At 45.9% G+C, this 67,951-nt stretch overlaps 3 protein-coding genes across 3 annotated transcripts; 2 read left to right on the plus strand and 1 right to left on the minus strand.

Moving 5' to 3' along the window:
* Positions 1 to 4,283: 4,283 nt before the first annotated feature.
* LOC135384819 (uncharacterized) lies at positions 4,284 to 5,165 on the plus strand. Its single transcript, XM_064614004.1, has one exon. It carries the CDS (start codon positions 4,284 to 4,286, stop codon positions 5,163 to 5,165), a length of 882 nt encoding a protein of 293 aa, XP_064470074.1.
* A 9,979-nt stretch (positions 5,166 to 15,144) lies between these two features.
* LOC135384820 (uncharacterized) lies at positions 15,145 to 17,144 on the plus strand. The gene is made up of 5 exons (XM_064614005.1): positions 15,145 to 15,339; positions 15,410 to 15,526; positions 16,145 to 16,584; positions 16,665 to 16,867; positions 16,975 to 17,144. The coding sequence occupies exons 1-5, from the start codon at positions 15,145 to 15,147 to the stop codon at positions 17,142 to 17,144; spliced, it is 1,125 nt and encodes a 374-aa protein (XP_064470075.1).
* Positions 17,145 to 30,772: 13,628 nt separating this feature from the next.
* LOC135383749 (glycine receptor subunit alpha-3-like) lies at positions 30,773 to 60,173 on the minus strand. The gene is made up of 6 exons (XM_064613086.1): positions 60,112 to 60,173; positions 44,789 to 45,018; positions 44,597 to 44,679; positions 39,345 to 39,479; positions 38,365 to 38,726; positions 30,773 to 30,942 (listed from the first exon to the last, which is right to left on the minus strand). The coding sequence occupies exons 1-6, from the start codon at positions 60,112 to 60,114 to the stop codon at positions 30,781 to 30,783; spliced, it is 975 nt and encodes a 324-aa protein (XP_064469156.1). The 5' UTR covers positions 60,115 to 60,173; the 3' UTR covers positions 30,773 to 30,780.
* Between the last annotated feature and the right edge of the window lie 7,778 nt (positions 60,174 to 67,951).

Raw genomic sequence — 67,951 nt, forward strand, 5'->3', positions numbered from 1 at the left:
AAGGTCCCTAAGAGATATTCCGAGCTTCAGTTGAAAGATTAACTGAGCGCATGTGACATGCAAGCTGTCAAACGTGAATTCGCTTTCATCCGAGACGATGACGGGACGTGCACCTCTGTTGACAAGGACAGCGTCATCCTGACATTTCAGTCAGGGGAAGCACTGCCGTCGGAGGTTCGACTAGGTTTCACTAGCTACCCTGTAGAAGAATATGTGTCACCTCCTACTCGGTGTTTTCGCTGCCAACGATTCGGGCATATTGCTCTGCATAGCCGATACGATGAACGATGCAAAGTGTGCGCGGACCCCCATGATTACAAGGTGTGCACCGCACGGAGGGAGCCAAAGTGCGCTAACTGTAGCCTCCCAAATGCAGCGACGTACGGAGCGTGCAGGGTGGTTAGAGCGGCAGTCGCAGCCCAAGTTCGTCGGGTGACAAACGGTCAGCCTACTACTAGCAAGTTGGCCCCACCTAACCCCGACTACGTAAGAGCTACTTTACAAGAGTATCCCCGTCTCACCAGCCAGACAAAGCAAAAGGCAAAACCCAAAGCTGGGAAAAATAAGGGCATAGGAACGTATGCTGTCGTCGCAGCTGGAAAACCTCACGTTCAAGGAGAGACCCATGGCCCCCTTGAGAAGTCCGCGGGATGTCATAGCACAACCCCGGAGCCCCGACGACTTCGTGTGAAAGCGAATTCGTGCAGGACCACGGTGGAGTCCTTAGATATGATTGTACCAATGTTATTCGTCGTCTTGCGTGTCATTCTGCGAGATCACCCTGCGTCACAGAACCTCCCTGAGGTATGCTAGCCATGGAGGCTATCTTACTAGAAAAAACCGTGAAAGAAGCACTGACTCCCATCATGGCAACGGCTCTTAAGTCGGCCATCATCTTTCAGTGGAATTGCAACAGCCTTAAGCCGAAAATGGGAGATTTCCGCAACTTTATTTTTCGCCATAGTTTTCCAATATTGGCATTGAGCAAACCGAGAGTGGACAGTAGCTTTGGTCTCTCAGGGTACGAGGTGTACAGTTCTCAGAGGACAGGTAACCACAGTAGAGCAATGTTGTGCGTGAGAAAAGAAGATATACCGTGTGCCTTCCTACGATGCTCGACAGATGAAAAATTTGAATATGTAACGTGCCGAGTGCACCTCAAGAGTACGCATATCACAGTGACTAGTATGTATGTGGCCCCAAATGTAAAGATCAACGTAGATCAGTTTCGCGACTTTCTCCGAGGAGTTCCTTCACCGGTCATCATCTGTGGAGACATGAATGCCCACAGTGTTGTTTGGGGTAGCCGGCACACCGATACTCGGGGATACGTGCTTGAGTGTGTGATGGATAAATTTCATTTGACTGTCCTCAATGACGGTTTGCCGACATTCTTTCGAGGCCACTCCTGCCACAGTTCCATAGATGTCACCTTGTGCTCTTGTGACATAGCTCACCACATGGAATGGACTACCCATACAGATTCTTTGGACAGCGACCACATGCCTGTACTTGTTACACACCGTCTGTTCACACCTACGAAAGGACGGAGGCAAGTTCGGGTAACAGACTGGAGGCTATACAAGCTTCAGTCCCCTCGCCACGTGACCTCAGTAACTACAGGGGACGAATTCTCAGCTGCGGTGAAGGCCACAGCTGAGGCTGCAACCAAGGTTGTCACAGTTCCCGATAGTCCCGTCAGGTGCACGCGGAATACGAGCGATATGCGGGCGATACGGCGCAGGGCTGAAAGGAGGTTCCGTAGGTCTGGAAGCCGTGCCGACTATCGCGAAGCATGCCGCTTACAGAGGGTCATCCGCCGTCATCTTCAAAGGTTGTCACAGCAACAATGGAGAACCTTTTGCTCTACTTTGACTCCTTTCACACCTACAACGACAGTATGGCAGATCATTAGAACGCTTGGGACGCCGACTACCCAGACATACCTGTTTAGGGCCTTGGCTATCTATCGGAATACGGACGAGAAGACGGTGGCTAATGAATTCTGCATGTCACTTGCTAAACCGTCAGTGGCATCTGCAACTAGCGTGCATCAAGCATCTGTGAAAGAGGTCACTGACACCACGTGCTTTACTCGCAATGCGCAGTGCGAAGCACTTGACTTCGACTTCATCCTTGCGGAACTCCAGGCTGCATTGAAATCAAGGGCTCGCCAGTCATCGCCAGGTCCTGATGATGTTACATATAGACATATGGTTAACTTGGAGCCAACTGCTCAGACGACCTTACTGCATATCGTGAACGCCAGTTGGGCTGAAGGCAAACTACCAGCGTCATGGAAAGTCTCTAGAGTGGTTCCTCTACTCAAACCCGGAAAGTCCCCTCGTGACGTCAATTCGTTTCGTCCCATCAGTCCCTCTAGCTGTGTGTGCAAGATCGTGGAAAAAATGGTCCTGAGTCGGTAGGAGTGGCTCCTAGAAGCGCATTGCGTTTTCCCTGACTCCATGTCCGGGTTTCGTAAAGGCTGATGTACAATGGATAGTGTGCTGGACTTGGTCACGTATGTAGAGCATGAGCGCGCTCAAGGCCGGACAACTGCACCAGTCTTCCTGGATACTAAAAGAGCATACGATACGGTCAGCCACAGTCACGTGCTCCACGACCTCTTCACTCAAGGCATCCAAGGCCGTGCTTTAGGGTGGATTGCTGACTACATCCAGGATATATTGATGGAGTTCGTCATCACTTGCCACCGCAGCCGTAAAGAAGAATCCCTTCCCCACCGCCTACGACTCAACGTTGCCTGTACACCCTCACTTCTCTTCAAGATGGGTCGGCTAAATTCATCAAACTATAATGTCTGTGGAGTGGAAGCTGACATCCCACACCAACTCCTGTATTGCCAGCAGCTTCAACATAGGGACACCCTCCGCTGCCGTCTGCTCCAGATTGGCTGTAACGACTTTTCGTTGGCCGCTCTTCTTGGCCCCGTCTTGCACCCCAACCAGTGGGCTGTCACTGCCGCTCTCCTCGGTTTTCTCCGAGTCTCAGGACTCGTGAACTGCATGTAACGTTGTGCTAGTGTTTGTTCTCTTCTTTCTTTCTTTCCATTTCCTTTCGCTTTGTTTCTTTTTGTTTCTCTTTCCTTTTCCTTTCTTTTTGTTGCTTTTTGTTTTCTTTCCTTCCTTTTTTCTTTTTGATTCCCCTTTTTGTTTTTTCTTTCTCCTTTCTTTTCTTTTTCGTTTTCCCCTTCCCCCATTTTTCTTTTTTTTGGAATAGCAAGCCGGCTTTTGCCTGGCTAACCTTTCCTTTCTTTTTTTTCTTAATAAACATATCCCCCCCCCCCCCCAGGGCAGGTCTGTTTACATGAGGACGGAGAACGGTGCAAGCGATAATCGTACTCTTACATGTGGAGTCCCACAGGGGGCGTACTGAGTCCTCTACTGTTTAATGTGGTTTTATCATCTCTGCCACAGCTGCTGCCAAAGAATGTGCATATTACCATCTACGCTGACGATATATGTTTGTGGGGCTCCGGAGCGCACATGCCTGCGCTACAAAAACGTCTTCAAAATGCGCTAGACGTAACTGAAGGCTTCTTAATGCAGAGAGGAATGGACATCTCAGCAGAGAAGACGGTCTTCCTTCCATTTACCCGAAAGAAATTGAAGCATTTTCAGTTGCATCTAAATGGACAACGAGTAACAAGAGTATCTCACTATCGCTTTCTGGGAGTAATCATCGACGCACAACTCTCATGGGCTGCTCATGTCAAATACATAAAAGGAAGAGCCTATGCGAGAAGCAACGTGTTGCGCCATACCGCAGGTTCTCACTGGGGACTGTCGACCAGGTCCCTATTGGCCATACACAGAGCTCTCATTTGGCGGATGATTGCATTCCACCTTCCGGTGTTACATGGTATATCTGACACCTCAGAGTGAACACTGCAGAGTGCACTAGCCAAGGGCCTGAAGATATGTCTTGGAGTACCGTGCGCCACTTCTAATATTCTAACCACAATAGAAACCCGAGAACTTTCGCTCGCTGTGCTGCGGACACTGGAATCAGTGCGTCATTATGCGCGGCTAAGCACGTCACACTACAAACACCCGCTTGCACGGCAATTAGTCCACCGAAAATCGAATTTTTCAAATGCCATCGCTCAACACCACCGAACAATTCCTAAGGCGCGAAGACAGGAAACGGCGCTGCATCCTCCATGGACATTTATACCCCCGGTAGTTTGCACGTCCGTACCAGGTTTGCAGAAAAAAGCACATCACCCAACCTTGGCAATCCGACAGTACTGCCTTGCCGCAATGGACAATCCCAAGAACAGGACGGCGATTTTTACTGACGGCTCGACGACGACCTCAGGATCTGCATATGCATTTGTGGTGCCAGAGCATAGTAGGGAAGGGATCGCGAGACTATCGCATCGCACGTCGTCGACCATGGCTGAGTTAGTTGCGATTAAAATGGGAATAGATTATATATGCACAAGGGAGATACCGGCTCAGTGGGTTATCTACTGTGACTCCACGGCTGGACTTCAAGCTATACACTCGTTCTTGACTGGCGGCCGTATTAATCCAGTTGTTCACGACATACTGAAAGAATATGCAAGATCGTACATCACCGGTCATGACGTCCTCATCCAGTGGATTCCTGGGCACATTGGCATACCGGGTAATGAGGCCGCAGACAAATTAGCGGACGTAGCACATCTTCTGTCAACAAACTATGTGGTGCCACTTTTCAAGGCAGACGTGAAATCGCTACTTCAGTCCATTTCAAGAGCAGGTATGGAGGAACAGTCGCAGGAAGCTGATCGCCGATCATCTCTCCTCTTCAAGATCGATCCGGTAGGGAAATACCTGTTCCCATCCGGTACACGGAGGCCCATTGAGACGCTGCTGCATCGTTTTCGGTTGAATGTCCCGTACGGTCAACAGTTCCTCCACAAGATTGGGCGGGCTGACTCTGCAGACTGTTCAGTGTGTGCGACAGTGGAGGACACTGAGCACATTCTCCTGCATTGTACCAAGTATGCTCCACAAAGGGCTAGGTTGATGTATACCCTCGACCGCCTGGTGGACGTGGTGAAAGTGCTCGGACTGTGGGACCCAACAAAGCGAGACACTGCCTTTGCGGCACTTGAGAACTTCCTTGTGAGCTGCGGCATGGAACTCATATTTTAGGATGTTGTGTGAGTGCCTCGTATCAGTGTGTATCTCTGTAGTGTCTATTAGTGTGTATTTGTAGTGTGTACCTTTGCATTAGTGTGTATCTGTTTCTCTGGTGATATTTATTCACTTGCACCTAGTGTACTAACACACTAATTGTTGGGGATAGGGAATGTACTTTTGTTTGTTTTGGGTTGTTTGCTTGTTTGTTGTTTTGTTTTGGGAGTAGCAGAACTAATCAGGAGACAAGCTCAATTTCTTCCTGGTTTTCTTTTAAATAATCAATCATCATCCCCGATCGAAAAATTTATCAGAGTCAATCCTAATGGAACCATTACGCCAATAAGCCTATCGTAATTTCGGGCATTTCCAATTGGACTTACGATTTAGCAGTTTGTTGGGACGATTAGGACCTAGTTGTCTAATGGCCTGATGGGAGCTCCAGAATACGACACGCATGTTTTTAGTAAAAATTAGCGTTTGTTTCTTTCTGCCTTTTTGTAAACCTCAGTCACTAGACATTTTATTTCCTCTTGCTTCAGTTCGCTTTGCTTATCGGTCTTTTCAAAATAGACAATGCGAGCGGCGTTTCAAAAAATAAAAAAAGCTCACTAGAACCGACGTCCAAAAAGCTCAAGTAGGAAGGCAGTGTCCATTTCCTTCCTTGTATTGTTGACTCTATGATATGAGCAGTAGAAGCATAATACAGATAGCAGATTGTTGTAGTTTGTTACTAGCGCCACCACCGAGCATAGCGGATTTGAGAGCAGGACTGTGAGAGTAGGAGAGTGGGAAAAATGATGGCGGAACCATGTTGTAACGAGACGTTACATTAACGTGTTTATAAAGAAATAAAAGTCAAAGATAATACAACAATGGCGACGAGGATGGAGGTGAACCTCTACTGAACAGAACCACGACCCTTTGCAAGAAAATCACAAGACGGTGAGCCTTTCGCCGCAGTTTGAAACCACGCCTAGGCAGAACAAAGGACTATGGCGCACAGTACGCCGCAGTCGCAGCCGTTGTTAAATTTGGCTCCTCCGCCACCACTGAACGTTAATGCAGAAGATTTGAACTCTGAATATACGTTCTGGATTGAGGGCTTTAAGAATTTATGCCATCGCAACGGGACTTTGCAACGCCAGTGATGACGTTAAAAAGGCGACCTTAGTGCATTGCCTTGGGCCCGAGGTACGCCGACGGCTCGCAAACATGCCAGGACAAAGAACAACCTACGATGAAACTCTCAAGGCATTGAGCGAATACTACACACCGAAAAAAAGTGTTGTGCTTGAACGACACAAGTTCAGAAATAGAAAACAGCTTTCCGAGGAAACGGCAGCAGCGTTCGTCAACTCATTACGGGAAATCGCTAGAACCTGCGAGTTTGGAGCACTCGAAGATGAAATGCTACGTGATCAACTCGTTGAGCGGTGCAACTCTGAGTCACTCAGAGACAAACTCTTACAAGCAGAGAATTTGTCACTAACCAACGCCTTATCCATAGCCGAGAGACGTGAGGCTGCTGTTCAAAGTACGACTCGCCTGAACGGCGAAAACGTACAGCGAGTTTACCATCGAAAATATCCTGAAGGACATAAAAATGCCCAAAACCAAGGAGCACGAAAAAAAAAAAAAAAGCTTGTCATCAGGAGCTCAAGACAACGACCAGAATCCTTCCCAATACTCGATGTGGTTTGAAAGGCCACCCACAGTTTGAAAGTGGGGCAAAGAAGATGACCTGCAAGAAATGCAGGAAAGTCGGGCACTTGGCTCGAATGTGCCGAACAAAATCTTCGCCAAAAAAGAACAGCAGAAACAGAAAACTAAAACTTGTTCTACAAGATAGTGATGAAACTTCGGACGAAGATGTAGAAGAAACATTCTACCTGAATGGAAAGTGCGCCGAAAAAGTTCGGATACAAGGAAAGTCAGTCACAGTCAGTGTCGACACGGGGTCTAGGCAAAATATCATGTCAACTGAGGTGTTGAAGCAACAGTTTGGCCAGAATCCCCCAGAGGTGTATCCAACAAAAAAGAAATGCTTTGCTTATGGACAAAAGTCTCCTCTAAACTGTGTCGGATACTTTAATGCTGAGATCACGTGGAAGAAGAAAACTTGTACAGCCAGAGTGTACATTCTGAAGGAGGACGGAGAGACGTTGCTTGGATGTGAGACTGCATTTGCTCTGGGTATCATCATAGTTCCGACAGCATCAACCGTGTGCAAACTGAGCTGAAAGCACATTCAGATATGTGCGAAAGCATCAAGAGCGAGGAATTTCAATGAGTTCTTCACAAGTACAAGTACAACGTGTTTGAAGGACAGGGCACTATAAAAGGGTACAAGCACAAAATAACAGTGGACAGTACAGTGCAACCAGTGGCTCAGCGTCTCAGACGGGTACCTTATGCACTCAGAGAAGCCATTGCACAGGAACTTCAGAAGATGCTGGAAAAGGACATCATCGAAGAATGCCTGGAAGGATCCCCATGGATTTCTAATGTTCTTGTTGTGCCTCAACCAGATTCAAAGGAGATCAGGCTCTGCATCGATCTACGCGAAGTTAACAAAGCAGTAGTGCGTGATAGACATCCCGTGCCAACAATCCAAGAGATTCTCCATGAACTGAAAGGTGCAAACTTTTTTGCCAGACTCGATTTGAAAAGAGGGTTTTGGCAGATCAACCTAGACCCGGACTCCAGACCCATGACAGCGTTCATCACCCACAAAGGATGTTTTCGTTTTAAGAAGGTACCGTTTGGTTTAAGTAGTGCTGCAGAAGCGTTTCAGAAGGTGATGGACCTGCTGTTGAGAAACCTTGAAGGTGCGGCTTGGTATCTTGATGATATTGTTGTATGGGGAAAGGACGAAAATGAGTTAACTGAAAGGCTAGAAAGAGTCTTTGCAAGATTCCAGCAGCATGGCGCAATCCTCAGCGCTAAGAAATGCCAGTTTGGTGTGTCAAGAATTCAATTTCTCGGACACGTAATTTCCAAAAAGGGAATTGAGACAGATCCATTGAAGATCAAAGCTATACAGGAGGCCAAGAGGCCAACGAACAAAGAGGAACTCCGATCACTGTTGGATACGTGCAATTTCCTGAGGAAATTTGTTCCCAGTTACGCTTCTGTTGCTGAACCGCTACATGCGTTAACAAGATCTGACAAAGCATGGGAATGGACTACGCAAGCAGAAGAGGCATTCTCAATGCTCAAAGATGAATTGAGTAAGGAGCCTTGTTTGGCTTATTTTGATGAGACTGCGGAAACTTGGGTCATGACTGGCGCCAGCCCTGTGGGACTTGGGGCCATTCTATGGCAGAAACAGTCAGATGGCAGCAGAAAGCTTGTGGTTTATGCAAGTAGGTCACTCACAGACACAGAGCGCCGTTACTCGCAAGTAGAAAGAGAGGCCCTTGCGTGTGTCTGGGCTGTTGAGAATTTCCACATATACTCATGGGGAAGGACATTCCATCTACTAACTGATCACAAACCACTGACATACATGTTCTCTCCAAAGAAGTCGGTTGTGCTGCCGCCGAGAGTTCAACGGTTAAGTTGGAGGTTACTTCCATACAGTTACGACATCGAGTATGTCAAAGGGAAAATGAATGCTGCGGACATGTTGTCCAGGTTGCCACAGCAAAGTACAGTTGGGTGAAGCCTGGCTGACGAATATATATATCATATTCTGGAGGTAAGCAAAGAAGAACTGAAGGCTGTTACCTTAGAAGACCTGAAAGAAACTTCAAAGAATGACAGAGTCATTCAGCAACTGGTCCAAGCAGTAACCTCAGGGTTGTAGCCAACTCAGTGCTCTGGAGAGGTGAAAGAATTTGAAAGGTACTTCAGTGAGCTGTCAGTTGCGGAAGAGCTTCTCTTGGGAGGACACCAAGTAGTAGTTCCAAAAAAGCTCCAAAAGAAGGTACTAGCAGTTGCACATGAAGTACATCAGGGTATTGAACGAACAAAACAGCTGATCAGAAGCCGATTCTTTTGGCCTTCGTTAAACAAAGACGTTTGCAGTCTTATCAAGAGCTGCACCTCATGTACTTTAACACAGCCATTAGTCGCTGATGAGCCGATTGAGCCGCTTCAACTTCCCAACAAGCCTTGATAAAATTGGGGATGGACATTGTGGGACCAGTCGGACATGACTATTTGTTGACTGTGATAGATTACTATTCCTCCTTCCCAGAAGCATTCATTCTGAAAGACATTCCAACATCATCTGTGATCACATGCCTCCGAGATTTATTTGCACGGCATGGATACCCCTTGGAAGTTGTGACCGATAATGGTAGGAATTCGTAAGCACAGAAATGGAAAGGTACCTACAAGCGTGTGGAATAAGCCACATTCGAACATCACCGTACTATCCCAAAAGCAATGGGAAGATTGAACGTTTTCACAGATTTCTAAAAAAGCAGATGAAATGTGCAGAGGCTGTCAAAGAAAATTGGAAAACAAAGCTGCCCGAAATCCTCATGCCATACAGAACAACGCCAACACGTGAGAACGGGAGAACACGGGAGAAACTCCATCAATGCTGTTGTACAGCCGAAGCATGAGAACAAAACTTTGTTCTTTTAGAGAAGAAGGAAAGAAGAGAGAGGATGTAGTAAAGTCTGCAAAGAAGCATCATGAAGCTTACAGAAAGAAAATGAAGGGATATAACGACAAAAAGAAGACCGTAAAGAGGAATACTCTGAAAGTTGGTGATAAAGTTGTAGTGGCCAACATGAATAGGTATGGCTTACAGGCAACGTACCAGAGTGATATACATGTAATAGAGAAACAGCTGTCAAGGTCGGCATTTCTACGTCGGAACTGTGAGACCGGTGAACTGCATGTTCGGAATGCAAAACATCTCCGTGGAATTCCGGACTGTATGGATCGCCAACAATGCCAAAGATGACTATTCTGTGGGAAGACCCTTCAACGCAGAAGTCAGCGGACAACGCAGAACAGTGTGGGACATTCGAAAGACAGAACAGTCAAAGTGCTACCTATGTTACTCTTTCAGGCAGAGCGGTTAAGCCTCCTGGACGCTTTTTGTATTGATATGTTGTTTTAAATATTCCTCCAGCAGAAGTGTTTAATTTAGCATGGGAGGGATGTAGTAGTTTGTTAGTAGCGCCACCACACGAGCATAGCGGATTTGAGAGCAGGACTGTGAGAGAAGGAGAGCGGGAAAAATAATGGTGGAACAATGTTGTAACGGGATGTTACATTAACGTGTTTATAAGGAAATAAAAGTCAAAGATAATACAACACAGATACACAGGGTGTTTGCAGATAAACCTAACCAGCATTTGCACACGCAACTCGTTGTCTCTTTACCTGAGGAACTTCCGGTTGCGCACGATGGCGTATTTATGCGTGCGAAAGCTACAAAAAATCCTAGAAGCCATACTCAGCGTAAAAATAAAATAGACAGTGCGCAAAAACGTCGGCTTCCATGCATTAGAACAGGGTAATATGGCGGTATCAGGTGAGTTGTGTGCAGACACCGCTAGGGACACTATCGATGAGCATCCACGTGGGATACAGTTTCGGTTTCTGCACCGGTAGCTCCCCTAGAGGTACCTCCACACAATAACTCACCTGATATCACCATGCTGCCCTATTCTAATGCATGGAAGCCGACGTTTTTGCGCTCTGTCTATTTTATTTTTACGCTGAGTATGGCTTCCAGGATTTTTTGTACTATTGTTATAACCCTGTCACACAGCACGTTCAATGCGGATTGAACCCGATCCGCATCGTGTTTCTCGGGAGTGTTCGGTGCGCGGTTCTGCTACACGGTTCAACTCAAAGCGTATTGAAAGGTTGGCTTGTCGACAGGTGGAGCTAAAGGTGCTGTCACACTGGACCGACAGACGACAAAATTTGTATGCCGACATCGAAAGACACGGTGTCCTTGCACCTGTCACACTGCACAGACCAAAGACGGGCGACGCGTCTGTCTGTCTGCCGGCCGTCACGGCTGGACGCTGTCGGCGCCCGCCGCTGACAAACATGCCTGTCACACTCAACGATAGCCACATCGCTACTGCCGCCGCCACTTTGTTCGAAGATGGCGTCCTGCAATAGCCTCCTCTATAAATGAATGCCTGTCAGATGAGCATCTTTCGCCGCTGCAGGCCCTCTCCCGTTGCCCTCTCGCTTCCACGTGCGCTCGCCGCGCTTGGCGCTGACTGCCGTGTCCTTAGAACGCGCGAATTTGCCGCAGTTTGAATTGCGATCTTCGTAATGATCACGTTAAGGAATTCTTCACAGGAATTCTTTTTTGCTCCACTTTGGCAGCTAAAAGAAATGAACATGCTGAATCCAGGGAATGGCCTATGGTGCACCATTTCGTGCACACCTGGTGAGGAAGAGATAGTCGCTGCCGCTACATGAGTGTTGTTTGTTGGTAACTTCTATGGTCGTGCTGGAGCTGTTTCAGAGGTTATAAACATGTTTAATCTCATAATTAGTGTCGTGCAAGTTGAACTTATTTCGTCAGCGATGATATCAGATATCAAAAGTCGTGAGTCAAAAGCGCAAAAGTCGTGAACAGTCGCACCTGTCAGCATTTATTCCTGTTCATAAATCATTGTAGCAGTAAGTGTCGAATGCCAATACAGTAAGCATTTACTGTAAGCAATAACTGTGAAACGAAACTGGGGAAGGATAGGTGTGAGACTGAAATTGTCATGCTGTGTAGAAAGGAATGGAGGGGGACACTACGTTGGAAAACACTGATACGCAAAAATTGGGTGCCTGCTGTTTTCGTCACGGGTTTTTAACTATAGCCCCCCACCCCACCCCACACACACACACACACACAGAAAGTTTGAGAGGCGGATCCAAAATATGTGATTAGAGTATTGAGTAGAAAATACCATAAAATGTATTTTAAATAGAGTACAAGTACACATAACAAACATTATTGGGTAGAGTACCAAAATACCGCAAATTGTATTTGAAATACAGTATTTTAATACAACACTCCAAATACGTACAAGTCTGATTGGAAGTATGCGCGCGGCGCGTTCGGTTCCTCACGCGCAGAATATTTTGCTACCCATTGTTCGACTGGATCCATAACTCGTGCTGGTATTCGAAATGGTGCTTATTCGACCCGAATAAGGGTACATCGTTGTTATCTCGATTGGTTTGTTAAAATTACCATCTGCAATGCGCTGCTGCTGCGTGCCCATGTGCTCGTCGAGTACACGAAAGAGGGACTCTGGTGTGTCCTTCCACGAGGTTCCGGCAGACCTCGAGCTACGTGAGAAGTGGCTGAAGCTGATTGCCCGCAAGAACTGGGAGCCAAGTTCCACGTGCAACTCCTCCGTCGTCTGCAGTAAACACTTCGTCGTGTATATAAGCAGAAGGTATGGGAATGTGCGCCGTGGCGTTATATCTTGCGCTCGACTCGGACGACGATGATGAAACAAGTAAAAAGCCACGACCCAGGCGAACATCTGGACTGGTCTCAGAATGGTTCCAGTTGAATCTGGACTGGTTCCTGTTGGATGTTTGATGGTCCCGGAATGGTTCCAGTTGAATGTGCATGTTTCCAGCTGGATTCCCAAGTTGGGTGGCTGGTTCCACTTTGGTGACATCAGTGGTACCACTCTGGTCTCAGATGGTTCCAGAAGTTCCAGCTGGAGCCTCACAGGTGCCATTTTGTTCCCAGAATGGTCGCTGAAACTCCAAGGTGGGCAGCTTCCCAGCTTCCCCCTTTGAGACTTCATCTTGTCCACACTTGCCATGTTTTGTTTGATCTATTGCTCTGATCTATTTTAGCACAGGCATGATCTCTTTTTATTGCTGTTTATCCAGGTGAGCGCGTTTGCGAATGCTGTATCCCTGTAACTCCAATTCGTGCACATTCTCATCTGAGGTGAATATCATAACATATTAAGTACCGGAGAAATGTAAAAAAATACATCTCAACAACAACAAAAATTAAGCGAAATAACTAGAAGAAAGACAACAACAACAACAAAAAAGAAAAGGTAATCGCAGAGGCTGATGCAATGCGAAGACCGCCACGGCAATTCAAACTTCAAACGGCGAGAGCCGAGAGGGAGGAGAGGGCGAGAGTGGCAGGTGGCAGTTGGAAGCAGGCCTCCACAGCTCCCCGCATTTGCGGCAGTAGAAAAATAAAATCACGTCACAGTCACGTGGTATTACATCGTCAGGCATGATGACGGATGCCCATTGGCCGAAGAAGGATGCGCGCTCCGGGATTGGTTGATAAAGTTTCGAAATATCTGACAGCTCACTTTTCGCGGGCAGTCTGGGCAGTCGGCCAGGCGGGCAAAACTGAGAGGTTGCTGATTGGTTGGCTGCTAGGCATCACGACGCATTTTCATTGGTCGTATGTCCAGTGTTGCCTGAATTATCTCAAACTATGGGCTCTATGGGGAGCTGTGGGCGCCTGGTTGGACGTTGGACGCATCGTAGCAAGTTGGTTTTGTCGTTTTGTCTTCAGTACCCGTCACAAGGATGGTGTATCTCCTGTGCAGTATTTACGTGTTTCAGTGCGCTTTGTAGGACAATGCGATGACAATGGTTCCTGTGCAACCATGGAGGTAAGAAACTAAGGAGAGGGCTATAAGATCGGAGGGCCGTGGGACCCCTCTAGCGGTCGCTCCTGGCAATACCACGCCCATCTAGTTGCCTGGTCACGTGATCCCCACATGCTTCGGCGTTATGGCGGTCTGCGCGGAGACTTGGAAGTTTAGCAAACCTCATCTTCAGCAAACCTCTTACCTTCAAGGAGTCCATTCGCACAATACTTTGAAGGTTATGGAGTGTTTCAACATTTGTCCTGTGATAAACCACAGCAAAAGTTGAGCAAAACAGAAAAGAAACCAGGCAATGTCACAACGACGTACGTACGTCTTCTAGCGATTTAGTGATCCATTGCTTCCACACTGAGATGATCTATGTTGTGTTTCAACGGGTGTGATAACTTCTAACTCCAAAGATGTTATGAAAGCGGAAACAAGTTATTCGGCCGCAGCTCGTCTCTGTATTCAGGTAAGATACGCCGCGGACATGGAGGACGCCATGTTTTATGACGTCTTGCCGTGACGTTTATAGGTCACATGTGTGGGCAACTAACCACAATGCCATGCGCGGATCACAGCACACCCGCTTGCATTGGGAGAGGCGCTTAGGGCATCTCCTTAGTTTCTTACCTCCATGTGTGCAACACAGTGTCGATTTTCCGGAAGAGTTTTGACGTCAAGCAGACGTAAACGGCGTAGGTGCAAGAACACACTGTGAAACTCCAATCGGGCTGCACGTCACGAATGTTTGCAGGTATGAGTGATGACCGTGATGTTTTGATTACTATTAATTAGATGTTTCGTTTTAGAAACTTCGGAGGAACTTGAAGAGAAACAGGATAAGAAGATTCCGAACGTACGGTGAAAAGGAATGGGGTGTATGTCGCGACCTGCATGGAAAACAGGAGTGTCGTGTCATCTTCTCTAAGAAAATACAAGATGTGAGGTGGCCAACGAACGAAAGCTCCCTGTGGTCCGTGAGTGCATCGCACAGTCAGGCATATGCTTTATCTAGCCACACTGAGTGATCAGACTTATACTACGTGGTATGTACATGTAGAGATGTATTGATTACTTCTTTCTGCTTAGTGTGTGCTTTTAGCAGAATAAACGGTAATTACTTGAGCAATATGTGCATTTCTACGCGTTATTTTCGGTCATGCATTCAGAGGTCCCAGCTGCTAAGTGGCCGGATCCCCGACCACTTAGCAGAGGGGACCACTGGACCAATTCCACTGGTTCCACTTCAAGTGGGACCATCGTGAAGCTGGTTCCACTTTCAACTGGTCCCAGTCACTAAGTGGTCCCACACTCAAAGTGGGACCTGTCCAATAAACCACTTTGAAGTAGTCCCACTCCAGATTTTTGCCTGGTGATCCATGTAGAGTAGGAAGTGGCTCCTCCGACGAGAAAGCATGGGACGCTACGAGAATCTCATGCGAGAGCTCGCGCTTGAGGACTCTGAAGTGTACCGCCGCTGGATTCGCATGGACACAGCAACTTTTGAGAATCGTTTGGGGAAAGTGCGGCCCCGCATCGGTAAGCAGGACACGAATTTCATGGAGGCAATTGATGCGGGCGAGCGCCTAGGAGTGACGCTGCGCTACTTGGCAACAGGTAATCTGTTCACTGCGTACAGCACTCGGATCCAAATGTAAAGGGATCTTATCTGAATTACAGCTGGACAGAATGATGTCCCTGCAGTACGCGTTCAGGATGGCGCACAATACTATATCAAATATCGTGGCGGAGGTAACTGTTGCAATATATGATGTTTTGAAAGAAGACTTCGTCAAGGTAAGTCATTTCAACACTTATCAAATTCCTGGTCCTGTCCTAAGCCAGCACGAAAGGGCTTGTTGGCTTTCTGTACTGTCTAGTGCTAAATGAAATGTTCACCAACTCGGTATCACAGTGCATACAGGGTGTTCATTTTTATGCTTTACATAATTGTTCTATAAAAAAGCTATGAGAGCAACACAGATGTCGTTTTTGCAGTTGAATTGTACGGCCAAGCAGACATCCTCTGGGAGAGGATATATGACTGCAAGATGACTTAATTACCAAAAGTCCATTGATTAACTCTTCAATTAGGAACTTTTCGGTAAAAGCGAGATAGTTGAATGGGAGGCAATCCTCGTTTAAATCCGAATGGCTTTCAGTGACGATAGTCTTTCATTCTGCTATCCTGCCTTAGCCCGAAATCTCCCAACTAAATTGTTAATTAGTGAACTTTAGGTAATTAGACATCTTCTAATTACATACTTTCTTTTAGAGGATGTCCGCCTGGCCGTCTAACTTAATTGCAGCAATGATATCTGTGGGGCTGTCATAGCTTTTTATAAAAATTCTGTAAATCATAAAAATAAACACCCTGCATAAAAATCATTTCCCTGTGTGCCATCCTTATTTCAGGTTCCTGCCACACCATGTGAATGGAAAGTCGTGGCAGACCAGTTCAGTGCACTGTGGCAGTATCCACACTGTATTGGTGAACTGGACGGTAAGCACGTGGTCATCATGCCTCCCCCCAAGACAGGAGCCATGTACCGCAACTACAAAGGCACTTTCAGTGTCGTGCTCATGGACCTTGTAGATGCGGAACTGAACTTTTTGTACGTCGACATTGGACGGAAGGGCAGGATGAATGACAGTGGAGTGTGGAACTCCTGCAACCTGAGGGTAAAATTGGAAAGTTCGCCTTCAGTCCTCCCTCAACCCCAAGTCTTGCCGCACTCTTCCATGTCAGCCCCTTACGTAATTGTGTGCGACGAGGGCTTTGGATTAAATAATTATTTGATGAGGCCATATCCTGCAAGGGAGCTGAGCACAGACGCCAGGATCTCCAAGTACAGGTACTTCCATACATATTTATATAGCTGTTAACACCAGGAACTGCTTTTTAAAAAAAAATGTCCATCATTATGCTATCTAGGGCACGCCGTACGGCTGAAAAGGCCTTCGGAGTCTTGTGCAGCAGATGGCAGATCTTCCGGGCTCCTCTGCGCCACTCTCCAGAAAGAGCCACCGCGATCATCAAGGCCACCATAGCTCTGCACAATTACCTCCAAACGCAGAGGACTACACGACCGCTCTACCTGCCGCCAGAGATAGTAGATGTGGAGGATATTGCCACAGGTACATGTGCCACATTCTTTCAGTTTGTAAATGGCTTCAGTGTAGCAGCTTCATTATTTTCATTGACACGTGTAGCCAGAGTGTAACAATCTGTCAAACATCTGCAGGCACTGTTCGTCCGGGTTCATGGAGACAAGCCGTAAGCAACCATGGAGCCATGCGACCCTTGCAACGACCTGGAGGGAACTGTTCCAACAGTGCAAAAGCAGTCAGGGAACTGTATACACAGTACTTCAGCAATGAAGGACAAGTAGGCTGGCAGTGGAAAATGATCTAAGGTAACTGAGAAACCTGATCGCATCACATTGCGTGGGGAACATTCACTGAAAACTCTGGATGTTCTGGGGCGAACCTAAAAATTAATGAAATATCACTTCTGAAAAAAGCAAAAGTACACCGTTTTCACAGAGAAGATGTGAAACGCTTGTGTGAAACAGACAGCTCAGTGGGGTATGTCTATTAATGAAGTCGTGCACTAGTGGCATAGGAATGGAGGGGGCAGGGTTTGGGGAGCTTCAAACTGCTCCCAAAACCGTACCTATGGTAGTACATTTTGGAGAGGGAAACGAGGGTGACATATCCACCTCCCCCATGTCATGTTCCCATCTAATCCTTCCATAAATATTTTCCTGGCTACACTGGTGCCGTGCACCACACGGCCCACCTTCATATCTAGTGTTGGTCATTTTGGTAGAGGTAGTTGGCCACACAGAAAAACCTCTGTGACAAGAGAGAGACATACCAGACATACTACTGACAGCAGCTTTGAGAAGTTCCAAGTTTGCGGCCTGGCAAATGTCCACTGTACGCTGCTTTTTACGGCTGCTCCCAGGTCCATCTACTGCACTGCCTGTGCTGACACTGTCCTCAGGCTGTGCAGGCCCGTATTCACTAGTCTCACAGATGCTGGTGCCCTCTGCTTCATCTTCGGGAAAGGTGATTGCTCAAGTGCATATATATTGTTTAATAACTGGTTGTGAATGTTGAACGGTAATAGTACTATATAGAATGTACAGTGTGTGAATAAATCATATTGCTGTACTGCAATTATTTCAATGGTAGTTGTTCAGTTGGACACATAAAATAGAAGTCGCTCATGCAATTAAAGCCTCATCTTGCTGTTCTCACTTCAACTTCTGGTGTAAGAATCAGGTTCGACTCGCTTTGTCTCTCTTTGCATGCCGAAGTGAGGAAGAGTATAGGTCTTTGTAATGGATCCCTTTCGGTCTGTACACATCGTCTGCCCCTGCACCTGACCTGCACGACTCCTTCACGTTTCTCTGCTCCCTGCTGAATGCAGAGCGAAGGTTGCCCCACTTGTTTTTCACTGCTGTAACTGTAAGACACGTGCCTGTATTATACATCAAGAGAGCATATCTGTTCTGAGTGAGTAGAGAGTACTGTTGCACACCAGCATTTTAACTGAGTGCAATCCCGTTAGCCTATCCCATGCATACAGACGTGACTCATGGGGAACAAAACTTCCATGAAATTATATCCCTCTGGTACTGCTCTAGGTTCAGATGCATATTGCAGTCACAGACACTGTGGAACTATACTGATCAGCGTAGAAAGCTGCGATCTGTGCAAAATCAGTGTAAAAATATAATACATTTTGTGTGCAGCTGACCAAGCATGAAGGCAGCCGCCTGCAATCTAGCGAAACCACAGTTGCTCAACATTTATGAACATCAATTGTGCACCTGGGATACACCACAATAGAATAAAAAGTTGGAATAAAAGGACATGATACAAAGCAACAGAAATGTTGTATCTCAATACACCAGGACAGGGTGCGTGCATATAAACTCAAGTGGCATTTGCACACATATCTGAAAGCTACTGGATTTTATCTGCACACGAGTATCACGTAGGACTCAAAGCATATGAAATTAGTTCGCGTTGTTAATAAATGTCACCGACGTGCCTAGAGTCAACCTTCATCGTCATAATAGCGCATCGCACAAGCAGTAAACATTATCTTGACGCTTAAATACCAAATGTTAACATTCCACAAAACGAAAATGAAGCGAAGTAAGTTGCGTCTTATCGCTATGTCCGAGACGCTCTGCTACCTCTCCATACGCCTTTTCTTTTAGCTCCTTCCGGTGATAGCAGGGACGCTGAACGTTCCAGAGTAACGTCTTTGTCTCCATTGTAGATATCAAAGTTTTCTCGTCTTCCGTTTTGAACTCCATAGCAGAGGGCAACACAACGCCCGCGGCGAAACAGCGAAACCTTTCCAAAAGACAACGGTTTTCGCGAACACAACACACCTGCGTTGCCTCCGTCGCCTCCGTCAGAGGCGCTGAATGTTTAAAAAATAGTCGCGACACCCACAACATGGATTTTTGATTAAATATTATCTGTTCGCGCAGTGGATGCCGTATGTCGGTCATCATATTTTTGAGCAACGATCAAACTGCTGATGACACGTCGTCAGACACTGTCTGCCTGCCGATCTTGTCATCGAAATCTGTCACACTGAAGCGACATTTTGTCGACTTGCGTCTGCCGCTGTCGGTCGGCGCAGTGTGACCACTGATCTCTATGGATAAAGGCTGGATCGCGCATAGGAGAGGGGCTCGTGGGAGAGAGGTGCCGCAACCGGCCGCCATGGTGGAGGGCCTAATGGCGCCGGCTGCTCCCATCATAGAAATCTTGAGGAGTATGCTAGAAGGAAACCTCCGAAACTGGGACGTACGGGCGAGGGGAGCGCCATATTGAATCAGCTACTGTTGCCGCGGCGCATGCAAACAAGGGAATCCAGTAAGTATACAGCGAACATAACGCAAAAAATGTTTTTGGAACAGTAACACACCGCCAGAACCCATGAAACCGTAAGATATATGAAAACACACACATACGCGCGCGCGTGCGCGAAGAAACAGACACGACACGGACGCCACATGGGGACGCCGTCTCCGCCGCTGCCTCAACCAGCTTTAACTACAAGCCTGGATAGGGGCGGACACTGACAAAATATGTAGCTGACGGAAGCAGAGGAGCAACCGAGCAAGTGTTGCAACAGTTTTTGGAACTGTGGCTCCTTTCACGGGCTGGAAATACGCGACGTTTCCTCGGCTGATTCAATACGGCTGCCTCCGAGCGCATACATTGAGAGAGGGAAGAGCCCAGTTCAAGTTCTTTGCTCTCCGCCGATCCTCTTCCCCGGCTTTCCTTCTAGCCTCTCTCCGTAAGATTTCTATGGCTCCCATAGGAAACAATGGGAAGCGATTCGATTTGGAGCATTTGGTACCCTTTAAACGCTCCTCATTGTTGATCAGCACGCATCTTTCTTAGGAATCAGTGTGCTGGTGTATTCCTACCATGCTTCGGCGGTGTGTCTGTAGTTTTCATGGTAATTACGTCCTTTTTCTTCTCCGCTTCCTGTACTCCGAATATGGTGTCGTTAGTTACGTGCACGGGAAGCATAAAAATAGAGGAATTTGGTGAATGACAACCTATAAATTTAATTCCTTTTGCTTAGAAAGGGTTTGCACTGTTTGTTATTGTAAGGTAGTTTCGTTTGTGTGTGGTTTTCGTTTGTTATTGTGTAGTTCGTTATGCGCTGTATATGGTTCTCGTTTGGCCTTTTCCATAATCCATTGGCATTCGTATTGTGTTCTACGAGTGTGTTGCAGTTGTTCAGCTGTCGGCGCAGTTCGTTACAGAACTTCGAAGCGCTGTGCACGAAGAGCGCATGACGTAACAAGTGCTGCAAGAGTGATTGAACTTGCGAGGTTAACGCCGCAGTTTACTTCCACCCTACCTCACAAACGGCTTGTTTAAAGTGATACCCAGTAAAATTGAATAAAATTGCACAGTAACATCACTGCGAACATGACATGTAGAATTTATAAATAATATTGCAACACTCGACTTCTACGGCCATTAGTCATTGTCATTGATTGTTGAATACTATGATTCTTGAGAGCTTCTTTCGTAGTCGGGGTCTGTCATTCACGTTTTCTTTGTGCTCCTTTGCAGTCGAATCTTGCCATAGCAGTTAGCTATAAGCTTTATGTGGCGAATGACGTGGTTTTCTTCTGGAGAGCACTCGAACATGTGCTCGTAGAGGGTAGGGAAAACGTCGTGTCTCAGAGATGTGGACAAGATGTCCTGTAAAACAGCTCTTGTGAGAAGCTGCCCGATCTGAATGCTAGACGGCAAATTTCCCTCCGAAATGTGGAGCATTCGTCGAACTAGTTTTTCTGTCACCTTGCATATGGCAACGACGCTTTGGGATGGCTTGACAAGCTCACCACGCGATTTGCGGTGGGGTAGGGCACTGCTTGAAGAACTGTCTGTCAGGGCATCAATGCAGTCAACGCAGGAGATTCCTCTTGTTACTGACTTCACTACGTACCCTGCAATGTACCCGACGACATCCTCAACAAAGGCACAGAGTTGCCCAGCGTCTGGTGCTTCTGCATAGTCGTGGTCTCCACCTTCACTTGTAGAGGTGCCAAAATATCGAGAGGCTTGAATATCAAGCTCATCAAGAAAGGTGGCTTCTGATGCCGCTGCAGTTGTCACTGTTAGTATATGTGTGATGTCATTGAGCTGTACAATTGCCTCCTGCTGATGGCTCTATTTGGTAGTATACAAGCAGTCTTTTGTATCCAGCCATGAAGTGTCCTACAGTAGGATTATTGCTCCACCCATCTCTGCCTCTTAGTGCATAGAAGGAAAGCTCAAGGTGTTATTGTGAAAGCTTGTAGGTAAGCATGGTACTTCAAGTGTGTATTTTCACCAGAGAGAAGGCTAGTGTAGAGACTTTGAAGGCTTCCCATGTTGATCAGGAATCCAAGGAATCCTGTTTTTCTTGCAGATTCTATAGAACTGGCTTCCCAAAGCCATCTTTTAGAGCGGTTATATAACCATCCATGTCATTAAAAAATGACATCCAAAGGTGGGGGGTTGCGTATCGGATTGGTGCCTTGAAGTTCTTTGCCAGAGGATTGCGAGAGTTCAGGCTGTCGAAGAGACGGTCGAACCTTCTGAGGAAGTTCACTGTAGCTTCGCACCCTTGAAAGCTTGCAATGTTTAGGTCTTGATCACAGAATTCCAGCGCATCTGCGATGCTTGCACTGAGTGTCTGGTCAGCCAAGTTGACTTTCATCTTTTGGCTGGTCCAATCAATGTGTGCAGCCCTGAGTTTCTTGCCTGCCCGCAGCCCTTCTGTCTTTTGGAGCTCCTGAAGGCGTACAATGAAGCTCCACTTTATCTGCCCTTCATTGCTATCTTGGAGGACTTGCATGGTCCCAAAGGCATTGCGCACAAGCTTGAGCATGTGGCAGGCATCAAGTATGATGTGAACCCTCCAAGAAGTATCTGACGGGTCTGGAAACCACGGCCTGAAGGAGGGGGCCCGAATGTCCTGCACCAAGCTCTCGAAACATTGCGAGATTCGAGTCCAAACCATCACACACGACAGCTGCTACTAGAATGCCAGTTTCATGTAGTTTCTGTAGACAGAGAGTTAAGAGATTTGCCTTCTCTTGTCCACTCAAACTGTTGATAAGGAAGTATGCGCACGGCACTTTCCAACTGCTGTCCATGGCTACCACAAGGAAAACATGAGCCTGCGTAGCTGGCTCCTGGCTATCATCAACATGGCCGGTACCAAGGTTAACACAACCTTGAAACGATTCTCCTGCGAACTGGATGTGTTTCTTTATGCTCATTTCATCAAGCATCAGGGAACAAACAACACGTTTCGACAACTTCTGTTGTTCCTCGACTAGAACCTTGAGTGCATCAAAGGCTTCCTGTGTGAAACCTGGTTCGCCGTGTATATAGCTGTACCACGACCTAAGTGTCGCCTGGTGCGGAAGCGAAAAGCTAAATGTCTTCCTGACGTACTCGTATGACTTTGCTGAATAAAACTGGAGAGTGAGCGCAAAGCTACGCAGTGACTGGGGATACTCCTATCTGCTTACTTTTCCAGCTTTGTTCTGTAGGGTGCGCAGTACTAAATCTAGATGCACATCAGACAAGGTGCCACGAAGTATGTCAGTGCATTGACTTGATACGAGAGATTACTTCTCGAGATCTTCTATAACACTCCCCACAGTGAGTACCTTTTTCTTCAGTCTTCGGGCATTTTCTTCAGAGAGTTTCAGCTTCTTGTTCACGTTGTCCAGTGCTTCAACTGTGGTGTCTATCTTCCTTTTTAAGATCCGTGGGCTCTCTTGCACTGTGTATGTGTGGTCAGAAGCAAGGTTAAGTGAGGATGGGACTGGCTGAGGTGACCAGACCCCTGGACCTGCAGCCCACGATGGTCCTGGCTGTGAAATCTCATGGTTGACATCCTGCTCTACCTCTACGTTATGTCTTGTTGGAGGTGGTTTTCTTGGCTGTACCCTCTGTGATGGAAAGATTAATTAATTATTTTTAGAAGCTGTTGTTCATGTGGGATAAATGACAACATTGGTTAAATTCAGCATTTATTTCCACATTTGTTGCACATGCCAGGAACTGAGGTCATGACGGAGGTCAGTGGGCACTGCAGTGAAAACCTAGAAAATATTATTTTTCCTTCATTATTATTTATTTATTTATGTTTGCATTGCACGAGAAATACCTAACGAGCTAGTATGTATTTGTTCCTACAAGCTCGAATATTACGCCACAGGACCCTGACCTTACACTAAGACTGTCTTGAATAATCAAATCAGGGACATGACTCTGCATTTCTAGGTAGTGAATGTAAAATTACATTGCGAAGAACCATAAAAGCAAAAAGTAGTAGTGTCAGTGCAGTCCAGCAAGTGCAATGTGAGTTCGCAAAAAAAAAAAAAAGTCTTATAAGTCTCCATGACTTTGCACCCAGGGCACAGTGCACAAATTCAGAGCTGTTGTGATCACCACCAGCTAAAATTGAGAAGTTGTGGAACCTCAATATAACAGAATTTTGTTAGCAAGCTATTTCTTGCATTGTCATGAGCCTTAAAGATGATGACAGAAAGCCTAGCAGGGAATGTAAATTATTTTGTACCATAAATTTTGTCGCATAAGTTTTGTTGTGTCATGTATGTTGTCTGATGTTTCACTTCTGAAGACTTGTACTGCGCTTGTTGGATCAACTACCACATTCAGATCTGCTGCACATTACACAGGTACCTCACATCTCCACAGGTTCCCAAGCAAATTCTAATGGGTTACTATTGTGTTTACTTTCAGGAGGTGCTGTGGAAAGTCAAACTTTGTAGGCACAGCATCAGTCTTGAGTCACGCAGTTTGCCCTGTACGATCGAAGCAGGCCTCCTCAAAGTGTCTGCTGCAGAGCACCGAAGATTTAGATTTTTGCGATGCATCTTCTGCACCCACTTCTTCAGCACGGCTGGGCGACTGTGAGGGAACCTGTATAGCACAAGCACATTGTGTAGAAAATACATAAATAGAGCAGCCAAACATAATTTCTTAGTACCTAACGGCACCAGCGAAGTAGCAGTGCGAGCAAGCGCGAGTGTCACATACATGCGATACGAATAAACACTGTTTTTCCTCAAAATAAATAGCTTACCTGTGAAAAGTTAACCGCTCTCGTCTGTCCGTGCGTGATGTGCACTGAAAACTGCAACAAGCTGGCATGGCATGCCCTCTAATTTAAAGGAAACAAAAAAATCGCGGGCAGCCGCGCTTAACTAAATGCAGATGACAGTATGGCGGCCGGTGACCACGCTCTGGCGCACCCTATGCGCGATCCAGCCATATACTATAGAGATCAGTGAGTGTGACAGGTGTGCTTGGCAATACAATGTATGGTGACAATGTCTGCCTTCGTGGGCGTCGGCACCGTGTAAGTGTCGGTGTCGTGTCGGTCCAGTGTGACAACAGCCACAATGCAGTTCGCTGGGAACCTGGGATTGACAAATGTTCCTAAAAAGTCGAGGATAACCGCATCCGCTTCCGCATTGGGCTGTTTATTAAGCCTTTACCGGAAGCTCGGTGTCGAGATTAAACAAATTAGAAAACACAGTCGCCTGTCATAACTAGACTAAAATCGTAACCGTGAAATTCCATGGGCTTGTATAGGAACATTTGCAAATTAATGTAATGTTCTTGTTTGCCACTACAAATTCGCCGAGTTCGAAGATGCTGTCTTCAAGCCGTCTTGAGAATCTCGGAATCGGGTCAAGTAGGATCGGAGCATGTCCGTATAGCAGCGCCGGATACGCATTGAGCTCGATGAGTATTGGCTCAATGCGAGTCGAAAATGTCCGTGTGACAGGCTGTTAGACAGAAACGGGATGGTGACAGTGCAGTTTAATGGCTTCAGGAAGAGTGTCAGAGAGCATGAGCTCGCTAGCGAAGGTGATCCAGCCGCTCAAACTGATGACGATGATGCGCCGGCCCAATGAGCTCGTTTATGTCTCACGCTATATATAGTTTGACCTCCAAGATTTGGTGAATCCGAGATTCCTCTTTGCTGCCTCAGTCAAATACAAGAGTGAGGTAGAGTGAGGTATCTAAATTTATTTGATTTACTCACGCTTGGGGTATTAACTCAAGACTAACACAACGTCTGTGTTTCTTACAATTTTTGGTTTGATACATTCTGTAGGTCCATCGAAAATCGAACTTCCGCAGTGCAATCGCGCGTTCCTTTCTCTTTCGCAACATTTCCATCAAGTGTCTCCCTGATGAGACATCATCTGGGTCTTCCAAAGCTGTGTGAAAGAATAAAGTTTTTTCGATTGTGCCTCTACCACAAAGTCTTCCACACGACTTGATTACAGCAACAGTGCATCACTAGGGCTAGTTTCATATCTCAACGCATCGACCACACCTTCAAAGTATCACGTAGTGTTTGTCACTCAGAGTTCTTCAGAAAGTCATTTTTCCCATCAGCCGAAATCGAGTGTAACGCCCTAACCCATTTCATATTGAATATTGTTTACCCCCATTGTCTTTCGAAATCATTTCCATATTCATATACGTAGTTTGCTAGTAGCCAACCTGATTTTCTGACCTCCTGGATTTTCATTATTTCTTTTGATATTTAGAAGCTCATCGTACATGATGACGAACAGCGGTAAAATGAATAATTTCTACGGAATAGTTTAGTGCAATAGTGCAATTTTTTTATGCTTTAGTATGCCTACAGGCCAGCAGTCCAAGCGCAAATTTGGCGCGCAGGTGCAGCATTTGTGATATAAAAAATGGCGAACATGCTCTCTCGCGTACTTTTGTTCCAACTTCGACGCGTGATTTCTCTGCCTGTAGACGCTCCTCATTACCATATTAAGCATCAGTTCACTCAGCTTTTAGAGCTCTTTGATTTGATATGTATATCGTGCGTATATCTCCTACGGGTATCTGCTGAAACAGGCAAATGTGAAGGTATATTTCGAAAAAAAAAAAAAACAAGGATTTTGAGCGTCCGTTTCTCGAAAAGGCCCCTTTTAATTTCATTTATATTTTGCCAGGACATGGCCCGATGTTAGACCTTTCATCATACGTAAAACAATTCTGCTTCAAAAGGCGTACACTGGCGATTAGCGCGTTAGAACGCGGCCCTAGTCTGCGTGCGAACGTCTCGGAGCGCGGCTGCCGGTTGTCTGGCCTTAGCCTTACCTGAGCTATTTGTCGGCAAACTTTTGACGTCCTGCTGAAGAAAGAAAGAATTCGCGCCTATGGTTAGTTATTTCCAACAGAGCATCCTGAATTAAATCCTATCGGCGCCGTAAAGCCGTATTTCAACGGTTAGGTCAAAATGGTCAGCGAAGGTGAAACCTCAGTGTTGCAAGCTGCTACACGGTGATACCGATACTGTACAAATAAATATCGAGTTAGGAATTTCTTTTTCCAGGGTTCCCGCAAGTTCCTGCGAAGCTTGCTTTACTTCATTTTACGATATTTTTAAGTTATGCAGAGGGCTTTTAGCACAAAACGCGTGTTCTGTGCTGAACTCCCAGCTATGCATTTCTTCTTAAAGCAAGGGAAGTGGGCGGGTTCTCGCATTTGTCATGGTAACACTAGAGACGTTTAGAGCGGAGCCATATGGGAGACGCACGTAATGCACTTCGATTTCGCTGAAAACTGGACAGTAGCCATGCCTAGCCAAATACAAGCGTGCCACTGAGGAAAAACAGATTTCCATATTCACATGTGCGGTGACAGCTGGCACGGAAACGGACAGTTTTGATGTGGTGAGGGAATACTTGTGTCACGATTCAGCACAGTCACTGTTAGCTTCCATAGCTATTGAAGAATGACTTGACGAGAATGTTGCTCTTGCAGCTAATGATTCACGTGTCAGATGGAGCGGCGAGCCGTTTTAAAAATCGGCATAGGCTCTATGAGCTTTCTAAATCTACTTTTGCGAGCGCGATATTGCTGTTCAGGAACAGACCACGACAAAAGTGCGTGTGACAGGATCGGCGGAATAATCAAGCACCATGCCACGACACGTAAGTTGTGTTCACTCGAGCGAGACGTCATCTTATAGTCAGAACGTGCTTGCCAAAACACCTAACGCACGTCCATTTACTCCATGTACGGGCTTAGGCCGTGGCTTCTCTTAGAATGCAAAAGAAAAATAAATGGATAAATGTATACCGCATCAAAGGGGCATACAAGGTTCGCATGCGTGGCACAGCAAGACATCGGAAAGTCGAGGCCGAGAAACATTCATAGCTAGTACCGTGGACAGTGAATACAGAAGAGTCACGGAAGGTGAGTGAAATCATTTGTCGCTGTCATTGCAAAATACTGTGCAAAAATTTTTCGCAGTCCTGAAAATATGTCGACATAAATTACCACTTTTGATTACACAAAGTTGTCCCTTTCTTGTACGACATCGACAGGAGGCCCGCCATGCCGCGGTACCTGCAGCCGGGCTCCGACACGTACGCATGCAGACAGGCCGCGTTTTAACGCGCTAATCGCCAGTGTACGCTTTTTTGAAGCAGATTTTTTTGCGTAAGATGAAAGGTCTAACACCGGGCCATGTCCTGGCAAAATATAATAGAAATAAAAAGGGGCCTTTTCGAGTAACGGGCGCTCAAAATCCTTGTTTTTTCGAAATATACCTTAACCTGTTACCTTAACCAGTATACCTTAACCTTGCCTGTTTCAGCCGATACCAGTGGGAGGTATACGCACGATATGTATATCAGACGGAAGAGCGTTAAACGCTGAGTGAACTGATACAAAATATGGTAATGAGGAACATCTACAGCCAGATAAATCATGCGTCGAAGTTGGAACAAAACTGCGTGAGAGAGCATGTTCGCCATTTTTATAGCACAGAGTGTTGCACGTGCGCGCCAAAATTTGCACTCGGACTCCTGGCTTGTAGGCATGCTAAAGCATAAAAAATTTCACTACAATATCTTTTAAACTCAGGAGATCTACGCGTGCAAACACGGCAAAACTGAAAATCTCGAATTTAGGGCGGGATTTTCTCGAATTTCTTGCACGAAAACTATTCTATAGAAATTATTCATTTTTTCGCTGTTGATCATCATGTACGATGAGCTTCTAAATATAAAAAAAAAAAATTAGAATCAATGAGGTTGATGGGACCTCCCTGTCTGAACTGACGTGAAACCGGCCTCCATCGTCTTAGAATGCAAAAGAAAAATAAATGGATAAATGGATACCGCATCAAAGGGGCATACAAGGATCTAATATATAACTAATATAACTAACGCGCTCTTACTTGTTGAAGCGAGTATTCGTAATATTTATTCAGTGTTCCTAATAATGTATTAACACGAACTGTGTTGTGTTTTTGTGTTCTTAGTAATGTAGTAATTTATTTGTGTTCTGAATGATGTATTAGCATGTACTGTATTGTTTCAATTTTGTATTACCCATGTAATGACCCTCACGGTGCTTTGAGTTTCTGAATAATAAATAAATAAACATGCTCCATTCCGTCAGAGAATTACGTCAGGACTGAGAAAATTTTTGAAACTGCCGACGCGCGACATCCAGCTGATATACGACAAAGATGTCCATCTATGAAGCTCCCCATCCATCGTTTTATGGACGCTTATTCTAATGGCGAATGGCACATAGCCTTCTATGGGCTGCGCGCGTCGCGCGATGTTCAATCATCTTTACACGCTGGTGCGGTGGCACCTTCAGTTTCTGAGCGCTAATCCGACAGTTTAAGAGGGTTACATATCACGAACCATATTTAACTGAATCCTAAAGCAGTATTAGTGTATTCGGAGTCGCAATGAATCAGATGGCAGAAACCATTAGCGGCTTTGCGGTCGGCAGTCTATCGGCCCGACGGGACAGTGCAAGCTGCCATATTGAATACTGTCGGTTTGTTCGTTGCTCATTTCTTATAATCGCTAGAACTTTGAACGCAAAGAAACACTAAAGAACAAGACCATTGGGTTCTCCTGTGGGCAGGGCCGGTATCTACGGTGGGGCAGGGGGGCAATGGGGCAATTGCCCCCAAGACGTCCGCCGTGGGGGCGCAAAAATGACGGCCGGATGGCTGGGAGTTCACGATGTTTGGCGTCCCACCAACCGATGACAGTCGTCTGTCGTCTGTAAAGCTCTGCTACATTGTTAGCCGGTCACAAGTGTGGTCTTTGCAAGGCATACATTAACGCACTGTGTGCAAGGCTGTCCTTCCAATAGAATAGAATATATCACAGGCGGGGGGGGGGGGGGGGCGCAAATCTCTCAATGTGCCCTCCCAGGACCAGCAAGTAGACGCCGGCTCTGCCTGTGGGGCCACTAAGCTCACCCGATGCACTGTTAGGTACCGTTTGTCGGACCGCCAGGGGCCCTGTCGTGCCGTCATGCCTTCTTGTGTCCCTCATGACGGACTGTTTGACATTATTTGTCGGACTCCTGACAGCCCTGTCAGACCACTAGGAGTTCCTAATTGGCCGTCAAGCTGAATTAGTCCTTCAAAATATTCTGATGAACCATTAGAGTTTCTGAGGGAGTCTTGTGGAGTTTTTCGATCGGGGCAAATGCTTCGGAACCCACACTAAGCCCGTCGTCACTTCTTTCGTCGCGGGGACAAAACTTGGGCGTCCTACAGTTACGCACAAAGTTGCAAAGCGTAGAAGACAGGTTCACCTTTCAGGCCTGATGTGGACACATTATAGGGAACGCGTTGTTTTGGCGAAATACAAATACAAAAATGCACGACAATGCATTCTGCCATGAAGCCAACACTGCGAAAGTAAGTCGCACAGGAAAAAAAAAAAAACTGCGGCACTCATGCGCTTTCATTTCACTTGTACACTATCGAATAATCTCTCATAGAAACACCTAAGTGTGGACACTTCATTCTAAAGCTAGGGGTCAACGGATATCCTAATAATAATAATAATAATAATAATAATAATAATAAACAGCTGGAATGCATTGCTTCAATGTGGGACAGCGAGTACGCAGGTCAAGCCAACTTTAAGAGGGGTGTCCCGCAGTTCTGGGAATTTTGGCACACTAAATATCCTGGACAGAGGTGGACTGTCGTAGAGTATTCATTGCCGATATCGATCTCAGTTGAGATGTAAGGCACGAAAGATATATTCCGTTTGGGACGAACAGCCGACAGTGACTCTCCAGAATTACATGATTTCGGGGATACAACACCGATACGAGTTGTTTCTGTTCACTTCACCGATTTTTATTTTTGACTTGTAAAGTGGTACTGTGCCTCGCCTTTTCTTCTTTGTATCTTATTATGTGCACGTATGTAATTTTAATTGTGTGGATCTTGTCTACCCAGTTTCGTTTTGCTTCGGGTGTCAAACGGCATCATCGTCAGAAGCTGCTTACACCAGCAGTTCAACGTCAAAGTATAACACACTACATGTGTGGTGGTGCGAAAAGTTCTAAGAGAGTTCTATATGCTGGTTGTGGTCATCGTAGCGCCTTTATTTGTGATTTCACATCTAGCTGAGCGTCACAGAAGGTCCTCATGGAACGTCTAAATCAGGCTCGGGCACAGTTAAATACAAGGACCAATAAATTATGTTGAATCCCATAAAGAGAACAGGAAACATGCAGCGTGATAAACGGTCCAGCTTTAAGGCACGTTCTGCATTCTTAGAGACCTTGCTCGGACCCCACGGCGTCTTCTGTGAAAAGAAAAAAAAAAGAGTGATATTAAGCGGTAGGAGCAACTTATTTATTTACACATGGTAACAAGACTTTCGTGCACGAGACTGCACTTCTTCAGGTAACCGAAATATGAACATGGTACAGGAACATATATGGGCACCGTGCGCTAGAGTTTTCTGCCCGATTGAAAAAATCACCAGAATTATTCTGCTGTTTCCTGATGTTCCTGGCGTTAACACTAGACACTTCTGATGTTTGTAATGTGCACATCAAAAATTTCTGGCGTGACACCAGGGTGATTCCGGTGCTGTCGAGTTCTCCTGATGTCAACACCAGAATGGACTACCACGACACCAGAATGATTCTGGTGCCTTCTAGAATGCTTGGTGTGCACACTAGACAGACGTAGTGTTTTGATGTGACCGTTAGAGCGGTCTGGTGTGGTTCACAGACACCAGACCTACAGGCGCAAGGGTACGAGCACTACACGTTGTTACCATGAAAACCGCTGTTTACAATGATCATGAGTTCCTTAGCGCAACTTCTTTTACAAAGGAATGATAATTCGCATCGCAAATAATTCCCCCGAGTGTCGAAATTGACACGCTTTGCGGCTTTCACTCGAGTTTGAAAACGAAACTTTACGCTCGAGCGTAAAGTTTCGTTTTCAAACTCCACAATATAAAAGTACAAAAAGGAGCAATGTTATTTCTTCTGCGGGTGTGAATACATAACATGCGGCACAGTTATAATTTAGAAAATCATACTCGATCAACTCTTCAGTCATTTTCCGTCCTCTCTTCTTGTAGTCCATATCCCATGAATAATCAGTTCACATGATGCCGGACGAAACGCATATGTGGCAAAGAGATCTCTTTGCCACATAAGATACCGACAGCGCTATCGGCATTAGTGTCTGTTTTGAACTCAAGGAGCTGGCCGGTGTGGTTGAGGTAGCGTTCCGTCCTGGTTTTCAACATAAAAACTGCGCTCGAATGTGAACAACTTTGAATATGTGTTTCTGAAGTTCTGCATTATATCTCGTAGTTTGCTTTCGAACCCGTGCACAAGTGGAAGTGTGAGAAAATACAAGAGATGCATTCGGGGTAGATGTGACGTCTTTGAATGTGCGTTTCGTCCGGCATCATGTGAACTGATTATTCATGGGATATGGACTACAAGAAGAGAGGACGGAAAATGACTGAAGAGTTGATCGAGTATGCTTTTCTAAATTATAACTGTGCCGCATGTTATGTATTCACACCCGCAGAAGAAATAACATTGCTCCTTTTTGTACTTTTATATTGTGGAGTGCATACTTCTCCTAAATGTGTATCATCAATGATAGCAGTAATATAGACAGTTTTGTTGCACGTGCTTGTCTGTTATTATTTCTGATTCTCAGTATACTATATGCAAACAATTAGTAGCCTGCTAACAGCTGGGACACCTTTGCAGTAGAAAGGAACCTTTGATATCTTGTTGTATTGTTGACTGGTTTGATGAGTCGCTAACATTAATGAGTACATCCCAAGCAGCCTTAGTACAGGAATAATGAGCAGATCGTGTTGGTTGAATGTCGCACATTCATGTATGCATGGCAAGATCCCTTTGTGGTGTTTTATGATGCTCGACTATTGACCATTATGCTGTTTCACGCATTCGATGCCGTGAGGTCCTTGACTCCTCAGCGCCCTCACAAGGCTCTGAAAGCTGTGCATAGTTTTGAACGCTTAGAGAAAAACAAACAGGACAGCACTAACACCGTGTTCGTGTTGTGGTGCTGCGCTTGCACTGTTTTGCTTTCTCTCTCACACACACACATGTCTACAGCTATGCACAGCCTTTAGTGCATTGTGAGGTTCCTGACGGACCAAGCGGATCGCGGGATTGAACGCATGAGACATCATAATGTTCAACAGTGGAGCATCATAAAACACCAGGGATCCTGGTGCGCAACACCTGAGCGCACACATCAAATGTCCTGGTGTGGAACATCAGAGAACAGACACTACACTGTAAACTGAAAAACACCCTTATGGGTGTAAATGGCTTGTCCTATAACTGACACCTCTTTTTACACCATATGGTCTTAGAACACCCTTTTCAGAGGGTGTATTCTGTGTAAGACACCCTTTGAAAGGGTGCTTTTCCATGAAAATGCTTTCTTTTGCACCCTCTAAACACCCTTCTAGGAGGGTGTAAAGTTGTTAAACACCCTCCTAAAAGGGTGTTTAAAGGGTGCAAAAGAAAGCATTTTCATGGAAAAGCACCCTTTCAAAGGGTGTCTTACACAGAATACACCCTCTGAAAAGGGTGTTCTAAGACCATATGGTGTAAAAAGAGGTGTCAGTTATAGGACAAGCCATTTACACCCATAAGGGTGTTTTTCAGTTTACAGTGTAGGCACACCAGGGAATTCTGATGCTAACATCAGAGAAGAAAGCACCAAGAATGTCCCAAATCACAGCCACCAAAAACACCAGGTTCTAGTGCTTTTTTCAATATGGTGTCGACGGCAGCGAGCCCTCGAGGGGAAACGCGGCGTAATGCCCTGGTACCAGTCAACAGCGTCTTGCAGTCCCGTGCTTTAGTGTCCTAGTTTCGCCGTTGGAAAAGAGCGATTAATTTGAAGCTGCCTGCATAGAAAGTCAAAGGAGAAGATAAAATGGAAACTAATTCTATGTTGTAATCTGCCACGACGACCAAGTTAGTGTGAAAGAGAGGCAATATGCCGTAAAGTTTTCGTCCTTCTCGCTGTATCGTCCCGCCGGTCACGTATTTGAGAGAGCCCTTTCACGGCAACTTCCTGCTCGATCCGTTTGTGTTTGTTTATAACGAAAAAAATCCGTTGTTTCTAACTCATTTCGTGCATTTAGTATATCTGTCAGTCACCAGTTGAGCGTCACGATGCGGACTTACAGTACAGCAGCTTGCGTGAAACAATTGCGAAATACAATGACCAATGAATATAGTGGAGTTTGGCTTGAAATAAGGCCTGCTATGTGTCAGACAGTATTGATCCCTTTTACTCGGACCCTAATGTTGCGGCGTGTCGGCAGAGACTGGCTTTTGGAAGCATGGTCTTCCTCCAATATACAACGTGCATGCGAACACAGGGGAATATTTATGGGAATTATAATACTATGGGAAGTATTTGTCCTCCCCGATCTGCGTTTCGCAACCCGTCATCATTTTATGTAGGTGCATTCTGTCCCTATGATGTTATTATCGTTGCCAAATCTTGTGATCTTGGTTTCCAAGTGGTTCTTTGCTCCTTCCTATTCTTAAAAAAAAAGAAAAAAAGTAATCATGCGTTTGTCGAACAGCAAATATCTGTTTCTTCTTTAATCTTGTCGATTTCTGTTTTATTTTTTAGCATAGTTTATGTCGTGTTTTTCTTTTGCATGATATTGCTGGCTGTTTCTATGTTTGAGAAAATTTATTAGACGACTCATACTATAGAGCACACTACGAGTACTAATACTAATATTAATACACACTGATACAGTAGTTGGAATTAGTTATAATGCACAAGATGTATATATGGTTGCATGACTATGGGACTGTACATATGAATACACAACTGTGACTATATACACATGACGACCATATTCGTCACTGTGGCTATATATGTACATATGAGATGGCTTTTATACATTTACATTTATGGATGTGCACCAAAGATGCTAACATACGCATCCTGAATGACAATGGAAGGGTGATCACGCCATCGACCCCGGAAGCCTTCCCCTCCCAGCGCGAAGAGGTCCTGCTGCAGGATGGCGATTACGCTAACTCTCAATTTCCGAACCAATACGAAAACAGGGATGTTGCGCAGACGCTGTGCCACAACTTTGCTGCGCGCTGCCCACAGAACCTGTGCCCCGCAAGCCGTTAAAAGTGCGCTAATCCGGTGGCAGGACTGTCGACGATGTAAGGGCACTGGGCATATGATGTTCGTATGCCGCCGAGCCAATTACCAAAAAATTCTTGCAATCCGACAGTCAAAAAGCACGTGGTGGTTCGTCTCGACACAATTGCAGTACGGGCAATTGTCCGTCGAGGTCAAGTTCCATGTCTGAAGGCGGTCCCGCGTGGGTTGGATGCCCCATGCAAAGTTCCACACCACGTCACGCAAGGGAGCAGGGAGCCACGAGCCTATGGCTTGCGCCCATGGAACTGTTCTAACCTGCTGAAGGCGTCCAATCCAGTTTGCGCTGCCTTGCACTTCGCTCCATAAAACTGCTTGGCACATTCGTGATGGGGCACTCACGGACACAGAGAGAGACTCCAGTTTGCGATGATAAGCATGAACAGTAGCATGGAAACGCTGAGGAGATCGCGCCGCTGGGAATGATGGATCATATGCCTCTGGCAAAATGTCTCGCGCTAATGGACCCATCCAGTACTTTAGGAGCACTTGCGTTGGCGATGGCTCACCACGAAGTATCCGTAGGACGGTGTTCAGGGCAATCCCTTTGCTCATCAGGCCAGGGCCATGTCAGGTAGGGCCAGTCCACCCTGAGACAGAGGAAAACATAGCAGAGTACGAGCTAGTGGCCTACCGCGCCGCTTCCTCCAAAGGAAGGACAGAAGGGCAGTATGAGCACGTATGACTACGGAATGAGGAGCAACTGTAACGTGGCTCAGATGCCACAACCGGCCACAGAAGACACTCCGAGCCAGATATGCACGCTCTAGATAGGACGGCGCGTATGCATCAGAAGCTTTACACCTGGAGCAGAGATCTTGCAGTGCAGTCGTCCAGTTTGAGGTCGTAGGACCGTGACGATCGAACGCAACACCTAATATTTTAAGGGATGTAGCGCCATGAGAAGGGCAGAAATGAATAGGAATCCCAATCTCCGCGAGGCATTAGCTTGGTCTTCCGATAGTTGAGTAACCCTCCCGAGATGACTGCATATGCATCATAGACGCGTAGGACCTCATCAACCGAACCAGCATCACGCAGTAGGACCTATGTTGCAGTTTGCGACAATGTGTCTGATGCTACGTACGCCTATACGAAGGCCGCTGTGGCCGTTCTTTAGCACTAATGAAACGTTATTATCATTACATATCCGTTTTCAAACAAACAAACAAACAAACAAACAAACAAAAACAGGCCTTATTTATATCCTGAAACAATCTTGATTGACTGATTGATTTGTATTAGTATGTCCGTGTGTGAAATGCAGGCACAAATGGCTAAAAGGGCATCCCCTGTCTTGAGCAACATCTGTGTGACATTTGTGGAGAATGATGCAAGATTGGGAACAAGTTGACTAAGTAACTTACCACCGCAGTGCATGATCACGTTAAGGGATTATGCATGACAAAGAAACGAAAAAGTTTTTTTCCGCTATCTTCATAATACAGTCGACCCCCGTTTATCCGGACGGTGCCGTTCCCGGCGAAATCGTCCGGATACCGGAGCATCCGAATAAATGAAACGACCGAATAGAAACGTCCTACAGAGCAAGGTTTAATTAAAACACAGAAATCTCGTCAATGACAGCTGTTACATAGTAGTGTAGGCACTCGATTCCTGCAAACGTTTGTTAATTGCATAGAGTTGAGCCACGCTGTTGCGCTGCTCGAAGAATGTCAGTGCGGACGCAAAGTGTGTCGGAGCCTTGTTTCTCACTGGCGTAATCGGCACCGTCTTGCTGCACATCATCGGAGGCAACAGCAGCAATCACACCGTCATCAGTCATAGCTGCACACGCGTCATCATCCTTATCAACGTCAACGTAGTCAGAAACCACAGCATCATCTACGGCAGTCGCAGTGAGCCTCTGCATCAGGGATCGCAGCTCAGCTAGGGGAATGTCTTCATCGGCCAACGGGCCCTAAGCAGCAGGACAGTTGCTCGAGATATTTCCAAATGACTCGACTGGTCAACAAGACCCAACGCACACAAATAGAAAAGGGGGTCATCGTGCACGGTTTTGTCTCCCCTACGGAGGAATGTAGGTCCCTGACGTGTGACGGGAATAACCCCAACACAGCGAAAAGGGTGACGAAGCGGGGTCAGCGTCTTCTCTTACTCACGGCAGTCCGGATATCTGAAGCTGGATTACAAGAATTTTCGACTTTCGTTCCCTGGAATTCTTGTCCGAGTCCGGAAGCTGAAGTCCGGATAAACGAGAACAAAATACATGGAGGAAAATCCGTTCCCGTGCCTTTTGTCCGGATACCGCGGGATCCGGATAAATGAAGTCCGGATAAACGGGGGTCGACTGTATATATTACAATTTGTTGTTGACTGTATTATTTGTGTGAATTCTTCAGTGCGGGATTTCCATCCTCATAGCGCAGGTGCTGGACGTAGCTGACCTCCGATTTGTAGTCAATAATTGGTAGTCCCTTCAAGATAAGCATGCACTTAACTTCGCATAAATACTACATGCTTGTGTGTGCTACACACTGCGTAACACATTGTTCATAGACACATAATGTTCCACGCGCAAAAAGCTTCCCCCTCGCATGCATTTTACGTGTTTCGTATTCCAGAGCAGATGCCCTTGCTACAAACCACTTGCGCACAAGTAGTCTCACGGGTTAATGAGGCCAAAGCCCCAAAGCTGACATAAAATTCGGGAAACAACCCGTACGCACCAAAGCTATACATACGCGAAGGCGCCGATACGGCGTTAGTACCAGACCGTTACGCACGAAATCGCCACGGGTGTCGCTGTCGATCAAGCGAGCGCAGCGCCCTCCAGCTAGTGCACGGTGCCCATACAGTTGACGGGGGAGTTTTGGCATGAGAGGGTAACAGGGTGATGGAAAGGATGCAAATACAGGTAAAAATGAAAATATCATAAATACAAACGCAGGGGTATCAGAAGCGCAACATAACGCAAGTCCAAGGGATTACACAGGAAACGAGAACGCGTGTAGGTGACGTTCCAGGAATTAAGGCTAAAAAGGGGGTTATGGCGACGGAATGATAGCACAGGTGCGGAGTACAAAGGTGACCAGTGGACCGTGAGAACGTGAAGACAGAGGTGGGGGTCTCAGCGGAGGGCCAAACGAAGAGAATATGGAAAGAAAAGGAAAAGAGGGAAAGTGTTTAGACAGGGCGAATAATATGTTCGAACACTTCAGGAGGAAAACGAAAGGGACCACGGAGTCGTCAGTAGAGGTCTTAGGTAATCATGTATTGCACCTGCAGGATGGGATACGTTGGAACGCTTGTGTCCCAAAGCATATCGACTTCCGACTGAGCGGGCTGCGCTCCTATTGGCTGACAGCGATACGGAGCCAGAGTCGGAGGGCGCTTATGCTTCTCTAAAAGCCTCTAGTAATTGGTCACGTGCCACTTTTCGAGTAGAATAACAACATCATCAACGACTAAGATATAAGAGCGCGCTTACAGCTACAGAACAAAATTATCAAAAGTTCGACAACATAAGACCATCTTTATTTACCCTGAATGGGTTGAGGGACTTGAGTTGTTCCACACGACTCAGCTTGCTTCGGACGAGGTAGTTCGCGATGCCGAACTCCACCAGCACACCCATGACTTGCACGATACAGGCAATCATCCACACGTCGATAGCCTTGTTGTAGTTGACGTTCGGGAAGTGGGTGCTTACGGTCATGATGATGGACGCTATGGTCAGTACAGTCTTCACTCCAATGATTGCCCTCGGAGGAATGAAGTCCGGACGAATCCAGAGCGCGAGCCAGGACACGATCACCACAATGAAAGTGGGCAAATATGTCTGAATGATGTGGAAGCCGTTTTGCCGGTCAAATATGAAGCCGATACGCAGCGTTGAGAAGGATCCTGTCGAATAGAAAATTTCACATTCTCACCTCCCTGTCGCCGCTAAGATGCCACAAAACAAACGAAAAGGCTGTCAGACCAGTGGCGCACACTAACATGGTGATATCTGGCCGGTGGTCATCCTATTTGTTGAAAGATACGGTTGACTGTAAAGAAATGGCGCAACGCATGCATGGCCGACTACATTTCGGGGTACTGAATCTCCGGAAGCTCCTGCCCCCTCACTATACCGCTGGTTGTGCTTTAGATACTGCTCGCGACCGCGAGAACGCCCTCAACATTCCCTCTCAGTAGTCCGTTTCAGCAGTATATGAAACAAGGGAAAGGGTGCAGGCTAGCTGGTGTAGATCTATGAAGACGGCACACGTAAGGTCTCAGTGAGTACACACTGAGACCTTGCGTGTGTCGTCTTCTGTGTCTCTCGGTCTTCTTCATGGATCAGCAGTATATTACTGCTAGAAGAGATAGAAATTGATGGAAACATACAATATTATGGGCCTATCATAAATTAAATTCACTACGTTTGTAGCAAGGTGGAAGGCTGGCAGAAGGTGGCTGGTATAATATGCGGGATGAATCTAGAATGAATTGAGGCTCTGAATTTGGTGATGTACGTACCCGTCTCCAACTGAGTTGTGAAGTTCGTGTAAGCCAGTCTCACTAAGTCAAAATCTTGCATCTCAATCGGGATCTGCAGTATGACGGGTTCGACGTCGGACCAGGTCAGCACCGTGTGGTGTATCGGATGTGCGTCTGCCATGATAACAACAGTTGCCTCGTGAGTTGGACACTCATCCTGCTTGCGACGCTTGGAAATATTTCGAAACTGGCCAGGAAAGTGATAGAAAAGTTGCCCTATTCAGCTTTTCTCTACGATGACCTGGGAGTGCTGTCTCGCTCGTTCTATATCCTGCGCCATGAATCCTCCGATGACATGTACTCTTAACTTTACTCTTAACCCATAAGAAGAAGAAGATGTGTTTTATACGTCCTCGGGGATAGCGTACCGTGAAAAGCATAGCCTGGTGATCTATTCCTGGTACCGGATATAAACGCGTGGTGATGAGGTATAAATATGGTACGTTAGCCCTCCTTTATACCTCTTTCATGCCCTTGAGAAGGGTTGGAAGTATAAATAGGAAATTTGTACCTCTTCTGTACCCTCCAAAGGTATATATCTGAAGCAGAATGTATAAAAGAGGTATAAGAGCATATTATTATACCTTACTTATACCTTTTTTTCTAACAGTGTATGTACATTTCTGGAATGTGATTGTGTGTTCTACAAGTGATTGTTTTATTGATAACATGAAGTGAGGAGAAAAAGACAGCACAAATTATGAAACCCTTAACGAGGCTTGGGGGCATTCACTCTTGCAAGTCACTATGGATTATTCTCCTGCATGCAATGTAAACATGAACGTATCCGTACAAAGAACGCGCAGATGCCAAAGAAACAGATTTACTGTAGATACCTTCAGTGGATACCTGGCCATATTGGCATAAGTGGTAACGAGAAGGCGGACGAAATGGCGAATATCGCACACCTGTCATCGAGAGAACATCTTGTCACGTTTTCTGAGCAGGACATCAAATCTCTCCTAAAGTCTATGACTGATGACATCCGCAGGACAAAATGGCACCAAGCCGACAGTGGTCCGTCAGTGCTGCGCACGCTAGACCCGGAGCTGAATTTTACCATACCTTCAAAAACGCACAGACACATAGAAACTCTCCTGCATCGTCTATGCCTGAATGTGCCCTATGGTCGCCAGAGTCTTCATAAAGTGGGCAAGGTGGACTCACCCAACTGTCTACTGTGCGGGACAGTGGAAAACACTGAACATCATGCATTGTCCAAAACATGCTGCACAAAGAGGCATCTTGAGGCAGAACCTTGGCCATCTCGACAGCAGGGACTTCAGCATAGAGAAAGTCTTAGGCGTATGGGACGCTAAGCACAGGGACGCGGCCTTCAATGCTCTTGTCAATTTCATTGTGAAATCTGCACTAGAAACCCTATACTAGACGGTGCGTGGACATTACTATGATCCTAGATGTGAACGGCGCGCTCGGTCCTGCGTGGTCGCGGTCAAGACGCTCGCCCCGGTGAACTTTTGCGGTGCGCTCGCACCTTCTGTGGTGCAATCGTACCGTGTCCTTTCTTTTTTTTCGGTAGCAGAACTCGCTTGCGCGAATTCAACCTCCCCTTGTTATTTTACCAACCACCACCAGATTTACTGGGCCGAAAATCATAACGCCGAACTATCAAAAGGCCGAACGCCAAAAGGCCGAAAAATCATAAGGCCGAAAGTCAAAAGGCCGAAAATGGAAAGGCAAAAGAGACAGAAGACCCTGAATGGGACTCTTCTTGTCGTAAGATTATAAAAATTGTTTCCTGGCTCTTGTACCAGAAATCGAATAATTGGAATGCGTAGCATTTGGTGCTCAGAAATAGACTGGCTAGAGAAAAAAAAAAATCTACTACATGTTTACTACAAAAAGAAAGTGCCTCGTGGGTGAATACCAGTGAATGACTTGTATCACCCACTGAATGAATTGTAGAGGAGTTGGTGTTTCTCTACATTTGGTGACCGGAACGTGATTTGAACAAGCAACCGTCTGAATCGCTTGCTATACAGAAATAACTTAAACCCAGTTAATGACCATCGTGAATTTACCCCTACATAGGATATCTATGACAAGATCTGTAGGATTTTTTTTTTTTCTTTTTGCTTCGCCTGCAAGTCTGCAACTTTCTGTACCGTTCTATTTCAAGAACTGTATAATGACCACGCTTGTCCCCTGACACAGGAGCACAGTATATGATTTCTTCCAGAATAGTCATCAGTTGTCCCAGGCCATTCACTCGGCTACTCACCCTACTTATCGAAAGGCCGAACAATTAGGTGCGGTTTTGAGTCAGAGCTGAATCAGCTGATGATAGGAAAGTGGTTTTAGGAATGACCGAGGTTGAAGCCGTTGTTGAAAATGGGATGAGAATGGGAAATGTCATTGCATAGCTCGTAATTTTTCATTTTAACTTATTGCCATTGTGTAAAATAAAATACAATAACATAGTGGTTCATATGTCTACTTTTCCCTTTTGTTTTCCCCTAAGTGATCGAAAGTACGTTATTAACGCGAAGTTCGGTGAAATAATTTATTTGCTGTATTAATTCACAACAAGTCTATCCTACTTAATTTGTAGAGCTAATTTTTTATCGCAGTTGGAATAAAAGTTTTCGTATCTTGGGTTCCTTATATACTTATATATTTCGGCCTTTCGATAATTCGGTTTTCTGACTCTTCGGCCTTCTGATAGTTCGGTTTTCTGAATTTTCGGCCTTCTGATTGTTCGGTGTTTTCATTTTTCGGTCTTCTGGTTTTCGGCCTTGTGATTGTTCGGTGTTTTGATTTTTCGGCCTTTTGATTTTCGGCCTTCTGATAATTCCGCCTTATGAGTTTCGGCCTTCTGATTGCCACCCGTGCGCAACGGCAGTGTCAACCTTTCAATGTGTTTTGCTGACAAGCATGAAACCCTAAGTGAATGTGCAGCGTGCAAGATGACACTGTCCGGTCTAGGTGTGAGGAAAGCACCCACGACAGCACTCCTGAATAATATTGTTCTGCTCAGACACGGCCCATCGACACTCCTTAGCTCGTCCCATTCCTGTTAGGTCCCTATCTGATAAACGCGAGACAGTGATGCCATAACTTTAAGAAATTGCAAATTTCAAGCATCTTCGTGTAGCTCAGTGTCAACCTTAAGCGCTGAAGCAACCTCTCGTCTCCGTAAGGATTCTCAGACCCACTTCAACGCAAACTGTCCCAAAGCGCGTTCCTGCACAGCTAGCGTTGCCACATGTCCAGATTTCACCCGAACAGTTCGGAAATTCAAAGCTTGCGTTTGGTGTCCGGGTGAAGGTGCAATACGGACATAAAATGTTCGAAAATTTTGAAGTAGGAGTAAAAACTTTACGACTTCAGTTTTTCGTTTGTGTCATTGTCGCCATTTGTGTTTCGTTTGTGTCTTTGTCATTGTGGACAAAGATTGATCGATAGCTAAAATGAGCAATCAAAGCTATACGTTGAGCCACATGAAGACACTGTAGACAACCCTCTCATCTACTATTAGAACCCTGCGTACCCAGCGACCAGCTTTCAAGTTTGAAGAATTTGATACGGTCCCTCACAATTCCACTTCACCCAATCCAGACAGGGTGCAAAATGGAGGGAGGCGTTGGTAGGACCCAACAGTAACCGTATACCCCATATCACCTATATAGTTTGAGATAATTCACATAATTGGGCACGATGCAGATGAAATTGACTGGACCAATAGGGTGGTGGTGGTGGTGGTGGTGCAGTGAAAGAGCTCGCCGTTGTCGGCCTCACAGAGGAGGGCAACGTCACGACTAGCGCTCTGGGGGAATGTGCGTCCTAGCCCGACTTCTAAGGGAACTATGCCAACATATGTCTGACTGATGTCCGGCTGTTCTGATTGGACCAGTAAAAATCCGACGTTATGCATTCCAGCAGGCCTATCAGGGGCTTTTCTGCTTCTCTCACCTTTAGGCGTGTCCTGGCTACCATCGACTACCTGTTATTTGTGGTATGAAATAACAAAAGCAACTTTTTGATAAACAAGACATTTCATACATCGTATTGATCTATGATTGATCTATGTATACAAAGACCACTGCGTTGCGCTTGCTACCACACTGTTACAAAGTCGGAAGTTGCAAAACCAACACAATCTCTAGCCCCTAACAACGAGCGAGACTTATGAGTGCCTACTGCTTCGTGACGAGCATCTTCTTTCGCTTATTTCACAACATACGGGGAGGCGTGAACAGCAATTTCAATCGAATCGAATTCAACAGATGCCGCTTGCGTCGCCCGTCGTATGAATGTATGGGTGAGTGAGAAAACATGAGTGAAAGTGGAATGAGTGAGTGAGTGGATGAGCTTTGTCCCTAAAGACGCAACCTTGGAGGTCATCGGGGAGGCGTGTTATCTTAGCTCAATTGATAGAGCCCTGGACCGGTAATCTAGAAGATGTGGATTCGAGTCCTGCAGCTGGCTAACCTTTTCAGTGACTTCCTACTCTCTCTTCATTCACAACATACATTGCAGAGAGATGGAGGGCGCGACAACCACCCCCACCCCACCCGGTGTTCGGCATTTACCGAACAAAAAAGGTGGCAACCCTATGCGACGCCTTGTGATTGTGTGACCGTGTGTGTGATTTTTCGGTTTTAGTTTTGTGTGTTTTTTGTTCTTCCTTTTTCTTTCCTTTCTTCTTTGTCTTTTCTTTCCTTCTTTCTTTTTGGAATAGCAAGCCGACCTCTGTCTGGCTAACCTTTCCTTTCCTTTCTGTTTTTCTTAATAAACATACTCCCCCCCCCCCCCCCCCCCCCCCCAATGCACAGCGTACGCTTCAACAAAATCGAAGGGAGTTTCAACTATATTACCTCAGCTGCAACGCCATCACCGTGGGCTAATTTGTCGGTCTCGAAGTACGGCCTCTAACGATACCACTGATTACACAGGACCTATCGTAAACAATGTTGGGGGGACTCCTTACTCTAACTAAGTTAATTTTTTTTTTTTTTGTAGCTTTTAAGTTGTCTCGTTACTTTTGAGTTTAGTTCTTGAGGAACTCGTTCATTTTTAGGTAACCTTGTAACTTGATGTAAGTTACAAGTTCGTTCTGTTCAATAACGCGAACTGTGTCCTACTCTGCAATGAGACGACAGCAATGTGCGGGCCGATTGCTCAGCTCACCCCGTTTGCGTAGAGGGACTTCCGACGCCCATAAGAGAGAAAGGGGACATATTACGTAGTAAATAACTTCGATTACTCACAGGAACGAAAGAAGGCGTAGCATTTCTGCTTGTCAAATGGAAAGTTGTGAAAATTCATCACACAAGACAGCTTAGTGCTCAGCCTGCAAAACGAAAGGAGTGTTACCCTTACACTATGCAGTCACGCACATAAGCGGCGCGTTAGTGACATTGACAACGCAAAGAGACGCGTTCCTCTCCCCTTGACCTTACCTGATGCTAAACAGAATATCTCCGTCGGGTGTTATTCTCACGAGCTCATTCGCCATGGTGACGCTATGCGTTCTCACATCCTTAGCATTGGCCAAGAACAGGTCCGGCTTCCACAGTCGAGACGTTATGTGTTCCCCGTTGAGAGTGACGGTTCGGTTGACACCGAATTTGCGAAAATTCACCCTGGGGTCCTTCCATGACTGCCGCAGGTACATGTCCATGTCGAAGTCCTGGTTTTGATGTGATGTGATGTGAATAAAGAAAAAAATGGGGATGTTAGTTTCGACGAAGTCAAACTGGCTACCCCAGTACACTTAATACAGAAAGTTCAAACCGATGATGAGATGATGAAAACACAAAGGGATGATGTCCAGAGACGAACAGAGATGATAATGGAGTTCAACATGTAGGTCAAAAGTTCAAGAGCTGCGCCCAAGTGAGAATAAAGTGGCGGAATCGCCGGGGGCACACAGGACACATCACACATTCACCGTGTCATAGGATGTCCATAAGCCCGGTTGCATGCAAAAAGTATTCAAGTGCCCTTAGCGCCTTGTCGGACGAAGGAGGACCTAACAGTTTCGTGATGTCGAAGGCTCGGAAGTCCACACGACAGAGGTTTGTCTCTAATGTCCTTCGGGCATCGACGTATTTCTGACACCTGAGAAGGATGTGTTCTACATCCTCTACAACACCATACTCCCTACAGTTCGGAGAGTCTCGCTTTCCGATTTTGAAGAGGAGACGTGCGCTGTACGGTACATTGAGCCGTAGCCTATGCAGGACAGTTGTCGTTTGTCGCGTAAAGGAAGGTGGTACTCGAAAGCGTAACCCTGGGTCGACCTTGTACAGAAGCGAATCCCGAGCCGATCCTGTTAACCAGGAGGTGTTGCACATTCGTTGTTTGAACTCGTTCAGCATTCGCTCCGCGTCACCCTTGGTGAAATAAATGGGCATCGCCTGGGCGCGCCTTAGTTGAAGAGCCCGGCGTGCAGCAGCGTCCACAGTCTCGTTACCTGCAATGCCACAGTGGCTAGGGATCCACTGCATTTGGATGTCATGACCTTTTAAAACTGCTGCATGGTGTGCGTGTAAGACATCTTGCGCTCCTGTAGCCAGAGATCCCGTAGTAAACATGGTAGCTAGGGTCTGCAACGAACATTTTGAGTCGCTATAGATGGTCCAGCGAGCAACTGAAGATTGTGAGTTGATGAAACTTATTGCCAAGAGGACTCCATAAAGTTCAGCGGCCGTTGCAGAGGTGACGTGAGACAGCCGCAGCGCTCTCTCGATATTCGCTTCCGGGATAACAAATGCACACGAGGAGCCGGATGATGTCGTAGAGGCATCCGTGAAAATCTGCATCCTGCCTGCGGAGCTGTTTAGTAGCTCAAGACTGAACTGACGAAGAACATGCGTTGGTATGTCCTTCTTTCCCGGGAGTCCAGGCACACTAATTCTTACGTCAGGAGGCTGCAGGACCCATGTTGGGATATCTGGTAATGTATGTGGCTTGTGTTTCGGAATAAGACCACGTTGTGTCTGGATAGCTTGGGTAAAAGAAGAGTGGTGACGACTCATAATGGCTCGAAGCTGAGGATGGCGATGGTGACGCGTTGCCAACCGCACGTAGTGGCGGAACGTTTCTTGCATTCTGAGAGCTGATACAGGTGGTTCCCGTGCTTCTGCCATGGCTAAAACGTTTGACTTTGCTCGAGGAAGGCCAAGACAGAGTTTGACGCCCTTTGCTAGGATAGACTCTAACACCTTCTCTGTGGTAACAGGGAGGTTGTGTAGCAAGGGAATGTGATGCGCAACCATCTGACTTCCCTTATGAAAAAAAATTTCTATTTTCTACAGGATTTCTATAGGAAACCCTAGATAGAGCGTATAAGAAATAGATTAAAACTTGTATCTACTCCGAATGGAGTTTCTATGAATAAATGGGAATACTATCGGATAGAAAATAGATAAAGCATTTATATATACATTGAAAACAAAGTAGTTAGACATAGGATAGAAAGTTGCCCCATTTTTCTACACAGATTGTGTTCATGTAGGACACAAAGTTGCCTCATTTTTCTATACTAACTGTATTTATGTACTATATGAAGTGGACTTCACTGTCAATAGATGGTGCGTCACGAAATAGGTTACGAAAGAATTTTCAACAGGGAGCCGATGGTAGTAGCTCGATAATCTTTTTCTGTATTTCAAAAACCAGGAACTTTCCATTTATTTCACCGCCACATCCCACCCACTGCGCAAAACTCCAAACCGCAAAAAAAAAAAAAAGAAAGGAACGAAAAAGAAACCGAAGAAATACGCTTGCACACGCTCACGCCTGTGACGTGTTTGCAGAGGAACAGATACTAATAAAACACGCAACGAAATGGCTAGGCCACATGTGGAGCCGTCTTAGCTAGAGATGCAACCATACGGGTGAGGAGCGCGCGCATAGTGTTATTTCGGTAGCGAATAACAACCACAAAAAATATTTCCTCCAACTGGTTAGTATATTACTGCATTAAGGACTGTGTTTATTACTCAAATTACTCGATCTAACCCAGCACAATCTCCACACCAAATTAATGCGGTGCTGCACGTTGCGCATGCATGGAGCCAGGCCCCTACGATACGATTAGTTACATGCTATCAGTGAGTTACACTTGGTTTAAACGATGGTATAGACAGTTGAAATAGGTACAAAAATGGCACTTCCGCCCTGGTTGACACATACACTTTTTATACCTTTTCTTCTGACAGTGTAGAAGCAGCAGTTCGTCAAGTGCAACATTAAAAAGTAATAAACGGTAAATGTTGCCTGAAGTGATAAGTCACAATATTGCTATTAGCGGTGGTGGTGGTGGTGGTGCGGTGGCTTGCCGTTGTCGGCCTCACGTATGTGGGCAACGTCACGACTCACGCCCTGGGGGAATGTGCGTCCTGGGCCGACGTGCTATTAGCACTTGTATCTATGCCCATACATGCACAAATCATGTGTATTAGTTGTTCTTCAAATGTACAGCAAAAATAAGTAACACATGTCCCTAAAAAAGACCTTTTCGGCGCCTAGTATTAGCTCTATAGAGACTGTATAGAAAATGTATACATTCTAGTTCCTGAATCCTGTATAGAATGTGTATAGAGTTTAGCAGTTAAAAACCCTATACAGCTTTTATCTATTTCCTATGCAGAAAATTGACACTAGATACGATAAATAGATTATGTATAGGTCCTGTATAGAAACTAGAAAATCATTCTTATTGCCTGCGTGCCGGCTGCTCTTCCCGTGAGCACAGGGCACGGGCCATCACCGCTCCTGTGGCTATTGGCGACCGGCACTCGGTGTCTGGATAGCTGGCGGTGGTTTTCTCGCAGGTAGCGAGATTTTGAACACCGTGGGAGTATTACTAGGATTTATATTGACACGGTTTATTTCAGCACGATTTATTTCGGAACGATTTATTTTGGACGGTTTATTTCGGTCACCACCCGAGGGGAGCACGCATAGATTGTTATTTCAGTAGCGAATAACAGTCACTGAAAGCATTTCCTCCAGCTGTTAATATATTACTGCATTAAGGACTGTGTTTATTATTCAAATTACTCGAACTAGACCAGCACAATCTCCACACCAAATTAATGAGCCAGCCCCGTACTATACGATTAGCTACTGCGATCAGTGAGTTACACTTGGTTTAAACGATGGTATAGACAGTTGAAATATGTACAAAAATATTACTTCCGCCCTCGTTTACCTTTTCATACATACGCTTTTTATACTTTTTCCCCTGACAGTGTAGAAGCAGCAGTTCTTCACGTGCAACATTAAAAAGTACTAAACGGCAAATGTTCACGTTGTCTGAAGTGATAAGTCACAATATTGCTATTAGCATTTGTATCCGTGTTCATACATGCACACATCACATGTATTAGTTGTTCTTCAAATGTACAGCAAAAAACAAGTAGCACATGTTCGTAAATAAGATCTTTCGGGGCAGCTATAGTATTAGCTCTATAGAGACTGTATAGAAAATGTATACATTCTAGAGTCTGAATCCTGTATAGAAACTGTATAGAGTTTACCAGTTAAAAACCCTATACAGCTTCTATCTATTTCCTATGCACAAGATTCACACTAGACACGATAGATAGATTCTCTATAGGTCCTGTATAGAAACTAGAAAATCATTTTCATAAGGGTTATAAGAGATCGGTGAACGCTGAGCATTGCCCGAGGAGATGTGCCCCACCGGGAACCGCATAAGTAACGAAGAACATTCAGACGACTCTCAGCTCTTGCTTTTAGACAGCGCACCTCCGCTACCCATGACAAACTCCGGTCGAGAGTAACGCCGAGAAAGCGGTGATGTGGTACACGACGTACCTGATGATGACCAATTTGTAGCTGAAATCTTTTAAGATGGCGACGCGTAAAAGGCAGCATTACAGTCTTTTCTGAAGACAGGTCCATGCCTCTCTCCAAGAGGAAGTGCACTACGCGATCAAGTGAAGTCTGAAGGCAACGCTGTAAAGCAGGCCACTGCTTTCCCGATGACCATATGCAGATGTCATCTGCGTAGAGACTAACAAATACCCCTTTGGGCAAGAGACGAGGCAGGGCAGCCATGACAGCATTGAAAAGTAAAGGACTGAGTACGCTCCCCTGTGGTACCCCTGCTGACAATGTATGTAAACTCGTGTCGCCTTTTGCTGTTCTCACGAAAACAGACCAACCATTAAGAAAAGCAGCAATCCAGCGAAGAGCCCGGCCAGTGACGTTGAAATTGTATAGGTCGCAAAGGACATGATTGTAGCTCGTCGTATCATATGCTCTCTTTATGTCCAAGGAAACAGCTGCTGTAAGCTCACCCCGAAATCTAGCTTCTTCAATGTGAGTGACCAAGTTTGTGATGCAGTCTATCGAGGTCCGTGCCTTTCTGAAACCTGCCATTTCGGGAGGTAGCAGACGCCGGAACTCTAAGAACCACTCTATTCGGCGTAGGATAATCCTTTCCATGATCTTACGCAAGCAGCTCGTAAGACTGATGGGCCAAAATGACGTCAACTGTCTAGGTGATTTTCCAGGCTTCAGGACTGGCACAACTTGCGACGTCTTCCATGACGGAGGGACAAAGCCGCGTCTCCAAGAGTCGTTGACCAAATTCAAAAGTAAAGTGCGCGACGTCGGTCCCAATGAGGCTATAGCTTTGTATGAGACCCCATCGGGCCCTGGAGCTGACCGCTTCGTGGATAGGTGGATGGCAGCCTCCAATTCCTGTATAGTGATGTCACTGTCCATATATGGACCTTCAGCTGGCTGTGTAAAATCAACCGCCCTGTACGCGGCTTGTGCCGAGTCCCTGTGGGATGTTGTGCATGACGCATCTGAGGGCCTAATAAGAAGCCTACAAAAGTCTTCCCCAACAGATGTTTCGGTCGTGCCCTGATTAACGGTTAGTGCTCCAAACGGCTTAACTTGTTCAACCGGGGAGCTTAGGCCCTTGATGATCCGCTAGACATGTCCCGTAGGTGTGTATGGAGATAATGTAGAACAGAGTGCTCTCCATCTCTGCTTGGCTAGACGTTGAAGATGAGTGCGAATTAGTGATCATAGCCTGCAAAGCTCGTGATAATCCGCTATGCAACCCGATCTTCGCAGTCTTCTTTCCGCCCGACGACGGATTGTCCGCAACCTTTCGAACTCGGCATCTACGCTGCGATATTTGATCGGGCACGATATCTTTTTGTTGCAGCTGCAATACTAGATGACAGCGCCTCGTTGAATTCGTCAAAAGTGGTGACATTCTGTAGAAGTTCCTCTGTCCTGCGTTTGAATACGTTTCAGTCTGTGACTCTTTCTTGTCGTGATCCGGCAACCATTGGGGAGTAAGAGATGAGTATAACTATGTGATCGCTTCCTAGTGTATCTAAATCCGTCCTCCAGTGCATGCGAGAAACCAGATCGGGAGAGCGGACTGTAATATCCAGGCAGCTTGAAAAGGAGGGACCCCGGAAATATGTCGGTGAGCCGCCATTTAACACCACAGCGCTGCAGTCTTCAATACATTGTTGAATCAGTCGCCCCCTTGAATCGGCATGTTGACTTCCCCAGCTGTTGCCATGGGCGTTGAAGTCGCCACATATGATAAAACAGGAAGGAAGTCGCTGGAAGAACTCCCTCATAGCGTCTTCCGGGATGCGAACAGAAGGGGCGATGTATACACTAGCCACAGCAATCCTTCGTGTGCGGAGGAGAACACTGCAGACAACAAACTCGAAGTCCCCATCGCTAGAGGTGCACAAAGGGCTGCTAGGAATGTCCTTTCTAACACACAACATAGCCCGGCTGGATCCCGTCGTCGAGGCAGAGACGTACGTAACGTAGTTTGAAAGCCGGAAAGAAGGATCCATTCGATGCTCGCTGATAGCCAACACAGGCAAATTGTGCCTATACACAAAATTGCGAAAGTCGCCTAATTTAGTTCGCATGCCATTGATATTCCACTGAAATACAGTAGTATGTTTGTACCTATCGGTCATTACTGGTCAGTGTGGTACGCTTGTTCAGCATCGGCTCCAGAGAGAGCAGAGCTTGCACCTCCGGAAGTTTAGATGCTCCAGGTATCGCTTTCAAGATTGAGCGCAGAGCAAGAATGATCAATGGCACGAGCATCTCAAGATTGACATTCGCTTGCGTCTCAGTGTGATGGGAGCTCTGTTTGCCGTGTTCCTGTTAGAGCGCACGAGCTGGAGTCGCTGGCGTGGCTGTTGCTATAGGCTCAAAAGGCACTTCTGGACTATTCTTCCCCTTCGCTGCAGCTTCAGCAAATGATTTTTTCCCTTTAGGGCGTGTGTGTTTCTGGTTAAGTGTGCTTTTGTACACCTCTGCTGGAGGAGGAGTCTCCCTTGGTGGCTGCTTAACGTAGGTAGCATTTGGACGAGTGAATACTTTGGTCGCTTCCGAAAAAGCCCTCCGAGCGTGTGTAGCCGCCGCTGCCCGTGCAACTCTACAAGCTCCGTAGGACGCTGTATATTTCTCTCCGCAGTTAACGCACCTTGGTTCACGACGCGCCGTGCAGGTTTTAAAGTGGTGCGCTCCTGCGCATATCTTACACTTATGTGTTCCCCTGCAATCCTTCGCATAATGGGGGGGGGGGGGGCAGCTTGGCGTTGTTGGCCGCACTCAAGTGGGCATCGTCACGACTATAGTAAAAAAAAAAGGAAAAGAAAGTGGGAGAGGGGAGTTGAGGACTTCAAAGTGATGTAGAGGCAGGATGACCGGTACTGATGGGACGGAAGCACACTGTAGGTGAGAGGTGCACTAGAGTGGTCTCTCCGCTAGGCCCGTTTCTTGAAGAAAGCGCACGAGGCCGCGAGTTTTTGAAAGTCGTTCCGCACAAGGACCTTCGGGGAAGAGGACGTGCGTCAGTATACCAGGCCGGGCGTGGGGAAGATGGGTTTCCCGCATGGTATGGTATGCACGGCATTCTGTCAGGATATGTGCAATTGTCTCCGGATGATTACAGTGTCCGCAACTGGAGTCCTCCCTGGAGCCGATCTTGCACAGTTGCGAGTTCGTGAACGCAGATCCTGTGCGTAATCGATGGAGCATTGTCTGCATACCACGGGGAAGATCTTTCGTGGGAAGAGAGGGTCGGTGATTCTGCATGATGTCCTGTATGCCAGGATGACGCATCTCAACTAGCTGTTTGACGACCATGAGCCTGTCAGTGTCGGCCGGGACTGCTAAGGATGGGCTGCAGCTGTTGTGTGCTGAGGAAGCTAGCTGGTCCGCTCGTTCGTTGCCTCTGATGCCGACATGAGATGGGATCCATTGGAGCGTAAGCTCACCTCCGGTTAGCCTATGCTGGGCACACGATCTCCTTATACATCGGGCCAGAATGCTACCACACATGGTGTTTATCACGTTGTTGAGGGCACTTCTGGAGTCCGTAAGCAAGACGGCCTTAGGTATTCCGGTGACTTGAACCGCAGCAGCTGCGTGTAGCAAGGCCAGGAGTTCGGCCGTCGTAGATGAGATTGGGTAACGAACTGATTTCCCTTGCCAGGCCTTGTTTATTGAGGGGATGTAGTACGCGCTGGTAGCACTTTTGGAACGGTGGTCAATGGAGCCATCCGTGAACACCAGAGTATGTGTGTGATAAACGTCGCTTATCAGATTCTCAGCCGCCATCCTGGCCACTAGGGGGCTGGACTCGCTCTTCCTCGTAAAAAACGTAACCCGCATTTTTACGTGTAACTCGTTGTCTACTTACCGGAAGAACTTCCGGTAGCGTACGATGGCGTATTTATGCGTGCGAAAGCTACAAAAAAATCCTGGAAGCCATACTCAGCGTAAAAAAATAAACAGAGGGCGAAAACATCGGCTTCCATGCATTAGAATAGGGCGGTCATGACCAGGGTGTCGGAGCGAACCGAAAACCAGAATCGAAAACCGAAAAAAAAAACGCTATTTTGGTGCGAACCGGAACGGAATCGAAACCGTATACGTTTTTTTCGCTCAGGAGGGAAATCGAAAAATATATTTAACGGTTTTCGGTCCAAGAAAAAACTTCGCCGGTTTGGACTCCGGATAGGCGAATGAAAAAGACGTCGTGTCCTCTGAAGTCATGTCATGGATACTATACGAGGGTTACGGTTACGGGAGGATGAATGTCGGTACGACCTTTAGGCTCCTTCTGTAATGGTTTATCGTTCGCGCACGCACACAGACTTAGAGGTGCATGTGACTCTCTAGCAATGTGCCGTAGTGCTAGTTTTAATTTGATCCCCCCAAACTCTCCTCAACTAAACAGCGACCCAAGGGGGCTGTATAACGGCTTCTTTATCGGTAATGTCGCGCAACGCGTCCCTTGTGTGAGAGCAGCTAAGTTGAATACATTTATGTATACGCGAGGGCAAGCCTGTGCGAAGTGGCAACTCTTTTGTGGACAGGACACGGAGAAAATAAAACGGAGCGCGTTTGTGAGTGAAGGTGTTCCCCGATTTGCGTCGTACTCGTGCGGTGGTGCTTGCTGGCTAGACAGTAGCAACAGATATTGGGATGGGACGTGATCGCTCCAACCCAGGAAGAAAGTACTTTATGTATGACATCACGACAAACAAGTCCGTTTGTAGCATGCACTTCAAGAAAGGAGAAAGCCCATTTGAACAGACAGTAACCTACAGGAACTAGGAGCTACCAATTTCACAGCTGTCTATTAATATTAAATACCGTGTATGCGGAATAAACGGGTTTACATTTGGTAACATTGATTTTTTTTTTGTGGGGATGAATATTCCTAGCAGAAGCGGAACCGGTTCAAAAACCGGTATGAACCGTTATTTTTTTGCTCCGGAGCAGAACCGGTACCGGATCGTTTATGATGTAACCGGAACGAAAACCGGAACGAAAAACGTTTCGGTTCGACACCCTGGTCATGACAGTGCATGGTAGTGCATGGCGGTCTCAGGAGAGTTATGTGCAGGCACCGCGGAACATGCTATTATGATGTTTCTTATTCATGTTTGTACTGTTATCAATTACTTTTCTTCAAATAACAACTTAGGATTTCGGAATATCCAGTTATAAAGTGATAAGGACGATGCGCGTATGAATACAGGACACGCACTCTTGACCCTTGAGCTCTGAACGAGGCTAATAGGCTTCCGGAAAAGGGGGGGAAGGAGAAGAAGGCTATGGCGGTGTTGTGGACGGATTGCGCGGCGACGGTCATTCGCACTGGTAAAAGAAAGGCCAAGAAAGTGCGCACACACACGAAAAAGAAAGAGAGAGATATAAAGCCGGCCAGGATACACGCAAAAAAAAAAAAAAATCCTCAGCCGCCCAATCAAAAAACATCCCCCCCCCCCAGTAAATTGGTAACACTGGCCATGGGCCACAAACAGACAGACAACCTACTTCTGGTGTAGCGAAATCCTCGTTCACAGTTCTAGCCCTGGCTAGCCCCAAGCGCGAGGAGTGCACTATTTTTCGCGGCGGACGTAGAGCCGACGGCTGTCCACCAATCAGGGACGGTGGATTTTGAAAGATTTATTTCGAAGCGTTTATTCTTCAAAGTTTGTTTTTCGGAGTTTATTTCGACAGCGTGGATTTTCTCATGATTTATATTGAAGAGTTTATTTTGCAAGTTTGATCTTTAAGAGATTTATTTTTGAAAGTTTTATTTTTACATGATTTATTTCGGCGTCATCCCGGCACGGCTAGGGGCACTACCGATGAGCATCCATGTGGTTCGTTTGGATTTCTGCACCGATAGCTTCCCTAGCGGTACCTGAACACAACTCTCCTGCGCCCGCCATGTTGCCCTATTCTGATACACGGAGGCCGACGTTTTCGTTGCTCTGTTGATCTTTTAAGCTGAGTATGGCTTCCACGATTTTTCTGCAGATTTCGCACGCATAAATGCGCCATCGTGCGCCACCGGAAGTTCGTTAGTTCGGTAGACAACAAGCTAAGTGCCTAAATGCGGGTTACGTTTTTCTGCACACACCCTGTAGAAGGCGCCACAGTATTTTACATGCACGTAGACGTTGTTCCAGGATTCTTGCTCGGAGAAATTCGACAAGTTTAGATATAATTTTTGGATTATACTTGGCACACCCTATATATGATTCCTCATAGACTTTCGTTTCCTCTCTTCCCTTCCTACATCGGCTACGCAGCCAACTAGTTGACATGGGCGAAGCTGATCCTTATAATTTCACGAAATTACCTCGACCAATGAGGTAGAATATCGCCTGTCGCGTTGAGACACCCCACTCATCACCATCGAAATAAAGCGTTGTTATTGTTGGCTGACATCTGTCTGGAAGCTCCGCGGGGAAGCCAAGGAACTACCGCGGACAACATAGTCGTTGCTATAATCGGTTGGACTCCATTTACTGCAGGACTGAAGGGGTCCAACGCACGACTGAGCGCGTCTATGCGTTCGCATGTTTTGCTGCCTCCCTGGATATTAAAGATCTTTACTGCTCCTTAGATGTAGGCATTCTGTTGTCTAGAGTAAGAGATCTTGAAACCAAGTTGGTCCGTTTCCAATCAAAAGCAGGCATTGCTGTGTCAGATTTGATACGTGTTTTAGAACTTTATCTGAGATCGATTGCTGTACGCATTGATAAGGGTCTGTTCATTCAAAAAACGGGGGTTTGCATTGGTTCGGCCATCGCACCTGTTTTATCAGAGATTTACTTGTCTACTGTTGATAATGCTGTTACATCATATCTGGCGACAGTTCCCCGTGCTCAACTGCTTGTTAAGCGCTTTGTAGACGATTTGCTGCTGCTTTCTACTTTTGAAGATGATATTTTCGCCTGTGAGCGTTTGATAAGAGCAACATCCCCTGAGTTGTCCTTCACTGTTGAACACCCGACCAATGCTGTGCTACAGTTCCTTGATATGAGGCTCTTGCTAACACCTTGTTTGTGTTGGTCGTATGGAACATTGGCTCCTAAGCCGCTTTTACCCGCTAGCAGTTGTCATTCAAAGAATGTAAAACGTGGTGTTGTCACGGGCCTCCTGTCTAGCACTTTGAGGAAGTCATGTGTACATCAGTTGTGTATTTCTTTAAACTTTCAGTGTGATCGTCTGCGGCTCGCAGACTATTCTAATGCAATGCTTTTTCGCGCTCTTGAGTTTTTAGTAGATTAATTTCCCCTTGTGTCCCACTTGTCACTGATAATGAGATTCGTGTTGCGATCCCATATTTTCACAATGTCTCATATAACATCCTTGCTGTAGCAAAAAAGTTTGGTGTCCGGGTTGTGTTTAAAAACTGCTTTAGACTTGATGCTCTCTGTCCTTCCAGAAGCGTGACAAAGTTTGTAAATCGCATAAAAATAGCTATGTACAATGCCAGTCAAATGTGGTGTATCAGATACCTCTTGCTTGCGGTTTTTGCTATATCGGCCAAACGAAACGTTGCTTGAATGACAGGCACACAGGAGGGGATGACGCCGAAATAAATCATGTAAAAATAAATCGTTCAAAAATAAATCTCTTAAATATTAAATTTGCAAAATAAACTCTTCAATATAAATGATGAGAAAATCCACGCTGTCGAAATAAACTCCGAAAAATAAACTTTGAAGAATAAACGCTTCGAAATAAATCTTTTAACATCCATCGTCCCTGATTGGTGGACAGCCGACGGCTCTACGTCCGCCGCGGAAAATAGTACCCTCCTCGCGCTTGGGGTAGCCAGGGCTATAACTGTGAACGAGGATTTCAGTACACCGGAAGTAGGTTGTCTGTCTGTATGTGATCCGTGACAAGTTTTGCCAACTTAGTAAGGGGGCGGGGGCTGATATCATTCGGAATGACGGATGCCCGGGAGCGTATTATTCAGTGAAGTTCTGTTTTAGCAGTGCAAGTAACGCACGACGTCGGTGTAATATAGTCTAATATAGAGCTGACTATCAGGAGAGTTGGCCATTCTTTGGTATGTTTTCTGATTTTGCGTTTCTCTTGTTCGTGTGCGTGCGCGCTTTCTTGGCCTTTCTTTTACCAGTGCGAATGACCGTCGCCGCGCAATCCGTCCACAGTGCTCAGCTGGCTCAAGGATCAAGAGCATACCTGGGTAAATTACTTCTAAAATGTAATTAAATTACATTACTCATTACTGCAATTGAAACGCAATAAAATTACATTACAATTACTACAAAAAACTAATGACATTACCAAGTCATTACTTTACCATTATTGGCATACATGTTCCCGAGTTTGTGGAAGGCACAAGGGACACACAAGTTGACGAAACTTGCCTTCCCCGAAATTCGAGGAAAAAAATGTATGCTTACAATGTATCAACAGTTAGCTTGTACTCTTCTATTTGTCTCTTCTACATGTCATGCTAGTGTGCCACGTATGACGTATCGTTCCACAATGTATCACGACAACAGGAAGACTGTCAGGAGGATGGGGCCCGCAAACAATGATTCTCCAGGGCTACAAACCGTTGACCTAACAACGTTTGTTTGTGAGTGCCCTGCCTAAGGCAACTGGCTCGTAGAAAGGAATTGACGTTCCACGTGCCGATTGAGTGCGTCACCGTTCATAGTGCCGTTGGAATTCTTTTCATTTGCCAGTCCCCCAACTCTCTTTCTGCCAAGTGCCAACACAGAACACACACTCGATTCTTTTGTAAAAAGTGATGAGTAATGTCATTAAAATTACAGCCCAAATGTAATTAAATTACATTACAAATTACCTAATGTCAAAAGTAATGCGTTACATTACAAATTACCAGAAAAAGTAATTCATTACTGTAATTTCATTACGGTAATGCTATTACTACCCAGGTATGATCAAGTGTGCGTGTCCTGTATTCATACGCGCATCGTCGTCATCACTTTTAAGCTGGATATTTCGAAATCCTAAGTTGTTATGTAATTGACAGCAATACAAACATGAGTAAGAAACATCATAATAGCATGTTTCGCCGAAAAGAACATCGTGTCGCCCATACGGCTATCACTACTATGATACGGAGCATTACCTTCCTAAGCCTAACCATGATTTATTTTAACCGCGTTTATTTTGAGGACGTGTATTTTTAAACGGTTTATTTCAGAAAATGGATTTCGAAGGGTGGAATTTTAAGCGTGGATTTTTTAATGTTTTATTTTAAAAGATTTATTTCGGCGTACAGCCCACAGGAGCACGCTTCGAAGGTGAAAAATGAGGACCAGTCGTCGGAATTGGGAAAGCATCTCAAAGTTTGCTTTAATTGTTCTCCCATATGGGATGAGACCTTTGTCAAGGCCAGGGAGACCGACCTCAGCCGGAGGCTTTTGAGAAAAACGTTGTCAATTTTGGGGGCTGGGAACTGTGTCAGCAAAGCGTCTGTGACCTTCGGCCCTGCTTTGGCGAGCCTTTTGCACTGTCCCTCCTCCCCCACCTGATGTGTTAAAAGTGTGCGGTTGTCGATTAAACTTTAGCTGTGTTTGAGACTTTGTGTTGTGTCCTCTGTTTTTCGTCTTTTTCCCAGTCTCGGGTTTTCGTCATGGCGTTCGCATGTTCCAAATGTACCCTTAGGACACATCTCATAATTCGACTATCCGTTGAGCTCTGCCGAGCGACAGAAAATGCACAGGGTGTTTCAGATGGAACCTTAAAACTTTCTAAGCGTGTAGAAATTTATTCCGAAGGCTTGTGACATTGGTTTAGGGTGTCCTTTGGTAACAACACACGTTGTGTTTGAGTTTGGGGGTACATGCCACTTGGTAGAATCAGTTCTAGGCTGCGACAACCCGCTTGGTCCCGCAACACTCGTGTACGACTGCGGCTCCTGCGCTTGCCTCAGTCTGGCGAGTTACTTCCGTTTGCTGACCGTTCAGTCGAGGTGGCTGGTGATGGTCCAGGTCCCTCGGCCTCCTCTCTTTTCCTCTTCTCGCTGTTTGTGGCGTATAGTGGTCCGTCGAGGAAGCGCCATAGACGAAGTCGGAAATTTTCGAAACTTTTAAACTTATATCGACTATAACTTTTGATGGTCACACATTTGGGTATTTTATTTACGCACGTATTTAGAGGCCCGCGAGTTATACCGAATGCGAGCGGACCGAGCATTTTAATTGGTAAGCGCACTGATGAGCTATGGGCGAACAAATGCCGCGTAAGCGTCTTTTTTTTTATCTCAAATTGCGACGCGCGTCACGCAGTACTAGCGCTATCTGGCTTCATGAGTCATAAATCAGTTATTTATCCAGACCCCCCTTACGCCTCAATAACACCCCCCCCCCCAAAACCCGGAGGATACCCCTAAAATTTTCTGTGATTGCGCAATATTTGGTCAAATGCATCTATAAATACACCCCCTTGCGGAGTCCAAACCCCCCCCCCCCTCCAAGGACGATATTCTGGGTAAACCACTGAGTAATGGATTTTTTGCTCCATACAACGATACCTAAACGAACCGCGCATGTCACGCAGTTACCAGAGCTGCAACAATCACAAAAACAACATGTTTTCGTTGCATGTGGTTCTAGTGCGTGTGTCCCTACTTAGCGAAAAGACAAAAAAAAAATAAAAATAAAAAAACGAACTGGTGCTCCACTTCCAGAAGCGACACCGACGAGTGCTCCGGCGAGTGTGGGAAGAAACTGTCTCAGCATATCTGCTGATGTAGTATGGAATGTCTGCCATATTACCGACGGCAGTCACATTGAATAATGCTCATTATTTGTAGTAAAACTTGATGTGCTTCCCTATGAAATGGCACTTTAACGGGCGTTAAAAGACTTCCGAATAAATTTACTACAACCAAACTAAATTACACGCTTTCAAAACGCACTCTTACCATGTCATTCGGGTTGAGGGGTCCTAGTGTGTTCAAGCGGACGTTGACAGTCACGTACGTGGGTTCATCTGCAAGAAGCCATGCGAAACGTTCCTTGAGTTGCATACATCCACGTAACTGCGCAATAAAAGGTACCCTTAGATTTGATGTAGCTTTTCCGGCTTCAGGCTTTCCGCCCCACTGCACGGATATTTTAGCAAAATTAGAGCAACGTTGTACCAGTTGGTCTTTTAAAACAGGACCAGAAATATAGCGGTCGAGCTGGGAGGGACTACTCACTGACTGCAAGCCATCCCACTGAGAGCTTTCTAGCTGCCTCCACATTTAATCGAACTGTCCGGATCTTCTTATAACGACACCTTGACATCTCCACCGTTAGCTGCTCCCTCTTCTAGCACTTCGCCGTTGTATTGGGTATAACTACCTTTGTGGACTGCCTCCAAGAGTCTGCTTTGAACCCACAATGTAATAATGTAGAGTAAGTTCTACAGGTCGGTAAGGGCTTGTTCCATCTCAAATCGAACAATCCGGTACACATGATGTCTCGAATGAAGGGGAAAAAATGCATGTTGAAGCCATCGGTGAGTTAGGAGAAATAAACGCTTTCGGAGTTCTCTGCGCTGCGCGGTTCGAAAAATAGGAGAGGAGTAAGAAACTGCCTGGCACTGGGGCAGCGCCCAGCCTGCTGGCCGGCATCAGCCCCATCTCATCATCGTATCTCTATTTGTGTGTGTGTGTGTGCCTCTCAGAAGACGATGTCGTCGCGTGCTGGTTTGAGCGTTCCCTAGAAGGCTATTTCTTGTCGCATTGTAGTAATTTCTTGATCTGGCTTTAGACCACCTAGGCCACAATAGGCTCCTGAGTTGGAAGTGCTGTGTCGGTTTTTGCTTCTCTGCAAAAAAATATCAAAGTTGACTCAAAGTGCCGAAAAGCACCACATTCACTGCAACTTTGCGGGCGATGCAAAAAACGGATAAGATTGAGCTTTGTGCCGTTTAATTTGTCGTTCATCGGGCTATCGAATTATATATAATTTGTTACTCTTCTCTGTCAGGAACGTAAGCGATACCTCTTTAAGTAGCACCATACCACCCAAAAATGACAAATTTCTAAAGCCTTTATCTAAAAAAAACCACCAAAAACTTTTCTCGAAAATTGTATATGTCGTAGGTAGTCCCTTAGACTATGCACAGAAGAAAAATCAAAATTCGGACTTGATCGGTAGGCGCACTGGGAATTTTTTGCCACCCCTATACGCGGAGCGCATTCAAGTGGTGGCACCGTGTCCCGCGTGTTGCAAAATCGAATTTTCCTAAGGGACTTTCAACTTCTGTCTTTTATGTTCATAGCTTTTCTGAGCTTTTATGTTCATAACAGTGTTGTAATCGCTGAATGTAGATTGTGGAGCAAGCAGATGTGCTAGCACTTTTTTGCGGGATGTCACACATGCGTTGCAAGTGCTGGGAGCCCGTGAAGAACAGAATGCTTTTACATCTTTGTAAGAGGTATATCTGTTCAGGGTGATTACAAACAAGCATATTTACTGTACACATTAAGTCAGGAGAGACGCAGTGACTTCCAGCATTCTTTAAAACATTTCCTTTCTTACGGCTCCATGACCTCGGACGGCGGAAATCATACAGAGGAAAGTGTCGTTGTGTAGTGTCTTACGCACACATTCAACGCTAATTCATGGTGCCTTTTGTGAACCTTGCCTAAACAGCCCGACTGGCGCCGCTGTCCAATATGTTCTTTGGTTCGACATACTGCACACCATAGGAAGGTCCTAGACGAATTAACTCTCGGAAGACACCTTACGCAAAGTTTCGCATTCGTATCAGAAATGGCCTAGCTGTGCAGAAGCTGCTTCAAGTACTTCACAGCAAAGGTGGCTGAATCACAGCAAGCAGCAATGTCGCCCACATTTCAAGGAAGCTCACAGAGTGAGCCGTTTGTACACCAGCCCGTCGTGGTCGAAGAAATCATTGAGTATCATCTGAAGCCATTAACGTCACACCGCTTAAGTAAAGACGGAAGTCGGTGAAGGCATATGCACAGCTAAAACACTCCAAAATACGTGAAGAAATGGGCAGAAAGAGAGGCCGTAAACTGGAGACCGCTTTAGGTGTTGCCTTGCCAGGAACATCCAGGTGTAACTGCCATGACTGCAGAGAGTTATCATGTAACGTGAGAAGAGCCTATCAAGAAAATCTGACAAGAACCTGCCATCAAAAGTAACATTAAGGAAAGTGGCTCCTACAACAGCCTAAAGCAGTTCATGACACGAGCACTCTCATCCACCCAGAATGCTCTGCATAACTTACGTTACCTTCTTACCTTCATTACCCTGTCTTCTTCGCTGTCAAGTTGTTTTTATTCTGTGTACTGTAAATGCGATATGATCAGCGTGGACAAATATACCTCTTATAAGGACGCAAAAGTATTCTGAGGCATTCTGTTCTTCACAGGCTCCCAACACTTGCAATGCATGTGTGACATCCCGCAAAAAATGCGAGCACATCTGGTTGCTCCACAATCTACATTCAGCGATTACAACACTGTTATGAACGCAAACGCTGAGAACGGCTTCAAATGCTAGCAATTAATTTTCATGTGAAGACAGAAGTTGAAAGTCCCTTTGAAAAATTCGATTTTACAACACGCGGGACACGGTGCCACCACTTGAATGCGCTCCGCGTATAGGGGTGGCAAAAAATTCATAGCGCGCCTACCGATCAAGTCCGAATTTTGATTTTTCTTCTGTGCATAGTCTAAGGGACTACCTACAACATATAAAACTTTCGAGGCAAGTTTTTGGTGGGGTTTTTTAGATAAAGGCTTCCGAAATTCGTCATTTTTCGGTGGTATGGTGCTACTTACAGAGGTATCGCTTACGTTCCTTACAGAGTAGAATAACAAATTATATATAATTCGATAACCCCATGAATGAAAAATTAAACGGCATAAAGCTCAGCCTTATCCGTTTTTTACATCGCCCGCAAAGTCGCAGTGAATATGGTGCTTTTCGGCGCTTTGAGTCAACTTCGATATTTTTTGCAGACAAACAAAAACCGACACAGCACTGCCAACTCAGGAGCCTATTGGTCTGAAGCGAGATCAAGAGATTACTACAATGCGACAATAAATAGCCTTGTAGGGGCGTCTTCAGGACAGGAAGTAGAGGGGGGGGGGAAGGGAGTTGAAAGGTAGAAGGAGGTCAAGAGGATGGAATGGTGCGCTTAAATGCAGAGGTGCAGATTCGCGTCCTTTAGAAAGGAGGCGATGGAGGCTGTGCGCTGTCTTCTAACAGCAGTAGTGGATCCGTGATACAGATAGTCTTCGAGGCTGATTGTGGAGTTAATCAAAAACGGAAGATGCTGATTGCGTTGAGACTGATAGGCAGGGCAGTTGACAAAGATGTGATGAACTGTCTCCTCTTGATTAGGGCAATGAGGGCAGTCAGGCGAGGTGGAGAGATTGTACTTGAAGAGCGAGCTGGCAGTGAGGGAGCTGCCACTTCTGAGGCGGTGGAGTGCAGTGGTGATAGCTCGATTGTAGTGCCGCGTTGGCAGGGGTTCTCGCTGGTGCGTGGGATGAAGCCGACTGACCAGTGAAGGAGAGGGCAGCAGCGATGCCCCGTCGTTGTGGACTCTTCTACCCTTCCCCCCCCTCCCCGTTTAGTCGTGACGCTGCCCGCACTTTGCGTGGCCAACTACGGCAAGGGGTCTACCGACACCACCACCACCACCACCACCTAGCCTTGTAGGGAACGCCCAAACCTGCGCGCGACGACACCGTCTTCTGAGAGGCCGTTTTTTCCTCCTCTCCTATTTCCCGTACCGCGCAGCGCGGAGAATTCCGAAAGCGTTTATTTCTCCTATCTCGCCGATGGCTTCAACACATATTTTTCTCCAGTTCATTCGAGACATCAAGTGTACCGGATTGTTCGATTTGAGATGGAACTAGCCCAAGGCTATACAGGGTGTTCAAAATTAAGTTTTCACGAGCGCTACGCAAACACAGCGATGACAAGAAACAGGATGATAAGTTTACGCTACTTGTGTAAGAAACAGGTGCTGCTAATTATGTAGCACCTGTTTCGTACTCAAGGAACGTGAAAAATAGCACCAGTTTTCTTTTGTTCGCCTATTTATAAAGTGCTAGTGAAAGCTTAATTTTGAACACCCTGTATGTGCGGCGGTATATGGTGCACGTAATACAGAGCCATAACAATAAAGCTTCGCACTTGTTATTTTGGGGACCGTTTCGGGGGTAATTCCGAAACCAACATTCAAAGTGCTATGCGAACAAGTGCACTCTAAGAAGAAGAAGACAAAAAAAGAGTAAGATGGGGAGTAATTGCAGCTTTTACTCCTTTAGCTTGCAATTACTCCCCACTTTAATCCCCCAACCCCGAAATTTACTCCCCAGGACTGCACATAGTCACTGAACTTCGCAAATGGTCTCCTGAATGCAACAGTCTACGTGAATACGTGCACAGTAAATTCAAAAACACCCTTTCTGGGTAAAAAAAAAAAAGTGTTTTTAAGCAAATACACCTTTTTAATTTCACAAAGTTAACCAAAGGCCGCAAAAAGGGTGCTAAAAAGGTGCATGAGAAAATACGCTCTTTATTACACCAAGTGCTGTATCAAAAAGGTGTTTTTATGCGTTTACACCTGTCTCTTCCTTTTTACATCCTTCAAGTAACACTGGTGTAGAAAATGATGTTTTTACGTAGTAATAAGGCTGACCACTTTCTGGTCTAACATGGTGTGTGCAGGTGGTCATACGCAGGAAAAAGCAAAGGCCACTGACTGTGAAATTTATCACTTGGTTGTCCAACAAGGTTGTTTTACACTTTTGAAACACGATCCCGTAGCAGCAAGCTGACAACAATGTGGTTTGCCTGCACAGTAAATCATTTTATGCCTTTATTCGCTGAAAACAGGTGTATTGTTATAAAAACACAATTTTCTATCCCGCAGATTGAAGTAAAAGGTGTAAAAAGAGCATCATTAAAGGTATAACATCGACATACACCAGATTTTATCCCATGTCGATCATTAAGGGTGTAAAAAGAGCTGTTGGAAAAGGTGTTTATGTTATATACACCCGTTTTACACCGGTGTAGAAAATAGTGTTTCAATTCGTGAGAGAAAAATTATATTGGCTTGACAGCTCCGCTCATTAGGTAATCACATTATAGACGATAACTTGAGTTAAAAACACAATATTCGACAGGGAGGGATGTCAGCAAGTTCGCTGATATCTTTGAGTCGTTGCAGGCGTACGTGTTAATTGCAAAGACACATTTCCGTCACCGTTACAGACGAGTTCTGCCGCACTAAGCTTAACGAACGTACCCCAACAAACTTATTCCTCTTTCCTTTCTTTCTTAACTATTTCGCTTATTCTTTTCCTCCCTTACTCCCCTCCCTTGGAAATGTAACTTGCCGCCATTATTCTGAGCAGGCAGACCACATTTCTTTTTCTTAATAAGCGTCACTACCACCACCACCAACAACAAATTGTATTTCAGTATATGATCAATGTGGTACGCCAGTATAGGCTACCAATGCCAATACATATATACCGAGGGTGCAACGGCTCATTGCTGGCATCGTCTGAAGATCGCAGCATCGTACCGCCGCTCATTTCACGAGCACGGACGGCGTTACGATGCTGGGATCTTCACCTCTTCCCTTACGCATGTCCCACAGTTTTGCTTCAATTTTTTGTTACTTTTGTTTTGCTCACTCACTCACTCACAGTGTTGTTAGGACGATGATGGGTGCCTGTGACGCGCTGCGCTCCGGTTTAGGTTGTGCGTTGGAACCACGGCTGGAACTGTGCCGTCTCCAGGGTGGTTGTTGCCACACAAGCAAAAACGTCGGACTGCATGGCTCGGCATGCTGCCGCGGGAGCTGGATTTACTGTGTGGGACCAAGCCGACAAAGCTAGTTCAAAGCTAGCTAGCTAGCTGGTGAAGGTGCTGTGAGAATGTGGGCTCATTTCCCATTCATAGCGCTGGCAGCTGGCACACAAACCAGGGACTGCAGGGTGCGGGAATGCTTCCTGGCATTTTATTACACCCTTTCGAAAGGGTGTAAGATTGTTAAACACCCTCCTAAAAGGGTGTTTAAAGGGTGCAAAAAAAGGCATTTTCAAGGAAAATCACCCTTTGAAAGGGTGTTTTACACAGAATACGCCCTCTAAAAAGGGTGTTCCAGACCCTACGGTGTAAAAAGTGGTGTGAGTTATAGGACAAGCCATTTACACCCATAAGGGTGCTTTTCAGTTTACAGTGTGCTTTTCGTGAATGTGATGGAATAAGGCTATACAAGGAAAAAAGAAAGTCACTGAAAAGGTTAGCCAGCTGCACGACTCGAAACTACATCTTCTGGATTACCGGTCCAGGGTTCTACCAACTGAGCTAAGCTAACACCCCTCCCCAGTGACCTCGAAGGTTGCGTCATCTGAAGGGACAGACTACATCCACTCACTCATTCATTCCACTTTTCACTCCTACATGTTTTCTCACTCACACACACACATCCATACTACACTATAAGGCTGTACAGCTTAGCTAACTGAGCAATTTTCCACCCACGCAGAGGAAAAAATAGTTAGTTAGAGGTTCTTTCTTACGAAATTGTGCCCTATGCATGTCGCAGGACTTTATATCACTCGAGGTATCACGGGTAACGGTTTAATTCAAAGTATTTTCGTTCATGCACATGAATTACGTACCTGGGATTCTTAGAACAGAGCGTGAAATGCAGTCCGCACTCTGTGACATTCATTTAGTCCCATACATTTACTCCTTAAAGGGACTAATTGTTGTGGCAATACATTTAGTCCCCAAAGTGACGAAAAATATTCTTTTTTTTTTTCTTTCTTAGAGTGTTTAAAGCAATACCGGGAAATCTGCGGTGTCCTCGCATAACTATAGGCCCCAATTTGAGCTTCGCTTTTCGGACCGCCCCCTGTCCTGCCTTCCCTCATATGTTTTTCCACGCAGACAGGACACCAAAGTCACGACAGACACGGCTCACACACGCAGTCGACCCGTGAGGGATTAGTGAAGGAGCTGTTTTTTCTGTATTTTTTCATAATTTTCTGTGTCTCTGCTGCTTTTATCTCTTGTTTGTTTGTTAGCTTTTGGGTGGGGGGGGAATATAAGTTTATTGCAAAAAAGTTTGGGAATAGCAAGCCTAGATTATGGTTAACCTTTCCCTTCTTTTTTTTTTCTTTGTATTAGACATATTCCCCCCGTGAGGGAGCCGTGTTTGTCGTGTCGTTAAACGTCGGGTGTTTTTGTAATATGCTTGTATTGCTACCTGTGATATCTAATTTAATTTGAGGACATGCATTTCTACTGTAGCAGCCGCATCGTCACCTTCATATGAGCGTCAGCGCGCGGGAACAATAAACCATCTCGGGCCAGTTGGAATCTGGTTACCGATCACTACGGACCTAGTTGTCTTGCTGCCCTTAGATTCCTACACTACCGTGTCACCCATGTAAGCATCCTGCTGCGAAAAGTGATAATCGTGTAGGGAACTTGCAGGAGTGTCACAATGTGATAGGCACGTTAGTGGTACAGTACCTGCCAATTCGGCTCATCTGCTAAAATATCTTTCTTCGCTACCTTATTTTCTACAGGTTTTCCACTCATTTTAATTAGTAGTGATACATTTAATCCGTGTGCCTTATACGAAATAAACCATGTGCCGAGATTGTAGTGTAGGTGGCACACAAATTAACACAAAAATATATAATCCACGTGCCAAATGAGTTAACGCCAGCATTATGGACTTAAATCCTGTGACAACCT

Source organism: Ornithodoros turicata, chromosome 2 (genome assembly GCF_037126465.1).
Source record: "Ornithodoros turicata isolate Travis chromosome 2, ASM3712646v1, whole genome shotgun sequence".
Classification (NCBI taxonomy): domain Eukaryota; kingdom Metazoa; phylum Arthropoda; class Arachnida; order Ixodida; family Argasidae; genus Ornithodoros; species Ornithodoros turicata.

What these genes read in the sequence shown, in the direction of transcription:
- LOC135384819 (XM_064614004.1), top strand. Translation starts at nt 4,284, where the DNA reads ATGGACAATCCCAAGAACAGGACGGCGATTTTTACTGACGGCTCGACG.
- LOC135384820 (XM_064614005.1), top strand. Translation starts at nt 15,145, where the DNA reads ATGGGACGCTACGAGAATCTCATGCGAGAGCTCGCGCTTGAGGACTCT. An exon ending in GAGTGACGCTGCGCTACTTG is followed by an intron (nt 15,340 to 15,409) that starts GCAACAGGTAAT and finishes TCTGAATTACAG; the next exon opens with CTGGACAGAATGATGTCCCT. An exon ending in TGAAAGAAGACTTCGTCAAG is followed by an intron (nt 15,527 to 16,144) that starts GTAAGTCATTTC and finishes TCCTTATTTCAG; the next exon opens with GTTCCTGCCACACCATGTGA.
- LOC135383749 (XM_064613086.1), bottom strand. An exon ending in GATATTCTGTTTAGCATCAG is followed by an intron (nt 44,680 to 44,788) that starts GTAAGGTCAAGG and finishes TTCGTTTTGCAG; the next exon opens with GCTGAGCACTAAGCTGTCTT. An exon ending in CACAACTCAGTTGGAGACGG is followed by an intron (nt 38,727 to 39,344) that starts GTACGTACATCA and finishes TCTATTCGACAG; the next exon opens with GATCCTTCTCAACGCTGCGT.